A 72,089-nucleotide genomic window follows, 5' to 3' on the forward strand; every position below is an offset into this window, starting at 1 on the left:
ATCAGTTTAAAAGTGAAAAGATTTTGTTGTGACTGCCAAGCCTGCAAAGTTCTCCTGGGATGTTTGGGTCAAGCTGGGTTTGTTCCATCTCATGCATCCTCACCAGCGATGAGTTCTGTGGGTCAAAATGGGTCCTTAGCAACATATGGGCAACCCCATTGTCTGTAGCTGATGTCTTGATGATGTTATTAGTAATAGTATTAAAATATCGCCTAGAGCTCCCAACGAAGATCAGGACTCCCTCGTGCTAGGTGCTGTACAAACACATAGCAAGAGACAGTCCCTGCCCCAAAGAGCTTGAAATCTCAATAGATAAGAAAGACAAAAGCTGGGAAGGGAAGCAAAGTTGAAGTGACTCGTGTCCACGGTCACACAGCTGCAGAGCCAGTTGGAAATTTTTTGATTCTATGTTCTCCATGGAAATGCACAGATGAGATGAGCATGATTTGGAGTGTCACTCGTACAGCTGGGCAAATAATTGATTTTTCAGTGTGGTGGCAGTTCCGGGTGGGTAAAAGGTGCAGGTCAAAGCAATCTGGACTGCCCGGTGAATTGAAGAAATCCATTTTGTGTTTGGATTGGGGATTCCAGCCTGGGTCTTCCTAACCCCCAGACTAAAGACTGTATGGGGGATGGGAGGGGAAGAAAACAGTGTCACCAGCACCACAACCACTTCTTCCTTCTCCTCTGACTGATTCGGGAATGGCCAAAACTATTTGTGTCAAATTTGCACATAGTGTTGGGTTGACCAAGACTGCATTTGTCAGAGAAATAAACTAAATGTCTGAAAAAGTTCACCCAGGTCTAGCTACTTTATTCCTTTATTGCTTGCTTGTGGTCCTACTTGCAAACATGATTAGCTATAAATGGAATCTTATTACTTGGGGAATCTTCTCTCTATATTTTGCTAACTTAAGGGGAAAAATAAAATTTTAACTGATTTTAACTCCCCTTAGCTCTGCAGAGCTAACACTGCTCTGGGAGTACGAGCAGGAGTCTATTTCCCTTTCATGCATTGTCAACAGCACTGGGTAATACATTCCGATCAGTTTCCCCTGTGCAACTTTAATTGATTGCTAAAGTGTATCGAAAGCACACTTTGGCTGGCCAGATCTTTATCCCCGGAAATGATGTGCAAGAAGGAAAAAATCTGGCTAGACTCTCAGATTGTTTAGGAGTTTGCAGGGCGAGCAGTTAGAACCTTTTTACTTGCAAATGATGCCCATCTGATCTGGAGTCAGTGAGTTAAAATAAACCTAAAATCCCACAATGGCATTTTTAATAGAGTTGCTGTTAAGAGGAAAGCTGCTCATTTGCTATGTTCCTCCAATTGCAAGGATAGCACTCTACAGAAGCCAGACAGCCAGGGATTGAAGCCATTAGCTTTTTATTTAAACTCATTTTTCAAATCACACAAGAAAAGCAAAACCACAAAGACTTGGAGGTGTAAAATGGCAGAGCAATATTGTAACGATCCCAGCGCTTCCAACAGCCAGATCACACACTCTAACTCAGTAGCATAGGCTGGCAGGCTGAGCACTGCACTGCGGTTCACTCAGAATCACCTGCCTTTTGCTGATCCTTTTCCCATAGGACTTCATTAAAAGCTGCTAAATTTCAGAATTGGGCTCTCTCAGCAAAAAGCTTTTTTTGGTTCTATTTCCTACTCTGCAGGTCCAATTCTTTTCTCAGCTAGAGAGGTGTAAATCGGGAGTAGCTCCTTGGAAGCAAACCGAGCTGTGCTGGGATGAAACCAGCATTAGAGGAGAATCAGATCTGACACTTCTATTTTCACAGCAGAAACTGAGGTTCTTATGAGCTCCAAGTCCGTTGAACCAGAGTGAGTCTGGTGCAATATAAGCACGCTATCACAGTAACAGAGGCATTATTCAGTGAGGCTGAGTATCTGCCAGTTGAGGCACAAGAGCTAAGAGGCATTCATAGCAGCAGAGACGTCTTCCCATCTCAGTGGCTGGGGCTTAAACTCCTGAGTAGGGCGGTGGTGACTCCTTGGAGGACAGTTCTACGGCTTCCTCGTATGACGGCAGCATGACCTGGGAGGAAGAAATCATTAGAGTCCCAGACTTGCTCTGGAAACAGGAAAATGTTTCGATTGGATTTTACCTACTGTGTAAAAAGGAGTACTTGTGGCACCTTAGAGACTAACCAATTTATTTGAGCATAAGCTTTTGTGAGCTACAGCTCACTTCATCGGATGCATTCACCGAATGATGTAGCTCACAAAAGCTTATGCTCAAATAAATTGGTTAGTCTCTAAGGTGCCACAAGTACTCCTGTTCTTTTTGCAGATACAGACTAAAACAGCTGCTACTCTGAAACCTACCTAGTGTGTGTTTCTTTCCCCAGGGCAAAGGAGTGGGGCGGGAGCGACAAGGCTTATGAAGGACAGAGGACTGGAAAATGAAGGCATGTGGTAAGGGCTGAATCCAGAACCTCTGAACCAAAAGACAGAAAGCGCTACAGCCTGAGCTAGATGACCCAGCTCTGTTAGTGCAACAACAGTAGCAAATTCATAAGCCTCTATGTAGTCCAGCCACAAGAGTCAGAGCCACGGTGTCTGGACTCCACACTCCCCTGGCTGGACAGTTATCAGAATTGGTTGAAATTTCCAATTTGAGACACAAAAACAACAAAAATGTTTCAACTCAATTTTTCACAACTTTTTTTGAGGGAGGGTTTTTTTTTGTGGGGGGTAGGGAGGTTACTGCTTTTCAACCATCTTGACTATCGATCTATTTTTATGGCATGTCCTTATGTTTTTGGAGTGGCCTTTCAGCAGCTACACACAGAATCCCAGAGCAGCTTCTGCTAAAATGGTCAGCTGTGAAACACTTGAAAATATTCCAGTTAGACTTTGGCATTAACACCCTATTGAAATGAATGGGGAAGTATCACAGCTCGCTTAGATGCCTATCCAGCAAAGTACTTACCTTTGAGTTTAAGCATGTGCATAGTCCTAATGAGTACAAGCAGGAGTCTATTTCCCTCTCGTGCATCATCAACAGCACTGGGTAACACACAGTCCTAACCGCAGCGAGACTGCTTATATTCTCAAAGTTCAGCACATGTTTTGCTAGGGCAAGGCCTTAGAACAACTGATTCAGGCTGCCCGTAGATTCAGCAAGACAGCTCTGCATTGGTTCACATGCAGTATCTTCTATAATGGAGAAGCCTTGATTCAGCACTACAATATTCCAGTTTTTCATGCATCCCAGTGTAACTCCACTGACTTAAATTATTTTACACCACATTAAAACTGGAGTAACGTGGGGGTGAATCAGAGCTCTAATGGTGGTTAATGGAAGCTTCAATTCTGCCTGCTGCTATGCCCCATCTCCATCCAGACCCTGCCTTTTAGTGATGGACACCAGGAGTTGGCGTTCGGAACTTCTCACCTTCTCAGCAAACTCTGGCATGACTTTCACCTCCTCTCTCTTGCTGCCTTTAATGTACTTGTAGCATCTCAAGACGCATTTGAACATGCAGGCCTGAAAATCAAAGGGGAAAAGAGGTCTGTCCTTGCGTTACTGCCTTTTCATTCCTGACAACAGTCACTGCTGTACTGCCCTAGATCTGCCACTGAACTGCTGCTATTCCTGTGAATTGGAGGCCCTGAAGTACTGTCCACCACACTCTCTGGAACCCTGATGCAGCTGTCTCACCGTGGGTCCATTGCTCTGTTGAATGCCCACCTCTGAGTGGCCCAAGGAGTGCCAAAAGCTCCCTAAAAGTGTGTGTGTGGAGGCGCACCGACGCCTGAACCATGCCCCCACCTCCTGCACTGCCCCTTCCCCTGAGCCCCTGCATCATTCCTGCTCCCCAAGCCCCCACCCTCGCACCACGCATTCGCCCCAAGATCCCGCCCTTGCACTGCTCCTTGTGCTGGAGGCCCACCCTTGCACTGCTCCTTCCCTCAGGCCCTGCCCCCACCCCACCTCTTCCCCCCAAGACCCTGCCCCCCCACTCCTGTTCCAAACCCCCCCCCCCATCGCTCGCCCTTACAGCCGGTGAAAAGTGATGGGACCATGGCCCTCTGGCACCCCCTATTCTGGTGCCCCTGCCACACCGGTCTTGATTCTGCAAGGTGACATGGTTAAAGTCAAGCAAGCGCTTTCAGGCTTTGATGGATCAGGGACAAGATTGGCCAGCAGAACTGAACCCAAAATTGGGAGGCAGGTCAATGTATTTTTCTTTGATTTTTTTTCCTGAGTGGGGCAGTCGCCCAGAAAAAGCACTGTGGGCCATAACCTTTGCCTCTCAGCCCTCCAGGAGAAACACGAAGGACACTTTCCATCAGGAATGGACCTGAAGTTCTGCCCATTCCATTTATTATACTTTCATTAGTTCCACTTTTCTGGTAAAATAGCCTCTGGCCTTGGAGAGTTTTACAAGATGAAATAAATAGAGTTTTTCTAGGAAAATGAATCAATTGACAGACTGTGGCACAAGACAGCGTACCGTATTAAATAAACTTTTGCTTTACTATGTACAGTGAGGCAAAATCATGCATCTCTTATTTTTATTGGCGTGTTTTTTAAAATGCACTTTGGAATGTGCTTTGAAATAAACCCCAAACAGAGTGTCAGAAAAAGACTAAGGATGGGATTTTCAAAGGAGCCTGAGGGAGTTAGCCCAAATCATAAACCACTGAGATAAATGCACTTTTCTGGGACAACGCAGATCACAAAGCTGAGGCCACAGCATGTGGGAGCTGAGACCAAACATTCTCAGTCAAGGGGATCCAGCTGTGGTACAAACTTCCAAAGGAGATCAGGTGAATCCAGAGCCTGAGCATCTCTAGGAAATGCTGCAAAACCCTCTTCTTGGAAAGGCCTTTGTGCTGTAACAATGGCACTTCACAACCCTGGTGTTAGGCTATAGATATTCAGGCCTGTCTGTAAAGGCCTATACTCTAAGAATTTAGGTGTATTCTTATCACTTAGCTAGTTATAGAGGTATAAAAGAAAGAATCAAAATCACTGTCTGCCGGTGTAAGAGCCTTCTCTTACTGTGACAGTCTGAGGCCCTGTGCTTAGGCTAAGGCCTTTGGCTCAGCAGCAGAGGCAGCCATAAGCTGGGAAGCGAACGGTCACATCCTCACATTCCAACCTAGTCACATTGAAATATGGTGCTATTGGGCTGTTAGGAATACAATCCTGTCCTGATAATGCCTATCGCCTCCAGAGAAAGGGAAATGCCTAGAAGATGTAAAAGGAAACTTAGTTTGATAGCATCCTGTCTGGCAAGAACTCACTTATCAATAGCTGGGATGTGAAATCCTCATTTCTGTGGTTGTTCTATCACTGTAGTCCCCATTTCCCTATTGTTTGTCTGTATAATCTCTGTCTGGTTCTGTGATTGTTTCTGTCTGCTGTATAATTAATTTTGCTGGGTGTAAACTAATTAAGGTGGTGGGATATAATTGGTTAAATAATCATGTTACAATATGTTAGGATTGGTTAGTTAAATTTCAGTAAAATGATTGGTTAAGGTATAGCTAAGCAGAACTCAAGTTTTACTATATAGTCTGCAGTCAATCAGGAAGTAAGGGGGGGGGGATGGGAACAGGGAATGGGGGTGGGGAAATTGGAATCATGTTTAGCTAAGGGGGGTGTTGGGGACACTGAGGCATGGCCACTAGGTAACTTGAGGGGATGGAAGACCACGAGTGTCGATGAAGCCCGCTCGCACTAGGCCCAGGTGTCCTTGGCCCCCCCTTCCCGCCTGGAGGCACTCGCAGCAGCTCTGCGTACTATGCCCAAGTGTCCTTGGCCCCCCCGCCTGGAGGCACACACAGCAGTTATGCTGAGAATCTGCAACAACATGCTGCGGAGTCAGACTGCCTGAAACTAAGCAAGGCCACACAGGGGAGATATGGAAGAACAATGCTGAATAAAGCAGCTTTATGTATAGTTTAACAAATGATACAGAGAACCAGGGAACTAGCCGGGAACTGGATTGGCTGGCTATATGGATACTTAGGGCAGCTTGCTATTGGATAAGTATGCTGGGAAAAAGGATGTATAAAAGCCTGTGTAACTTCCTGCTCTGTGTACAGGATTTGACATTCAAATCTCCCTGTACCTTTTTGAAGCTTCAAATAAACTTTTCTGCTTCTCCACCCCGTTGTGATTATTGGGTGTAGCACACCGGGTACCGAACCAACTTAAGCTGTTGTTCAGCCTCTCAGCACTGGGTGCCGGCAACAGGGGGGGAATGGGAACAGGGACACAGGTAAGGCTCTGTGGTGTCAGAACTGGGAAGGGGGACACTAAGGAAGGAAACTGGAATCATGCTTGCTGGAAGTTCACCCCAATAAACACGGAATTGTTTGCACCTTTGGACTTCAGGTATTGTTCCTCTCTGTTCATGTGAGAAGGACCAGGGAAGTAAGTGGGTGAAGGAATAAGCCCCCTAACATCTTGGTGCTGTGACTCGGATGCATCGCATTGGATAGGTGAGTGGCAGCCTGTAAGTCCCGCTCCCCAGCAGTCCGCGCAGCTGCTTGGAGGGGGTATAGCGAACTCTCGTGATGGTAGTTGCGGGTTCTGGCAAGCCAGGGTAAAGGATTTTTTTGATAAATGGATAAGGAAGAACCAGGGCCCATACCAGGTGCAGGGGTCAACCTGGGATGAGATTAAAAAGGAAATGGAGGCAGTGTTAGGGGACCCAGAGGGATGGGGGGTGGCTGAGGAGCCTACCCTCCTTTGGTATATGGGTAGTGGAAGAAGGTCCCTACCCATGGGGACTGAATGCCTTACAGGGAAAGGAGGCACTTCAGCGTGCTTGTGAGAGGTTTGAAGTAAGGGCAGCATTATGGGAAGCTGCCGGGAATCTTTCAAGTTAGGTGCTGCTTCAGCAAGGGCTGTCAAAGGGTTGTAAATTAGTTAGGCGTGGTTAAAGATGATTTGGCACAACAGGGTTTAAAGTCAAAAGCAGAGTTAACAGACGACCTTTAGAGACTGGAGCTGGGACTTGGTCCTGGGGGAGTGGACAGAAAGAAGTTTCAAAGTGCAAAATGGCAGGGTTTGCAGGAGCAGGTAGCAACCCCCACTCTTCTCCCAGAGCCAGAATGAGAACCTGGGGATGAGGATTCCCAACTGTTTCAACCCATGGAGCCTACTCTTGGCTCAGAGCTAACTATATCCTTTTCTTCTTTTCCTTCTTTTTCTCGGTTTACTTAATTTGCTGCTGGTAGCCTATACTTTAAACTGACCTGACAGGCTTAATTGGCTTCTTTCCACCTCTTTCCCCTCCTCTCCCCTCGCCTTTCCACACTTTTGTTTTTCTGAAGTTTTAATGGAGGGTATTTTGGATACTTATGTGAAAAGTTTTTGTTTATTTTGGACAAAGTATGACAGAGGTCTGCTGTATTCCACTGGAATTTTTGGAGTAAAAGATCCATGGGCATACATGGAGACAAATGTTTTACTGCTTCTTTGAACAGTCTCAGGGTAAAGACAGCACAGGTTAAGGCATCTGTGTGGCAATAATTGTACTTGGTGGCTAAGTTACAGACAAATTGCACTACCTTAAAGAACTAACTGTAGGAGTAAGTGATTTAAAGAAGTGAGTGAAAAGTTACAAATACCTTTTGCAGGAATTGATAATACAGGGTTTGCAGGAAAGTAAACATTTGGGAGTTGTGGAAATGGTAAAAGGTAACTGTTGTGAAGATGTTAAAAGAGTAACAGTTGTGGTGTTATAAGAAGGAAGTTTTTGTTTAATGATAAAACCCAGTTATATAAATGTAACTGTATGTGCAACTCTGTGCAGTCACATTGGATGGAAGCTTGGTAATTAAATTATCCAAGGGGGTCAGGTAGAGTGGCTACTACCACAACTATGCTTCTGTCCCCAGAAGACTTTACAGCTATTCAGAGGGAAAATGGGCCCTTTTCCCACAGAAATGGTCTATAAGGGATTGCTGCAGGCAGCAGGCGGAGAGATAATCTGATCAAAATTATTTGACTATTGGGTAATGTAATCAAAATCACTGAAGGAATGTAAGGGCTTTCTATTGGAACTTAACTTGGCTGCCCCTGGTTGTGCCCAGTTGTCCAAGATGGGAGTGTAATCGGGTACAGTTGTGTAAAAAGGAGTAATCTGATTACCTGTAAGGTATTCACCATCTTGATTACAGAGGTGATTCTTTTACTTTTTCTTTAATTAAAATTCTTCTTTTAAGAACCTGATTGCTTTTTCATTGTTCTTAAGATCCAAGGGTTTGGGTCTGTGTTCACCTATGCAAATTGGTGAGGATTTTTATCAAGCCTTCCCCAGGAAAGTGGGTGTAGGGCTTGGGGGGATATTTTGGGGGGAAGACGTCTCTAAGTGGGCTCTTTCCCTGTTCTTTGTTTAACACGCTTGGTGGTGGCAGCATAAGGTCCAAGGACAAAAAGTAAGAGTGTGTACCTTGGGGAAGTTTTAACCTAAGCTGGTAAGAATAAGCTTAGGGGGTCTTTCATGCAGGTCCCCACATCTGTACCCTAGAGTTCAGAGTGGGGAAGTAACCTTGACACCCCCTAACACCTGTCCCTGCCTGCTGCTCATAAACCCCACCATTGACACCCCTTCAACCCAATACACCCACCCAACGAACCAACCAAAACAATTACCCTGAAACAAATCAACCAATGCCACCCTCCGCCCCCACAGATCCCACCCTTAGCAGAGTCTTCACCCCAAAAAGGGAAAAGTGCCAGATGCTCCATGAATTCCACTAAGGACTTTGCTATTGATTTTACATGGAATGTGCTATGCTAGTGAGTGGCAGTATAATACCCTGAAATAGAGAGGGTGAGAGAGAGAGATACTCCATTGAAATTCGGAGGGACTTGAGCACCTAAATCTCTTAGATTCCGTTGCAAACCTCGCCTATTGGACAGAGCCTGCAATCCATGATATCAGCCCCACCTGGGATATCTGCACTAGAGGTGATGATGGAGTTTGCCTGAATTTCAGCCAGTTTCAGTGACAGCGGACTCTTCCCCTAAAAAATCTGACTGTGTCTGAAAATGTCAGGTATGCCCAGGTTAGGCTCTGAATTCTGGGTCATCCGTTCTTAAGATCACTCAGGGAAATATCAGTTTGCAAATAAAGAAGGAAGCAAAATTCGAGGCCTGCTGCTATGTCCTTAAAAATGGAGTTCGAAAGGGGGTTAAAGTAGGACGAACCAATATGGAGCCCAAATGCCAAGTGTGACGCTTTAAATTCAGGCCTGCAGCCAACTACCTCTTGTAATTGCAGGGTGGCAGAGGGCAGTTTTATTGGTGGTTAGAAACCCAGTTAAAACCATCTTTCAGCCTAACAGCAGGATGATGGAAAGTAAGCCATTCCAGCCAGGCCAAAGGGAGTTAGGCACATATCTGCCATCCAAATTCAATGGCGCTTGGGCACCTAACTCCCTTAGGTGCCTTATGAAATCCCAACCTAAAGCTCCTTTGCATTGTGGGTGAGGGTCCAACTGGAGGGTGCTGTCAGCTGTCGGGCAGTTTGGTTAGGGGTCAGGGAGCTTGTCCTAGGAGTTGTGGGACTCAGGAGGTTGTGAGCGCTTGGTGGGAGGAGGATGAACTGGATGATGTGATGGGGTGTGGCCCACCCCCAGCCCTGACAGGGTTAATGAGAGGCCAGTTAGGTTACCTGGCATCACCTGTGAGAGTGAAGGCCAGCAGGGGAAGGGTTGGGATACAGATAAAGCCAGGACACTGAAAGCAGAAAGAGGACTGCAAAGACAGGAGCCTACAGCTACTCCTCGGGAGGAGGGTGGTCACTCAGAGAAAGCCAAGTGGGAGGGGAAGCACTGGGATCCTGCCCTGGAGTAAAGGGTCTGACACAAGGCTAGGAGGGAGTGACGGCACCATGGGAGTAGGGTAGGCTCCCACGGTAAACCCAGAAGCTGGAAAGAAAATGTAGAGAAGGCTAAAGGGTAGGAAGGAGCTCAGGGAAAGATGAGGACTGAGGACCTGGATTGCTGGTTATAGGGTCCCTGGGCTGGAACTCGGTATGGGGCAGGCTCGGGTTATTCTGCCAGCCCCTGGCTTAGTGGCATAAAGGCCTGAGCTGGGGCTGAACACCAGCTGGAGACGACATTCAGACAATTGGACTCCATAACCCTGGAAAGGGTGACCTGGCCGGAGGGCCAAGTTACCAGCAAGGGACCACTTGACACAGCGAGAGCGGCATTCCCCGACCTGGGTGCCAGGAGGCATGCTAGGCAGGAGTGGGGCCTTGTGACAGTCACAGGAGGCAAGGAAAGGGCTGAGCACTTATCACTAGCTGATGGACTGGTGGAGGGAGATGGGAGCTATGGGAGAGTGTAGGGAGCTGTGAGTGAGGAGATGGGGCTGGTCAGGTCTATGACATTTGGATCAAACCCCTCACTGCCCAGCCATGAGAACAGGACTGACCCAGCAAACCGGAACAATCCCAGCAGATTCAGGATCTGGTCACTCTAGCCATTGAGGAAGAGAGAAGCATGAGCACATGTATCTGCACACATTTATTTGCAAGGAAAAGGCTTGCAGGGCATAGACCTGTGGGGGTTGCTCAGAGACAGGTCTGGCCCTCAGTGTCACTCAGAGCCTCCACACTAGGGTCTCATTCTATATGTCTACACAGCCGACGGAATCGAGCCTCCCAGCCTGGGTCGACAGACTTGAGCTCACGTTACCGTGCTGAAAATATCTATGTAGACAGCGTTTTAAGCTCCAGCTCAGGCTGAAGTCCATCCCTCTCCCCAGGCTTCAGAACCCAAGCCGCATCATCTACATGGCTACATTTAGTGCCATGGTGTGAGCTCAAGTCTGTTGGACCAGATGATTGCATGGTCTGTGTAGATGTACCAACTGAGTGAAACTGTGGAGATGAACCTGGGCAGGAAAGGTAAAATATTGGCTGCCTTCTTCTTTCAGTGCCACAGGCAGCTGGTGCATAGAACATTTCTGGCATGCTCCATCTATCCTGGAAATATGGAGCTATAATGCTCACAGCCCAGAAGCAAGGAGTCTCATCTGCTTAGGGGGCAGATGGTGCTTGGCCATGGGGTAGGTGGACAACAGGGAGAAAGTAGGGGGAGCTTCCCCCTCCTTATGTCCCCCCACAAAGGGACCAGCAACAATTGCAGTCCCTTCTAGCACCACCAGGTGTGCTGACCACCCCAAAGAAGCGGGGAAGGAGCCTACCAGACAGGTCAGAATAGCTTGAACATCCTTCCAGGAGTGCTCTTGGAGAGTGAGGATCCCACTGATTTCAGCAGGAGCGGTGTGCGTGTATCTCAGGGCAAGATTTCACTCTAGCTGTATGTACAGCCCAATATTATAGGCCTTACTCTTCCTTCAGGCAACTGACTTAATCTGCAGTAGGACAAACTGTAGCCCTTTAAGGTCTGCACCTTGCTGGGGTGCTAACGGCGCCTAGCAACTGACAAGAGCAGGCCCTGAACCTGTGAAATCTCTACAGTCTAGGCCCCTAGAGCAACAGAATCAAAGCAAATGTGCTCTCTCACCCAGACACACCAGAGGTTTTTCAGGTGGATTCCACAGGAGATCTGACACAAGCTCTTTGGTTTCTCCCCCCCTGGCTATATCAAATATTGCTCATGACCTTACCAGAATGTTTAGAAGGCCCAAACATGGTCACTTCAGCACTTCATTCAGCTCCGACTCTTGCTAAAATTGCAGGGAGTTACCTGCATTTAATCTTAAAACCCAGGCAGCATTCTAAGTGTAGCTGTCTGCATCATGTTTATAGACCCCTGCTCTGATTTGCAGACCCCCGGGTGCTCAGAGCATGGATGCCAAAGAGCAATAGCTGTGCGGCTCAGTTCCTAGTCAGAGTTACATTGCCACTTGTAGCTCCACTAGGCAGTGAAACGAGCACCAGGCTCACAGTCCCGGTAGTTACCCAGTCTCTTCAACCCATCCAGCAGCACAGCACCAGCCGCAGGGAGAAATAATACAGAGCAAGCACCAGGAGCCATTTGGGGAAGCCAAGGTGCTGTCAGCCGTAATGGGACATGGCTCTACACCACCATGCCCAGATAGCATTGGACTGAATTGAGGGGAAGGCGTGCCAGAAGCACGGCAATTGCGGTGAATGCATGTCATGTAATTCTCACTGTTGGCAATCTGGCAATAGGCTGAATCATAGAATATCAGGATTGGAAGGGACCTCAGGAGGTCATCTAGTCCAACCCCCTGCTCAAAGCAGGACCAATCCTCAACTAAATCATCCCACCCAGGGCTTTGTCAAGCCTGATCTTAAAAACCTCAAAGGAAGGAGATTCCACCACCTCCCTAGGTAACCCATTCTAGTGCTTCACCACCCTCCTAGTGAAAAAGTTGTTCCTAATATCCAACCTAAACCTCCGCTACTGCAACTTGAGACCATTACTCCTCGGTCTGTTATCTGCTACCACTGAGAAAAGTCTAGATCCATCCTCTTCGGAACCCCCTTTCAGGTAGTTGAAAGCAGCTATCAAATCCTCCCTCATTCTTCTCTTCCGCAGACTAAACAATCCCAGGTCCCTCAGCCTCTCCTCATAACTCATGTGTTCCAGACCCCTAATCATTTTTGTTGCCCTCCGCTGGACTCTTTCCAATTTTTCCACATCCTTCTTGTAGTGTGGGGCCCAAAACTGGACACAGTACTCCAGATGAGGCCTCACCAACGTCGAATAGAGGGGAATGATCACGTCCCTTGATCTGCTGGCAATGGCCCTACATTTACATCCCAAAATGCCATTGGCCTTCTTGGCAACTGTTGACTCATATCCAGCTTCTCGTACACTGTAAACAATAGGTCCTTTTCTGCAGAACTGCTGCCTAGCCATTCGGTCCCTAGTCTGTAGCAGTGCATGGGATTCTTCTGTCCTAAGTGCAGGACTCTGCACTTGTCCTTGTTGAACCTCATCAGATTTCTTTTGGCCCAATCCTCTAATTTGTCTAGGTTCCTCTGTATCCTATCCCTGACCTCCAGCGTATCTACCTCTCCTCCCAGTTTAGTGTCATCTGCAAACTTGCTGAGGGTGCAATCCATGCGATCCTTCAGATCATTAATGACGATATTGAACAAAACCGGCCTGAGGACCAACCCTTGGGGCGCTCCGCTAGATACTGGCTTCCAGCTGGACATGGAGCCATTGATCACTACCCGTTGAGTCCAACAATCTAGCCAGCTTTCTATCCACCTTATAGTCCATTCATCCAGCCCATGTTTCTTTAACTTGCTGGCAAGAATACTGTGGGAGACCATGTCAAAAGCTTTGATAAAGTCAAGGAATAACACATCCACTGCTTTCCCCTCATCCACAGAGCCAGTTATCTCATCATAGAAGGCAATTAGATTAGTCAGGCATGACTTGCCCTTGGTGAATCCATGCTGACTGTTTCTGATCACTTTCCTCTCCTCTAAGTGCTTCAGAATTGATTCCTTGAGGACCTGCTCCATGATTTTTCCAGGGACTGAGGTGAGGCTGACTCGCCTGTAGTTCCCCAGATCCTCCTCCTTCCCTTTTTTAAAGATTGGCACTACATTAGCCTTTTTCCAGTTGACCGGGACTTCCCCTGATCACCATGAGTTTTCAAAGATAATGGCCAATGGCTCTGCAATCACATCCGCCAACTCCTTTAGCACCCTCGGATGCAGCGCATCCGGCCCCATGGACTTGTGCTCATCCAGCTTTTCTAAATAGTCCCAAACCACTTCTTTCTCCACAGAGGGCTGGTCACCTCCTCCCCATGCTGTGCTACCCAGTGCAGCCGTCTGGGAGCTGACCTTGTTCGTGAAGATGGAGGCAAAAAAAGCATTGAGTACATTAGCTTTTTCCACATCCTCTGTCACTAGGTTGCCTCCCTCATTCAGTAAGGGGCCCACACTTCCCTTGACTTTCTTCTTGTTGCTAACATACCTGAAGAAACCCTTCTTGTTATTCTTAACATCTCCTGCTAGCTGCAACTCCAAGTGTGATTTGGCCTTCCCGATTTCACTCCTGCATGCCTGAGCAATATTTTTATACTCTTCCCTGGTCATTTAAGAAGCTTACAAGAAGTGGAAGGTTGGACATATGACCAGGGAAGAGTATAAAAATATTGCTCGGGCATGTAGGAATGAAATCAGGAGGGCCAAATTGCACCTGGAGCTGCAGCTAGCAAGAGATGTCAAGAGTAACAAGAAGGGCTTCTTCAGGTATGTTGGCAACAAGAAGAAAGCCAAGGAAAGTAGAGGACAGAGCTATGGGGCATTAATGTCAAGTTAGAAGGCGAACAGATGGCACCAGATGGCACCAGTAGAGGACAGAGCTATGTAGAGGACAGAGCTATGGGGCATTAATGTCAAGTTAGAAGGCGAACAGATGGCACCAGATATACAGGAACCACGATGTTTGAATGGAAGGACAATAAATGCTTGCAATGGGCCAATAGGCAAGGCAATTGAGGCAAAAAGATACTGGGTTGGCCCAGGGGGCCTTGAGATGCTTTCCTGGAGGGGAACAGTGAATTGAAACTGATGAGCTTAAATGGACCAAATGGCCTTTTTAGATCTACAATATTTCCATTTGTAACCATGATCCCCATCAATACTCTCTGGCTTGGAACTTGTCCCTTATTTGAATAGCCACGGCTGCTTCTGCATCCAGCCCTCAGTGTCAATATGCACCAGAGGAAAGTGAAGGGAATATCACAGCACCCGGATTGTGAAGCTCTAGGTGACATGTCTTTGTCAATTTCAGGGAGCAGAGTGGCATTATGCTGTCAGTCAGGAGTAGCAGAGATTCACCTGTCATTGCCATGGCGAGTGAGAGCCCCCTCAAAGGTAAATTTAATCTGAGAAGCAGATGTAACTTCCTAACAGTGAGATCAGTCAAGCTGTGAGATGCCTCACAGGGATGTGATAAAATATATTTATATCTTAGGTCCTTGTAGTCCCCTCTCTGTACCCATCTGTTGTCTCTTGTCTACGATTGTAAACTCTTTGGGCCAGGAACCATCTTTTGGTTCTTTGTTTGTACGGCACCTAGCATAATGGGCCCCTACATGCCACATGGTGATGATGATGCCAGCCATTCTCAACCTCTTACATGCAGTGACTCCCTATTACAACAGGCAAAAGTTTCAGGATTCCCCTTCGTATGGCACACATCGCAGAAATCTATTTGTGACACTACCCACCTCGTAGGGCCCACGTCTCCTCTCACTAGCACCAGAGTACCTCTATTGACTCCACTGAAGTAAATCTTGATTTGTACCAGCTAAAGTTCAACCCCAGGGTGTTTCAACTCCTCTCAAGCACAATGACTTGTTGAGCAAGTGGCCATGTTGAATTCAGTTGCTACTATCAGATCCCCCAGCAAAGAAATCAGATACTCACTGGGCACCAGCCCTAACCATGCACAACTTAAGAGTTATTCATGCCACTATGGGCCAGATCTTCACCTGGTGCAGACTGGCATAGCTCCATTGAAGTCTGGATTTTACTGGTGTAACACACACACACACTGGCATTATACTGCCCCATCTCAGAGGAGTTGAGTCACATTCACATATCCTTCTGTCTATTGTCTCCAGCACACGAGGAGGAAAGCTTTGTGGTGAAAATCCATGATATGTTGCATACCCATCTAGCTAAACATGTAGTAAATTCAAGCTGAGTTCTATTTGCCAGGGGCACTAAGCCTTCTGCTGGAATGCCCCTAGTGCTATGCCAGTCCTGCTAGTCAGACTTCTACACAGCCCTCAGGCCCCACTCCCTGCTCTGCTAATATTAAAAGATATGATGAAGTCATGTCAGAAGTGCAATCAGATAAGACATTGTGCTTCATATTGACTAGTCTGGCTGCCTGGGAAGAATCTTAATAAAAAAAAATCTCCACTTGAAAATAGCATTTTCATTCAGTTAGCATCTGCTGGAATAGCTGGAGATGTCTGTGGTTTTCTGAAATGGTCTGAAACTAGTCAATTAAAAACCTGTTCGCTGAGCCATCAACAGATGACTAGAAAACTCCACTGCGAAAGGATTTTCTAAAAGGCCGGGGGGGTTAGGAGTGGGTGGGCTTTTAATTACATGTTAGGGCAGCCCCAGACCCCCAGCTCGGCTGGTGTGAACTGGAGTAAGCTCCACTGATGTCAGCGCAGCTACACCGATTTTAACCAGCCAAGAATCTGACCCACTGTGTACTGATGTGTTTTGTTTTGGCACACAACAGCCGAACTGCCCTCATCTTTTGTTCCCAACTCACGAATCTCCTGGAGGTTGATGTGCTGGTGTCATCTATAAAGAGTGGGGAGAGATGGAGCTTTGGAGGGGTTTTGTTTCATGTTTGCAGTCTGCAGAGGTAGGGAACAGAATCATTTGAATCTCAGACCTCTCTCCTACACTTGTCTCCAGTATCTAGGCTCTGCTTTACGTGCACAGCTCCTGTTGAGCTCAGTAAGTGCCTCTAATGGCAGGACTGGAGAGGAGGAGCAAATTCCTCATGTCTCATGAGGCAGCAAACATTTGCTTGACCTTCCTGGGACACCAGGCAATATAGAATCATAGAATATCAGGGTTGGAAGGGACCTCAGGAGGTCATCTAGTCCCACCCCCTGCTCAAAGCAGGACCAACACCAACTAAATCTCCCAGCCAGGGCTTTGTCAAGCCTGACCTTAAAAACCTCAAAGGAAGGAGATTCCACCACCTCCCTAGGTAACCCGTTCCAGTGCTTCACCACCCTCCGAGTGAAAAAGTTTTTCCTAATATCCAACCTAAACCTCCCCCTCTGCAACTTGAGACCATTACTCCTTGTTCTGTCATCTGATACCACTGAGAACAGCCCAGATCCCTCCTCTTTGGAACCCCCTTTCAGGTAGTTAAAAGCAGCTATCAAATCCCCCCTCATTCTTCTCTTCTGCAGACTAAATAATCCCAGTTCCCTCAGCCTCTCCTCATAAGTCATGTGCTCTGGACCCCTAATAATTTTTGTTGCCCTCCGCTGGACACTTCCCAATTTTTTCACATCCTTCTTGTAGTGTGGGGCCCAAAACTGGACACAGTACTCCAGATGAGGCCTCACCAATGTCGAAGAGAGGGGAACGATCACGTCCCTCGATCTGCTGGCAATGATCCAACTTATACAGCCCAAAATGCCATTAACCTTCCTGGCAACAAGGGCACACTGTTGACTGACATCCAGCTTCTCATCCACTGTAACCCCTAGGTCCTTTTCTACAGAACTGCTGCCTAGCCACTTGGTCCCTAGTCTGTAGCGGTGAATGGGATTCTTCCGTCCTAAGTGCAGGACTCTGCACTTGTCCTTGTTGAACCTCATCAGATTTCTTTTGGCCCAATCCTTTAATTTGTCTAGGTCCCTCTGTATCCTATCCCTACCCTCCAGCATATGGTGGGTTACCTTTAGGAGGAGGACAGCGATGAACGTGATGGTGAAGGTGATCATCACTTTGGCATACTCCTCGGAAGACAACTTCTCCTGGCTTGGCAGGAAGCTCTGAAAGGAAAGGGAAGTGCCCATGATAGTCATATGTCTTTATTCCAACATCAAGGGCCAGATGAAATCAGTTGACAGTTTTGGTCTGATTCCTTGGAGACACATTCCTTGTTTTCCCTGTTATCAGGGAAAGCTTTCATGATTTAAAGGACCAAACATTCTGGTTCTGCTGAAGTGGGAAAGTAGTAATCCATAAGGGACAGTTTTTCATTTCCTGTTGATAACCAGGTGTCTGCCAGTGCTTCCTGGCCTGAATCGGGGCTTTGATTAACCCTGGGTGGATCCAGCCCCCACCTTTAATTGCACCCACTCTGACAGCGAAATGTGTAATGGCATCTCCATGGGCAAAATGCCTTGCTCTGATCAGCAAAGGCAGATCTCGAGCTGGTCAGAATGCCCCTCCTGCCCCAAACAGAAAATATCAACAAAAATGAAACAAAACAAAAAAATTATCTACATTTTCCATGGGAAATTTCAAGTTTTTGGGCGGTGGGGGCAGGGAGGAATCAATCCCCAACATATTTTAACCAAAAAATAAAATATTTTGGCCAAAACCAAATATTTTGATTCTGAAATGCTGCTGCAGTGCCTCCTGGGAGCTATAGTTCATGTGCCTCATGCTCCCAGTCTCTGCAATAGACCAGGCTCCATGATCAGACTCCATCTCCCATCATGCACCTCGCTGTCCCCTCTGTGCATCAGAAATAGTTCCGGTTTTGGCTGAAGTATTTCTTTTTTTGCCAAAATATTTCAGTTTTCAGATGCTCTATTTTTCAACAAAAAATTTTCTGCAGAAAGCAGACTCCTTTCATGAAAAATCTAGTTTCACGAAAACCTCAATTTTCCACAGGAAAACAGTTTTGATGGAAAATTTTCAACTGGCCCGAATATTTTCACTTAATTTTAATTCATTGATATGTTATCTAAAAGCTGATCCCAACCCATTGAAGTTAATGGCACTTAAGCTTGTGGCTAAAGTTAATCATGTTTAATTGGTTTGCTGAATAGGCTTGGACTTGGTATGTGCTTAGGTTAGAGTTGTCAGGTGTCTGGTTTTTACTGGAATGCCTGGTTGAAAAGGGACCCTGGTGGCTCTGGTCAGTATTGCTGACCAGACCATTAAAAGTTTGGTCAGCGGTGCAGCAAGGCTAAGGCAGGCTCCCTGCCTGCCGTGGCTCCCTGCAGCTCCCAGAAGCAGCGGCCTGTCCCCGCTCTGGCTCCTATATGTAGGGGTAGCCAGGGGGCTCTGCATGCTGTCCCCACCTCAAGCACCGGCTCCACAGCTCCCATTGGCTGGGAACCACGGCCAATGGGAGCTGCGGGTGCGGCACCTGCGGACAGGGAAGTGCACAGAGCCACCTAGCCGCACTTCCATATAGGAGCCAGAAGGGGAACATGCAGCTGCTTCTGGGAGCTGCTTGAGGTAAGTGCCATCCGGAGCCTGCACCCCGACCCCGTCTTGTGCCCCAACCTGCTGCCCCAGCCCCAATCCCCCTCCCGTCCTCCGAACCCCTTGATCCCAGCCTGGATCACCCTCCTGCACCCCAAACCCCTCATCCCCAGCCCCACCCCAGAGCCTGCACCCCTAGCTGGAGCCCTCCCCACCTCCGCACCCCTCTCCCCTTCCCCATCCCGGGGCCCCCTCCTGCACCCTGAACCCTTTGGTCCCAGCCTGGAGCAGACCTCCTACACCCCAAACCCCTCATCTCCAGCCCCACACCAGAGTCTGCACTCCCAGCTGAAGCCCTCACACACTCCCACACACCGACCTCCTGCCCTAGCCTGTTGCCCCCTCCTGCATCCCAAATCCCTCATCCCTGGTCCCACACCAGAGCCCGCACCCTCAGGCAGAGACCAAACCCCCAACCCTGCACCTGAATCCCCTGCCGCAGCCTGGAGCCCCCTCAAGCACCCTGAACCCCTAATTTCTGGCCCCACCCTGGAACTCACACCTCCAGCCCTCAGCCCCCTCCTGCACCCCAAACCCCTCATCTCCAGCCCCACACCAGAGTCTGCATCCCCAGCTGGAGCCCTCACACACCCCCACACACCAACCCCCTGCCCCATCCTGGAGCCCCCTCCTGCATCCCAAATCCATCATCCCTGGTCCCACCCTGGATCCCGCACCTCCAGCCAGAGCCCTCACCGCCTCCCACATACCAACCCCTGAGCCAGCCCGGTGAAAATGAGTGAGTGAGTCAGGGTGGGGAAAGCGAGAGACAGAGGGAGGGGGGAGTGGAGTGAGCAGGGGGCATGCCTCAGAGAAGGGGCGAGGCAGGGGTGGGGCATCAGAATAGGGGCAGGGCAAGGGTGTTCAGTTGTGTGCAAGTAGAAAGTTGGTAACCCTAGCTTAGGTGTTTTGCTGAATCAGAGCCTTAGTGAAGGTATGTCCTCAGGGCGGCCGATTCCCAGCCTCCCAGTTTTGCCGATTTAATTTGCACCCACAAAATTTGCCGCAGCAAAACAAGTTGTGCTTTTAAGAAATGATGACTGCACAAGCAAACTATCAGGGAAGGGCACAGTGATGTTGATTAGAAAGTCCTACAGACAGAGATGAAAGTAAGCCGGTACGGTCCAAGCTGGTATAAAGCCGACCGTACTGGCAGGGGGCAGCTTCCCCGGGGCCCGGCAATTTAAATCGCTGCCAGAGCCCCGGGACTCCCCACTGCTGCTACCACTACCATGGGGCTCTGGCGGTGATTTAAAGGGCCCAGGGCTCCTGGCTGTTGCTACCCCGGACACTTTAAATTGCTGCTGGAGCCCGGGGGAAGCGATGGTGGCAGTGGCCGGGAGCCCTTTAAATTGCCTCCAGGCCACACTGAAGGGCTGGCTCGGTGAGTCTGTCCCAAGCCCCGCCCCTTCCGCCCGAGGCCCCACCTAGGGTGACCAGACAGAAAGTGTGAAAAATCGGGACGAGGGTGTGGGGTTATAGGAGCCTATATAAGAAAAAGACCCCAAAATCGGGACATCTGGTCATCCTAGCCCCACCCCTTCCGGTTGAGCCACCCCCTGACCTTGCTCAGGACCCCGGCCCCCCTGCATACCGGTAAGTCCCTTAGGTTACTTTCATCCCTCCCTACAGATGACCTTTGGCACTGAGCAGAGCAGAGCTGGGGGTGCTGCTCTAACAGCAAGTATTAAAGAAACATTTTTCAGAACAGAAAAAAACTGGATGAACATTTTGCTGATTTCCCTGATAGGCTAAAGCACAACATGGCACTTGTTGTCCAGGCTCATGCTTGTCGTTCATTTATTACCTACCTCTTGGTTCGCTGAGTGGAAGCTGAGGTAGCCTGGGACCTCCATGTAGGAACTACAAAGCGTTAAGACATTCAGACAGAAATCCAGTAATTGCACGGCCAGGAAGGGAAACTTTGTGTGTGCTTTCTACAGAGACAAAAATGCCAGAGTGATCAAGGCTTTATTTTTGGTTAAACGAAAGAGCCATATTTGTGGGTGTTTCCTTAGCTATAAAGGGCCTGATTCTCCTTTATCCTGCACTTGGGCCTTACTCTCTTTTATGCCACAACCCCTTTATGCCACTCTGACAGTGTAAATAGACCTTCAAGTGGACTCAAGTTTAAGTGGCACTTGAAGGTGCCTTTATGCTGCTGAGGTGCTCCAGATTAAGTTATGTCTACACTGCTATCAGTATGTCAGACCTTAAGGTCTGTCTACACTGCAATCAGAGGTGTGACTGCAGCATGTGTAGACATACCCATGCTAGCTTTCATCTAGATAGCTTGGGTAACAGAGCAGGGAAGTCATGGCAGCATGCGTGTCAGCATGGGCTGTACAATACCCCCTATGCCTGGGGCCCTGGATACGTACTTGATCAGTGAGCCCACGCTGCCGCAGCTTCAGTGATATTCTTATTGGAGCTAGCTAGATCAAAGCTAGCTTGGGTATGTGTTAGTCATACTGCCATAGAGACATACCCTGACTGCCAATGGGGAGCTGGTCCCCTGCATGATTGTTAACCCCAGTACAAAGTGGATGTAAAATGTGGTGTTTTACCCCTGTTTTGCACTAGGGCACCTGATGGCACAAGGGGGAAGGGCAATGGTGAATCAGGCCTGTCACCCATAAATGTTTTCCGAAAAACAGTCTAGAAAGTATAGTGCAGGCCAAAATTTTTCAGACTTGGGGTGTTGGGGATGTAGGCAGGAGAGGCAGCAAAATCCATATTTAGGTACCCAATAAATGGGCTGAATTTCATGCAAAAACCCAGTTCTCAGAGTTTCTGGGCTCCTGCTGATGGGAGCTGCTGGCTTTCAACATCTCTGAAAATTGCTCCTGATTTTGATGCCTAAATATCATGTTTGATGCTTACTGTTTAGGCCTGAAGTTTGACTTTTGACCAGAGATGAAATATATGTATTTAGTTATCAATGGCATGAGAGGAGAATTCATCACTACAGTTTCCCTTTAAAGTACTCTCTAGTTCCACTGTCAGACCTCTCTCCGGTCCATCATCTTAGACACAAATGTTCCCCTGGCCAACCCTCAACCTGCTGTCACTTTGCTTTTATTACTGTAAATAAATTACATCGAGTGTGATGAATCAGGCAAGTGAGGTTATAGGAAATGTGATGAATATTAAATGAATGATTCCTGCAGTGGGGCAGAGATTCCAGTTACACAGGGTTGTAAGACTAGCAGTGGACTTTGGGGGTGAAATCCTGGCTCCATTTAAATCAATGGCAAAACACCCATTGAGTTCAGTGGGGCCAGACATTCACCCCTTGTTCATATAGCGCACCAAGTATCCTGCTAGGGGTCCTATGTCAGAGTAGATCACTAGCCTATCTGCCTTAGGTATTTATACAGCCCTATCACAATAGCTTCGGAGCAGCTCATCATCTTTTTAATGCAGTTATCCTGTGAGGGAAGGAAGTACTAGTAGCCCCAGGGTACAGATGGGGAGCTGAGGCGCAGAGAAACTAAGTGACTTGCCCAAGGTGACAAAGGAAGTCTGTGGCGGAGCAGAGACTTGAACCCATGTCTCCAAAGACCCTGCTGACAATCCTAACTACTGGACTAGCCTTCCTGCTTCTCTGGGGCCTTTGTCTAGTCCATCAAGTTTAGTTTCACGTATAGTGCTATATATCTGCACCCCGGCAGCCTGAAAGTGGGCTCATGCTTCTTACTTACCACATGGCTAATGGATGCAAATGACAGCATTTCAGGGACTTGAATATAGGAACTGAAGATTGTGAAGAGGGTGAGGAGAAAATCCATGATTTGCAAAGCCAGGAATGGAATCAAGAGGCGTTCCCTATTCTGTGAGAGAGAGAGCAGGCAACTGATTATTTCTATTCAAGTGGGATTGATTAGAAAGGGCTATTATAGTGCTATTGTGCTGTTACAGCTAGAAAAAATTACACACACACACCCCCCGGCAAGAAATTCCACACCTAACTCTAGATATTAGTGTGACAGGTGTGTTAGAAATCTACCTTATAGACATGAGAGCTGTTCAAAAAATAGGGTTTGTTTTTTTGTTTTTTTGCCATGGAAAATTTAGATTTTTTTATGGCAATTTGAAAGCTGAAATATTTCAATTTGGAAATTCTGCCACTTTGCCTCATGGGAATTGTAGTTCGGGGGCCTCAAGCTGCTGTTCTCCTCTCTAGGCTAAGCACCCTGGTCAGACTATATCTCCCATGATTCACCATGCTTTTCTCTTATTGGAGAGGGGGGGTGGTTGCATCATGGGAGTTGCTGACTATGGTGCATTATGGGAGATGTAGTCTGACCAGCCCATATAGGGGAACAACTGCAATTCGGCACCACGGCAGCATTTCCAAATCAATAATATTTTAGGTTTCGGCTGAAATATTTCAACAAAAAATCTTAATTGTCAGTGGAAAGCAGACTCTTGGCATGAAAAAATCATTTAATTGAAAACCCAATTTTCCATTAAAAATAATTTTGATGGAAAATTTCCCCCTAGCCCTAGTAGGCACAGCCAGACTTTGAGCAAATTTGTGAGTGACCAGTTCAATGGGTTTGAAATTGTAAATAATCTCCCCCCCTCCATCCCTACAAAAACAAGACTGAAAGTTATTTTAAAATGACATACCTTCACCACTCCATAAAGAAGGTAGAAGCTGACGATAAACAGCATGAAGATCAACAGGAAGCTGGTGGTGATGTCCGCTAATAAATAATAATATTAAGATCCCAATGCAACACAGAAGCATTTCAAATCATGGGCCAGAACTACTTAGTCAATCAGTGCTCAATGGAAATTTTAACTGAGTTAAAGACTGGAGGATTTGGTCCCATAAGTCAAAGCTTTTACTTCAACATAATGACTTCTCCTCAGGTGGAATTGAACGCAGGACCTTCACTGCTAAATCCAGTTGCCTCCATCCCATGAGCTAAAGAAGCACCTCTGCCATGTGCCACCAGTAGTAGGCTCTTACCTTCTATACGGAGCAGCTGCTAGCCAGGGACATGACACAGTTAACCAGGGAATTATATAAGGATATGTTGTCAGTGGAAGATAAATATTTTGCAAGGGGTGTTAAGCTAGGCAAATTGTCTCCCAAAACAAGTAGCAGAATACCCATTGCGTGGGACATTTACTTCTGTGGTGGATGAAGCACTGGAGAATAGACTATAAGGGAAAAGCCTAATACGATCTTTCCATGTCCAACTTTTGTGATTCTATGGACTGAGACTCATTCTTGGGCATTGCTATATCTGTTCTTCCCTAGACTCACTCTGCACCTGTGGTTTGTATTGCAGGGGGCTTGAATTGATAGAATCATGTCTTTTTTTCTCCCAAACACCCTCACGTGAAGGATCAAATCTGGATCCACAGTGCCAGACCTGAGTTCCTATCTACTCTGCAGAATTCTCCTTTCCATTCCCCAGGGCAGGGAGCATTTCTACAGGTGCTACAACAGCCCACGGTGTGCGACAGTAACAACGTCCTCCTTTTCCTTTATAGGGGTTTCGGCTTTTGGATCCTGCCTCTTACTCACATGGGGGGATTTGGCTGGTGTGCAGTCACAGTCGCACTAGACATGCTTCCTGCTCTCTCCCAGCCCCAAACCCATGGTCTAAGCTGCCATTGAAGACCTCTGTGCATATCTGAAGAGGATAGTTCCCCCCCGCCTGTCCACTTTGCTTGGGGATTTCACTGCTGCTGGTGAAAGCTTCCCCAAGTTGGTGTGTGTATCTCATGAGACTGCCCCAGTCCATGATTTATACAAACACACATGCCAGCAAATGAATAAACGTGGTGTCTCTCTCGCGCACGCGTCTGTTTCTATGCATCACTGCTTGCTCCCCCAGCTGAGTCTCCCAGAGATACCCAGGAATTTCATGAGCAGGGAGAAGTATGTTATGAAATAAAAGTCCTCTCTCATTGCAAATGTGGAATCAACAGTGTACGCCACGGTGGTCTGATGAAGCCTATACTGGGCCTTTGCAACCATAGCAAGGGGACTAATAAAAAAATAGGTTTTGTTTGCCAAATGTGTGTTTTGATTAACTTCTGGCCACATCAGAGCTAGTGTGCTGAATGCAGCTAGAAGGGACTTTGAATGACTCCTAATGTTCCCATTGAATGCAAAGAGGCCTGTTTCTATTTTATGGCCCAATAAACTGGCTGCGGGAGCAGAGGGGGGGGGGGGGGAATGCAGGCAGGGCTCGTAAACTGTGGTTTTAATAGTCACATTTGCTGATTGCTGGAGATGGATATTTAGGTTGTTGGGCTGTTGATACACTGCAGAGTGCTGCTTCTGAACAGCTGGGTTCAAGGGCAGGACAGGATTGGCAAGAGAAATAAACCTAACGGTCCTTCAAGCGTGTTCTGCCTCCAGTGCAGGTGGTTTTGGTCCATATGACAAAAGCTGCACGCACACTGTTTTCCTGAATAGCTCTGCTGCTTCCCCTGAATGAGTCCATCAAGATTGTGATGACAACTCCTAGTCATTATTACTGCAGTCATACATTTTTATATATAAATTAAAACAAAAACAAAGGAAATTAACCTACCACAAATGGAATTAAGGCGTGTTAGAGGTCTGGCCTTTCCATGCGGCACAAAGACCAAATAAAGATGCAACTCCCATTGAAAGTCAATGAGATCTGGACACCTAACGCCTTTGAAAATCTCCCATGTGGGTTAAAATTGTCGCTCAGCTCTTCTCTTCCACTATTGTTTGTTTTACATTTCTGTAGTGCATGATATCACACAGTAGAAATGTGCAAGTTGTTGCTGCAAAGCTTTTGAGAACTATAATGAAATTAAAAGTTTAAATACAAATGTGTGCACTTTTAGTTAATTCTCATGGGAAAGCAAAAGCTGAAGGGGTGTAAATTGACTCACAGGAAATGGTAAAGAGTTTCACAACATTCTAGGGTATTATTAACACACTCCACTCTGGTGCAATTTACACACAGAACAACAGGCATTGAGGACGAGTGAGAGAACCAGTTTTTTTTGTGGGGAGGGAATGAATTTCCCAAATCTTCTTCCATTTCTGTATTTGAATTCAAGCTGAGCATTTTGCAGTGTTTAAACACATTGTTTTCACTTCTAATTTCTGGAACTATAAAAGTTGCTCTTTGTGGTATTTCCAGTCTGACCAGAAAAAAAAATGCCACCAATCTCATGAATAGAACTCTGTGAAATATTTGTGATGCACCTTCAAATGCAAGCGTTCGGGATTTCATTGCAAATTTGCAAAATACTGCAACTTTGGGAGGCGAGTGGGTAGAGGGAATATATGCCAAATTTGGCCTTTTTAATTTTGTTTTGTTAAAAAATTGTACTGTTTTCACACAAAATCATTCTGTTTTTAAACAGAAATCTCAAGGTTTGTGAAATGCAATGTCTAGCTTGGATAACAATTTATTTTTGTATGGAAACTTCATGATAATTTGACATCTTCCCTGCTGCTAAAACTGGCCATTTAATTCAGGGTTGGTAAAATGTGAAATGTATTGTCACTAAATGATTTTTTTTTTCAAAAAATTTTTGGAAACAAATCATCATTTTTATACATCACTACTTGTGGGAACATTTTATATTTGACAGCGGTTCAAAAATGTTGCTAAGCAGCATATACATTTATGTGTACAACAATGCCTATAGACATGCCAGGTAGCGCTGGTTGAAAAAAATAAAAACAAAACTGTGGGACTTTTCTACTAGTTATTCAAATTTCATTTCCCGCCCCCCACCCCCCCACCCCCCCGAAATGTTAACATTACAGATCTGGATCATTGAAAAATTTCAATCAGCTCTGTAGCTAATAAAAAACTGATAAAAATTGGTCTTGTTTTGATCAAAAATTGCATTTTTGCAGAAAAACATCATTGAAAATTTGAAATTCAGAAAAATTTCACCTACTTCAGGGCTGTTATGAGATTTAATCAATTAATATTAGCCAGGGGCTTTGAGATCTGTGGTTGGAAAGCTCTCTCCCCGTATACAAAAAAAACAGAGGATTATTATTATTTACTCCCTAATTTATGTATCTGTTTTAGGTCGGATCTGGGTCTGAAGTTTTCAGCTCACGCCCCTCAGTTCTAAACTGCAGCATCTGACAACTGGTTTGAAGAAGATTTGGAGAAGAAACAACCTTGGATTGAATGCACCTCTCAAACGCAGCGCTTTCAGTTTCTCCTCTGGCTTCTCTTCCATCTACTGAACCTACCAATTATGTAGTAATCCTTGTCCAGGACTTTGCAGTAGCCTTTCCCAGTAGCCACCTCCATCGAGTACTCAATCAAGAGCAGTATGCTCATGACCTAGAAGAGCAAAACAGAGGAGATGGTTATGCAGGCAGCCTGCCAATTTCTTATCAACCAGTTTCCAGAGATCACTACTGCTTGGAATTCCTACTGCACAACCCGCCTCAGAGTCTCCATGTGCTATACAAACGTTAATGGATTGAAACTGCTCTCATTACCACTACAAAAGTTATTTTTCCTCCCTTGGTACCCTGCTGTTAATTGAATTGTCTCGTTAGACTGACCTCACACTTGGTAAGGCAACTCCCATCTTTTCATGTATTTATACCTACTCCTGTATTTTCCACTCCATGCATCAGATGAAGTGGGTTCTAGCCCGTGAAAGCTTACGCCCAAATAAATTTGTTAGTCTCTAAGGTGCCACAAGGACTCCTCGTTGTTTTTGCTGAAACTGCTCTGTGAGAGACTGAGGGGAAACCGAGGCACAGACCAATGGGACCTCCCCAAGGTCACAGACAGAATTTGTGGGAGAGCGAGGGAAAGAACTCAGTCAGCCCTGGTCCTGTGCTTTCACCATAACACTCTGCTTCTTCCTCAACCCCCTTGTAGGCTCTGTGGTGAGGAATTTATTTCAAACATCAAAGATTGTTGATGTTCAAAAGAGCTTGGTGCTCATGTAGGCCTAAAGAGAAGGGGGTGGATTTTCCAAAGAGCTCAGCTCAATTTAGGGTTACCACCTTTGAAGTGCAAAAAACCCCCATCCAACACCCCCCACCCAAGGCAACTCCTCAACCCCCACCCCTTCAACAGCCACTTACAGTATCTAGAGAGATAACACATATAGATAAGATTGACAACATAGCACTTCTCCACCCTGTTCTGTGACTCAAACCTTGTCGCACAGAGGGTGCACGGCGTGCATGTTGCTGGGCAGACAGCTGTGTATTTTCAACAGTTTTGATCTGTTATTGCTTAAACTGCGTTAGTGAGAACAGCAGACACAGAAACTTTTAACATTAGATAACAACACTGTGATAATAATGCAAATCTTTAGACCCATGTAAAAAAACTCCCGGCAGATTAAATTATTTTTCCGCAACTGGCAAATCTATAAGAAGAAACCCGGCCAGGCCGGTCAAATACTGACCAGGTAGTAACCCTAATCACTATGGGAGCTGCTGGGGGCTGAGAACTTTGACAGTACCCTCCGAGTGATGGCTGCCGCCTGTAGGGCTGGCCAGAGAACAACAAGAATATGGAGGCTTTGGAATTTGTTTTTGTTCTGATGTGGAGCGAAAATGAGGCCTTTGGGATTCTGGCATGAAAAAACACAGGTGAGACAACCCCTAAAACAGCCTGGTGGGTGAGGCACTCAAATGGGATGTAGGAGAGGCAGGTCTGAGTCCTTGCTTCAAATCAGTCAGGGCAGGGACGTGAACTGGGGTCCTCCACATCCCAAGAGATGCTCAACCTGATAATAGCCATCGTAAACTGCAGAAGGAATTTCCAGATTAAACTACATGGGAATAAATGTAGCCTTGCTACCAGCCCCTTACTACACCTGGTGTAGCAGAGAGTTAATGTCCTGCAGTCAGTCCAGAGCTGCATCCCACTACAGATTGATAATGTACAGACATTACATACAGCAGGTGTCTGGGATATCAGACTCCCTCTGGGAAGAGAGTATTTTTACTTGTGGGCTAGCAGTATCATAAAATGAGGACCACAGCAGAGCTCCAGCTGATAAAGCATAAATAAAGCACCATTATTTCTTACTGGTTTGGTGCTTTACTGAAACTTTCAGCACCACTGGGTGGAAAAATAGGCTCCCCTTTTAGCCCACTGCTCTTCCTGCCTTTTGTTTCTCTTCCTTCCTTTGTTTCTCTCCCCCAGTCCTGTCGTATTTCTCCTTCTTTCTTCTCTCTGCATTTCCTTCTCTGTAGCGACACCTGGCCCATGCAGATTTCACTGCCGTGCCCTTTCCTCACACCGTTGCCAAAAGGTCAGCCAGGACATAGTTCGGGTGACATTTAAAGAGCCATCATTAGCTTTCAGAGATAACACCCCAATAGGACCAATGAGGGAGCAGCTGAGTTGACACCTCACAGAGGCATTGCTTCAGGCTGCCTGCAGACTCAGGAAGGAAGTGCCACATTGCTTACCCTTGGAAGGTTTCCTTCACATTCATCAGGGTGAGTAACTTGATGAGGGGGCTGGGCTTTCTTAAAATAGAAATTTAGATTCTGCAGAATTTGAATATGCAGCATGAGCTCCATAAATAGGACTCAGCCTGTAGCCCATACCTGTACAAACCCTGGTGCATGTCGTATGTGGACATTGGGGGCCACGCTTGTATGTTCTGAGCCATGCATGTACATTGCGTTATATGCCATGAGCGTACACTGTATATTATGGATTCCAGTTAATAAATTACCTCCTGTTTCTCTGTAGCCATCTTGCTATTACTCGCCCAGCTCCTTTGTTATTGGATCTCCCTGCAGCCACTCTGTTCATCTGAAAAAACTGCTTGAGATTTTGAAGACTTTCCCATTCTGCACTGGGGCAAAACGGAGACCTTTCCAAAAATGGCAGGGAAACAGAGCAAGAGATCCACCCCAGAATGGCTTTGTGGGTTGGGCAGTCACTTGGAACGTGGGAGGCCAGAGTCAAGTCCAGCATTCGGAGGGAGAAACTTGCACTCTGCTCTCTCACAGACCCAGGGAGCACCTTAACCACTGAGCTAGCGAATCTCTCTCTGGCCCACTGCATATTGTGGAACAGCTCCAACAGGAGATCTTGAGAAAGCAAGACAGAGACTGACTCTTGCTCAGGCACTCACTGGAGATGTGGGACCCCTGGATTCAAGTCCCTGCTCAAATCAGGCAGTGCAGGAAAATGAATCCAGGTCACCCCTACTCCGTGTGAGTCCCATAGGCCTCCAGGCAATTAGCAATTTGTGGGGGCACTCTCTGGTTTTGACTAGAAAATTCCATCCCTCATGGGGGAAAGTTTTGTCCAGATTGACCCTTTCCCACAAAATGTTTCGGTTTGGATGAATGAGATAGAAAAAACATTTTGTTGAAAAATTCCTGACCATCTCTACCCAGAGCAGGACTCAGTGGTGTCCCCAGAAGCTCCAATGTTCTGCGATACTCCTGGTGCCCCAGGCAGCACTGGAGGGACATACTACTTAAACTACTAGGTTCACAAGGCACCAGCGAGTGCTGAAGTGTTGTCAAGAAGAAGCCTATGAGATAGGCCGTGAGCTCAGCCAGACTTCACAGATCTCTCTGCAGAGCTGATCATGAGATAACGGACCCTATGACAGGCACAGGAAGTATGATCATATCCCCCACAAGATAAATAACTGCATACATTCTATCTGGCTCAAACAGCTTCTCAGAGTATTTTGAGAAAGTAGCCTGAAAAATGATGCGGAAGATGACGGACAGGAATAGCTGTGGTTTGTACTTGTGTTTGCAATGGGTGCATACAGGAAACAACCCTGAAAGTAGCAAACAGAGAAGCGATCAAGCCTAGAGCTGTGTGTCTAACTGAGCAGAAGAAAAATTACTCTTATCTGTAATATGATAGCACCTGGAGACTCCAAACAAGCTCAGGACCCTGTTTTGCTACGCTGTATATAGTCAGAGACGATTCCTGCCCTGAAGAGCTCACAATCTAAATACACCAGGCAAAGAGTGGGAGAAAAGGAGGATTATTGTCTCCACTTTGGAAATGGGGAACGGAGGCTCAAAGAAACTAAGTGGCTTGCCCCAAATCACACAAGAAGCCTGTGACAGAGACAGGAATCGATCTCATATTCCCTAAGTCTCAACTGGTGTGAATGCAAGAAAAACAGGATATATATTTATACGTGGAAGAAAGAATCCTATGTAGATGACACCCATTTGTTTTCTCCTGGTCTATCACATAGATACATCCATCTGTACTGTGCAATATCCCTGAAGTTGTGAGTTCAATCCTTGAAGGGACCATTTAGGGATCTGGGGCAAAAATTGGGGATTGGTCCTGCTTTGAGCAGGGGGTTGGACTAGATGACCTCCTGAGGTCCCTTCCAACCCTGATATTCTATGATTCTATGACGTGCTAACATTACATGCTACTTTTTCTGTGTGGGAACGAACTTTGCAACTTTGTTGGGAGGTGTTTGAGGATGGAAGAGCTGCTCAGAGCTTTCTCTTCCCATGTTGCTGCTGCGAGGTCAATGCCTCAAGTGCTATTGTGGGGAACAGAAGAGGAAATGACTTTTTTAGATTTCTGTGCAACAGAAACTCAAGTGAAACAGTGGATCCGAAGCCACTGAACATTAGGGGAGTTCACTTTTGGTTGCAGAACTGAATTTTGCAAATAGGCTGAACAGTGGGGTCATCAAATCCAAATGGACATGAACTCTAGTTCCCAGTTGGATTCAAAATTGAATCAGGGTCTGGATCTGAACTTCACAAATGCAGGCTCATCACTAATTTCTATAAAAAGGGGGAATTCTGCAGTAAGAGGTCCAGGTTGTCCTCTCATTCCCTATGGCATGAATCAGGAGTAACTGCTGATGTAGCCGAAGGTATATTGGTGTAAAGCCAAGTGTATGTCAGAGGAGAATCGCGTCTTGCTAAACTGGAAGATTAAGAGCTTGTTTCTCATTACTTTAAAGCCCCTTTATGCTGCTAGAATAGAGCTTCATGGAATCCAATGCCAGAAAGGATCCGTTGTGATCATATAGTCTGAGGCTATCCTGGATGATCACAATGGTCCCTTCTGGCTTCGGAATCTATACTCAGCCCCCTTTACCCTGCTCTGGAAGTCTAAAGTGGCCTTAATGCAGCAGTTCTCAAACGTCATTGCACCACGACCCCCTTCTGACAACAAAAATTACTACACGACCCTGGGAGGGGGGACCGAAGCCTGAACCAAAGCCTGATTCCTGCTTCACTGAATGTGTAGGGCAAAGCCAAAGCCTTAGTCCCAGCAGGGAGCCTGTAACCTGAGCCCTGTTACCCTAGGCTGAAGCCCTCAGGCTTTGGCAACAGGCGGTGGGATTTGGGCTTCAGCTTCAGCCCGGATGGTGGGACTCAGACTTCGACTCTGGTCTTGGGCCCCAGCAAATCTAAGCCAGCCCTGGCGACGCCATTAAAATGGGGCCACAACCCACTTTGGGGTCCTGATCCACAGTCTGAGAACTGCTACTTTAATGTAATGAGAATCAAGCCCTTAATCTTTCAGTTTAGTGAGGCATGATTCTCCTATAGCCCAAGCACTGTGATACGTAGCATACCAATGATGTTGAAGCCACCTGCTTTATTCCCTTCTTATTTCCCCCTTGTGGGTTGGTTTGATGGAGATACCACTGCTGGGGGAGGTGGGGAAGTTTTCTGCAAGAGGTGGGTCCTGCATTTGGATCTGCACATGGATAAGGTCATGTTTGCTCTAATGTCTAATGAGCCACAACCCATGCCTACGAGTACCACAGCCATAGGCAGAGACTGAATCTGGGAAACGTAGGCACCAAAAAGCGATGCCACTGCTTCTTGAGCTAAAGAACTTCCCTAAGGGAAAACAAGAGGCAGGTGGTAGGCCTAGCATATTACTGTGCAGCGCATGGTCCAGAACCCACAGCTTTGGGGCACCAGTCACCACAGTGAAGGGTGTTATTGGGGAATCTAGAAAGACAGAGTACCTGTCTCCCGGGCTTGTACTCAGCTGTGTCCTCTATGAGCTCCCACTCTTGCTCATGTTTCCAGCATCCGTGAGTGTTTCTGCATCAGCAATTTCGAGAAGCAGCACAGATGACAAAGCAAGCGGTGAGATTTCACATGGAAAAGCCATAGGGAATAAGGAAGCATCTGTAAGAGAAGCAGCTGAAACCACTGTATAGGTGTGGCTCTGTCACACGGCCTACTCTCACAGCATTGTAACAGCATGTGCATGGGAGGGTCTGAGAGCAGGGGAGCAGCACCTCAGAAAAGCTGGGGAAATATTGGGAAAATTGTTACAAAAATTAAAGAAGAGAAGAAAGAGCCACATGCAGCCTGTGCTGGGGAGGAATCAACAAAGCCCCCGAAGAATAAAGAAATGTCCTATTATGATGGTATCCCTGATAGGCCCCCATGTGTTACATGCTGTGCAAACACATTGTAAGAAACAGTCCCGACCTTAAAGAGCTCACTATTTTGGCCATTGGGATTGGAGACACAGAGAAATTAAGGGTCTTAGCTAAGGAGTCAGTAGTGAAGCAGGGCACTATATCAAGATCACCTCCAGTGGAGACCAGCATGTTAACCGCAAGCCCAACCTTCCGCTCTAGGCCTTGCTTTTCCTTCATTAATTACTCTTGGAGAAAATAAGCCACGAAGACAGCTTGAGAGCTTCCATTTCATATGGACTGGCTTTAGCTTTCAGGGAATGCAAGAGCTTTCACCATGGAGGGCAACTAGAAGCTGGAAGGTTGAATGGATGGAAGCTGGAGATGGGAGCCGTGAATGGGTTCCAGCAGCCAGAGGGACCTTTATCTGGGACCAGGACCTACACTTGAGTTGCATCCCTACTATAGCAGCGGAAGCTACCAGCGAATCTAGATAGAATGCATGTCTGCACATAGTTTTTTCTGTCATGCCCACCTCAGGATGTGCTGGAGGGGACAGTTTCTGGTGGTGGGGATGCAGGTCCAGCAGATAGAAGGGGCGCCAGCAGCAGGAAGTATTCTGGCTGGGCATGGGGATTGGAAGACGGTTTGGAGAGGAAAGGGGAATCAGCAGCTGATGGGAGGGTTGGGGCGCTTTAGAGGGAGGGAGGTTGCTGAAGTGATTTGGTTTTAACATTCAGTTCCTTGGTGCAATTTTAAGGGTGAAGGCTCCCTTGATACTGCCATGGACCTCATCCCTGTCGCATCTGAGTGCCTCAGAACGCCCTCAGGAGGCAGAGCAGTGCTGTTACCCCCACTGTACAGATGGGGAATTGGGGCAGAGAGAGAGAGAGAGTGATTTGCCCACAGGAAATCTGTGCCAGAGCACTGAACTGCACCCACATCTCCAGAGTCCCAGGCTAGCTCCTTAATCATGGGCCCATCCTTCCCTCCTAGACAGAACCTGGGCAATATTTCTTTTCACTAGCCCCAACTTCCCCATCACCCTCACTCTCCCTACACACACACCCTGTTCAGGTGGGTAATGAAAAACCTCCCTCCACAGACTAACATGCAGGGGTCCAAGTGCCAATGAATCCCAGCTGCTGTGCTTGTGCAGTGTGTAGAAAGCGATAGTATGCCTGGCTCGGCTGCTGGTGTCAGATAACTCGAGCCTGTGCTTCCCGGGGGAATTAACACATCTGTGCTTCTTTTTAAAACAAACCATGAATCTCTGTGCTAAGCACCATGGCCTCTGTTCAGCATGTGTTAATCCCGGGCCTGGGCTCTGTCTCACATTCCCTACATCTTCCCATTCATTGGAGAACATCCACGATTTATTTCCACAGTCTGTGGAGAGCTCAGCAATGAGACAAATCTAATTTACAGGAGTACAAGACACTGCCACAAAGCCTCAGCGCTGGTGTTTGATGGTGTTACTATCACCAAGCATCACTGGAATTCATCACGGGGATCCACAGCAATAATTTTTACTGATATTGATTCAGCAAATCATCCAAGTACTGTACCTGCCAGGCTATAAATCCTCTTTCCCTTTTCCCTGTGCCTGGCTGCAGACATACGATGAAAAACGCAGGAAAGAAAAAAAGATCTGCGCTCATATTTTACCTTTTAAAGTGCTGATGCGAGACAGCCTTCTCTGCAATGAGACAGCATTCAGTGTGAAAGAGACACACCGTGACAGAGCTGTCGGTGCAGACAAACTAGGGATGGGATGGGATCACTGCGCTGTGTACTCTTACGTTGTGGATTGATTGGCATCCTATAAGTGACCACAGATAGAGAAATAAATGGATGACCATAGAGAGAAAGATAGACAGACAAGGTGGGGATGGAAATATGTTTTATTGGACCAGCTTTGTTGGTGGAAGGAGTAAGTTTTCGAACTTCACAGAGCTCTTCCTCAGGTCTGGAGAAGGAAAAGATAGATAGCTAGATAGCTAGCTAGATAGCGGGGGTGGATGAGGATAGATAGATAGATAGATAGATAGATAGATAGATAGATAGTGTGACAGGGTCAGGCCAGATGGCTACAGGAGAGTAATCCTATTGGGATTCGGGAAATGGGCGGGCGAAGCCCATCCACTGCTAAAGGATCCCCCCCAGCCTAAGAGGGGGATCCACAGGACCTGGATACCAAATCAATCTGGGGGACAATTAATGAAATAACAGGGACAGGAGTGTGGTCAAAGGGTCAAATGAAGGGAACCGGACAGGGACACCAAGCAGAGAACCCCGGACAGCGCCCACTGCTCCTCAAAGGCATCAAGGGAGTTAGTGGATGCTGCCCAGAGGAACTCTGCCCGGATACGTGAACGGACCGAGGATCGGAAATAGGCCCCACAGTCACAGGAGACTCCATCGGCCAACCTCCTCTCTCTGTATGTGTATACACACACTCCTGTGTGTATAGTTGGTCATTTTAGCTAGGGCCAGGAGGAGGTTGACCAGGAGATCTCGTGACTTTGTGGGGCCACGGATAGAGACTGCGTAAATAAGAAGGCGAGAGGAAAAGTGCAACCAAAAACGTAATAAAATATTTGTGAGGAGCTGGAATAGGGGCTGCAGCCTGGCACACTCCAGATATATGTGTGCCAAGGTTTCCCTCACGCCGCAAAAGGGACAGGTGTCTGGGATAAAGGTGAACCGCACCAAGAACACACCCATGCTCACAGCTCCGTGAAGGAGCCGCCAACTGATATTCCCAGCGGGCCTCGGGACCAAGGTGGAATATAGGCTGCCCCACCGGCTACAGGAGAGTAATAGAAGGCAGATATATTAGCCCCAGGTTAAGTAGGTCCCTTTTTCCTGGGTAAGGTAACAGGGAAGGTTCCAGAACAATCAGGAACCTCCCGGAGACAATTAAGACAGGCTGACACCTGCAGCCAATCAAGAAGCTGCTAGAATCAATTAAAACAGGCTAATTAGGGCACCTGGGTTTTAAAAAGGAGCTCACTTCAGTTTGTGGTGTGCATGTGAGGAGCTGGGAGCAAGAGGCACTAGGAGCTGAGAGTGAGAATGAGGACTGTTGGAGGACTGAGGTGTACAAGCATTATCAGACACCAGGAGGAAGGTCCTGTGGTGAGGATAAAGAAGGTGTTGGGAGGAGGCCATGGGGAAGTAGCGCAGGGAGCTGTAGCTGTCGCACAGCTGTTCCAGGAGGCACTCTAGACAGCTGCATTCCACAGGGCCCTGGGCTGGAACCCGGAGTAGAGGGCAGGCCTGGGTTCCCCCCAAATCCTCCCAACTCCTGGTCAGACACAGGAGGAGTCGACCTGGACTGTGAATTCAGAAAAATGGCCAAGCTGAGGGCTGCCGTGAAGCTCCAAGGCGAGCAAATCCGCCAATAAGCACAAGACCCACCAAGGTAGAGCAGGAACTTTGTCACGATAGATAGATAGATAGATAGATAGATAGATAGATAGATAGATAGATAGATAGATGGGGTGGATGGATGGGGATAGATAGACAGATAGATAGATAGAGGGGTGGATGGATGGGGATAGATAGATAGATAGGTAGATAGATAGATGGATAGATAGATAGAGCGGGTGGATGGGCGGGGAGAGAGAGAGAGAAAGAGGGAAAAGCCACAGAGTTTGTGAAAAAAGAAGTATGCAGGGAGAGGTGCTATTGGAAAAATAAGCATGTTTTCCATACTCTGAATTGGGCAGTTTCTTGTGTCAACCCAGCTTTGCAGGGGGCTGTTCTGTCCCTCATATAAAAGCCAGGCTTCCCACTAGCCATGACAACACGTTTTTTTGTTAGTCACCCTTGAAAATCTGCAGAAAATAAAATTAGAGGAGATGCTTGCAGGCCCAAGCAGCCTAGGTCCAGAGTCTTGCCCATTACCCTGCCTCCGCAATGCACAGGGGCACCCTGACAACTGGTTAACTGGCATACATACGGCAAGACCTGTGGCTTCAGAACCGCAGGCCCCTATGCCCCAGTGGGACAGTCTCAGAATCACAATTCAGTCCCTGCTTCCTGGCACCAAGGAGGAAGTAAACTGTACCAGCTGTTCCCCAGCACAAATGACTTCCTCCTCCACAACAGCTAGCGCAAGGGAGGTGGGAAGTGCCCCCTGCCCACTCCACACCCTGCCCTGCCCACTCCCCATACACCTGGATGGAAGAGAGAGCAGCAGCCCGCCCCATCATGGAGCATCTGATGATGCAGGTGGTCTATGCATGGGAGGGGAGGGAGATTTATTCCCCCTGACTCCCCTGCATGTAGGCAGGAAAAATCCTATTCTGAACCCCACCTCCAGCCAGAGGCCTGGGCAGGCTGCAGCATTGTCAGCGCCCTTGGTCCTTGTATTGGTATCTGGTGAGACGCTCAATTGCTTCACCTCAAGCTTTGTTGAACACTCAGAGCATCAACTATGGAGCTATTCTCTGAAAATAGCTTTTTTCATCATTGAATAACAATCTCTGAGATCAACTGATGAAGAGTCAAAGAGCTTTACAAAGCAGACTTCGACTCCCTCAGGGAACTGATGGCTAGGATCCCCTGGGGAACTAACATGAAGGGGAAAGGAGTCCAGGAGAGCTGGCTGTATTTCAAGGAATCCCTGTTGAGGTTACAGGGACAAACCATCCCGATGAGTCGAAAGAATAGTAAATATGGCAGGCGACCAGCTTGGCTTAATGGTGAAATCCTAGCGGATCTTAAACATAAAAAAGAAGCTTACAAGAAGTGGAAGGTTGGACATATGACCAGGGAAGAGTATAAAAATATTGCTCGGGCATGTAGGAATGATATCAGGAGGGCCAAATCGCACCTGGAGCTGCAGCTAGCAAGAGATGTCAAGAGTAACAAGAAGGGTTTCTTCAGGTATGTTGGCAACAAGAAGAAAGCCAAGGAAAGTGTGGGCCCCTTACTGAATGAGGGAGGCAACCTAGTGACAGAGGATGTGGAAAAAGCTAATGTACTCAATGCTTTTTTTGCCTCTGTCTTCACTAACAAGGTCAGCTCCCAGACTGCTGTGCTGGGCATCACAAAATGGGGAAGAGATGGCCAGCCCTCTGTGGAGATAGAGATGGTTAGGGACTATTTAGAAAAGCTGGACGTGCACAAAAGTCCATGGGGCCGGACAAGTTGCATCCGAGAGTGCTGAAGGAATTGGCGGCTGTGATTGCAGAGCCATTGGCCATTATCTTTGAAAACTCGTTGCGAACGGGGGAAGTCCCAGATGACTGGAAAAAGGCTAATGTAGTGCCAATCTTTAAAAAAGGGAAGAAGGAGGATCCTGGGAACTACAGGCCAGTCAGCCTCACCTCAGTCCCTGGAAAAATCATGGAGCAGGTCCTCAAAGAATCAATCCTGAAGCACTTGCATGAGAGGAAAGTGATCAGGAACAGCCAGCATGGATTCACCAAGGGAAGGTCATGCCTGACTAATCTAATCGCCTTTTATGATGAGATTACTGGTTCTGTGGATGAAGGGAAAGCAGTGGATGTATTGTTTCTTGACTTTAGCAAAGCTTTTGACATGGTCTCCCACAGTATTCTTGTCAGCAAGTTAAGGAAGTATGGGCTGGATGAATGCACTATAAGGTGGGTAGAAAGCTGGCTAGATTGTCGGGCTCAACGGGTAGTGATCAATGGCTCCATGTCTAGTTGGCAGCCGGTGTCAAGTGGAGTGCCCCAAGGGTCGGTCCTGGGGCCGGTTTTGTTCAATATCTTCATAAATGATCTTCATAAATATCTTCATAAATGATCATAAATGAGGATGGTGTAGATTGCACTCTCAGCAAATTTGCGGATGATACTAAACTGGGAGGAGTGGTAGATACGCTGGAGGGGAGGGATAGGATACAGAAGGACCTAGACAAATTGGAGGATTGAGGATGTCGAATAGAGGATTCCCCTCTATTCGACATTGGTGAGGCCTCATCTGGAGTACTGTGTCCAGTTTTGGGCCCCACACTACAAGAAGGATGTGGATAAATTGGAGAGAGTCCAGCGAAGGGCAACAAAAATGATTAGGGGTCTAGAACACATGACTTATGAGGAGAGGCTGAGGGAGCTGGGATTGTTTAGTCTGCAGAAGAGAAGAATGAGGGGGGATTTGATAGCTGCTTTCAACTACCTGAAAGGGGGTTCCAAAGAGGATGGCTCTAGACTGTTCTCAATGGTAGCAGATGACAGAACGAGGAGTAATGGTCTCAAGTTGCAGTGGGGGAGGTTTAGATTGGATATTAGGAAAAACTTTTTCACTATGAGGGTGGTGAAACACTGGAATGCGTTACCTAGGGAGGTGGTAGAATCTCCTTCCTTAGAGGTTTTTAAGGTCAGGCTTGACAAAGCCCTGGCTGGGATGATTTAACTGGGAATTGGTCCTGCTTCGAGCAGGGGGTTGGACTAGATGACCTTCTGGTGTCCCTTCCAACCCTGATATTCTATGATTCTATGAGGTCAGTATCATTATCCCTGCTTTACAGATGGGGAAACTGAGAAACAGTATGGCAAAGTTACTTGCTCAAAGTCACCTAGCAGGCCAGTGGCAGAGCCGGGACTACAAACCAGGTGTCCTGAGTGCCAGGCCAGTACTCCATCCACTAGGCCACGCTGCCTCCCCCAGTATTACATTTTTCCAGGTGACCACAGCGCTGTGCCACAATTACTGTTTTCTGACCACCATCAGGACCACTGATCACATTTTTACAAACAAGCAAATAAATATGGACTTAATTATAATCCTAAAATGTCCCCTGAAATGACCTTGGGCTTGACTGAAATCCCAATGGAATCTTCCCATTGGCTTCAGTTGCATTAGGATAAGACTCTATGTTCACTGACCTGTTGGAAAAGGGGAAAATGTTCACAAAAATTTTGATATCTCCTGAATTCATGGATTATATCAATCTCATCTTTTTCTTTTCTTTTTTTTTAAGCACCCTCATAATAGCGGAGAAAAGCCGAAAAGCGTGATGGGCCTGTACCCTAAAGTCCCAACAACCTGAATGCAAAGAAACTGATGTTTTAAAATCTCAGGATTTTTAAACTAGTCTCAGGGTATTTTGGGGCCTGATGCATCATCTGTGAGCACTTGGCTTTGGCAATGCTGCTACAGAATCCGACAGCTCAATAGGTTGCTTATAACCATCAACGTCACCTTCTATTGATGAGCTTATAACCATCAATAACACACACAACTCCTGTTTGTAGCATGCTTATAAAATTTGTTGCTCACGTATTAACCCTTTATAATCCACCTATAAATGGAATCTTAGTGACTGGGGCAATTCAAGCTTCCACAGTGACTTCCCATTAAATGTGGGCCAAATCTCAGTGGGTGCAATTCAGCATAGTTGCCCTGAAATCAATGGAGTGACACCAATTTACACCAGCTGAACATCTAGCCCTATACTGGGATGACTCCATAGATACACTGTGGACCTGAAAACTGCGGACCTGTGTGTTGCTTTCAAGCTGTGGCTTTGTGCTGGGAGGGGTGACGCAGCTGCAGAGCACTGGGGAGTCTGGCAAGCCAGCCAACCGATGCAGTGCTCGCGGGCGGCGCACCCGTCAGCACCATGGAGGAGTGCTGTTCCGGCATGCTGCACCCTGCCAATGGATGGCGACACCCCCTCTCCGGCAGAGGAACCGGGACACCCACTGCAGCACAACCACCCCACCCCTTCCCAGTGCAACAAGTGGCCTAAAACCCACAGTGTCCCGCTGCCAACCGGGCGACCTCTCGAGGCCCCACTCCTTGGTTGTGCTCAAAAGGTGTGCAGGGCAACTGGAGAGGTGATTTGAAGCCATTTTTGTACTCCCCCAATCCTGGGCTGACTATGCAATGTGTCATAACCTCAGCATAAGTTACATCCACCAGAAAGCTACTCTAACTATGTCACCAAGCAGCACTTACAACAGCAGAGACCCCCCCCAGCCACACCCTATTCCCCCCCCCCTCCCGCACACAGCGCTAATCCTCCCAGGACAGCCACGGCAACTTAACAGAGACATAAGATTCAAAGAGAAACCAACTGAGAACCGGGTACAATGTCTAAAAGCTGTTAGAGAAATTAAAGACATTCACAATTTTACCTAGATACTGTTTATAGCTCCGATCCATACACACACGCATGCCCACACCCCACTATAGATTCCTAACCTTAACTTTTACACAACCCTTTGTATTGTCATCTCACTGTACAATTTGCAACCAATGGATCCGCCTGTCTACACTGAAAGCTTGTAGGATTCACAGCGCCGACTGCAAGTGCAAAGGCTCATACTCGAGCAGTAGAGGAAAAACAGGAAGTGCGGTGAATTTCCATCAGCTCTGGCAGAAGAACCTAGTTCAGAAAACTATCAGCACAGTAGGTTTCTTTTTTCCCCTCTCTTGTCCATTGCTCTTAAATCATAGGCCTCCCCCCACCTCTCAGGAACACAGAAAAGTCAACACTTCGGGAACTGTTTGATTTCCCAGTTTATAGCTTTCCTATCTGTCCTTGTATTTCGTAACTTACCACGTGGTAGATGCCAAGAGTGACTGTTCCAGTCTTAATGTTGAAACAGCAACATTTCGGGGGCGTCTGGGGGGACATTTTTGATCCCTTTCGTCTGTTGTGGAGCTCCAGCTGCTGAATCCGAGGCAGCTGCACTAGAGAGACCAAGCAATGCAATGTAACATCTTGTTGCTCAACTTCCTTCCTGGTCTATAAATGTGTCAAGTCATCTCCAGAGTCACATGAGGTCTCTGAGATTTCCAAATGCAAGAGAAAACAAAATCATGTTGAAAGCAGCTGATGTCTAAATATTGCCTTTAAGTGATTAAATAAGGATTTAGGAGACTAATTTGAGGCCCCCACATTTGCAAACCTTGGCCCAAACTATGAAAATGTCAGCAAATTCCCCTTAAAAGAAAATCTATTATTGCAGGGTCCAGAGTAAAGACAACAACATCAACAACAAAGCATCCATTCCACCAACCCTGCAGGTGCCCAGACATTTTTCATGGAAATCGGAGGAGCATTCACACACATACACAAGTAGCCATCTTGCAAATGATTTATGCATTGTGATCATCCTTGAAAATGTGATTCTCTAAGCCTCACCATGGTAGTTTTGTAATTGACCTAACCCATGTACAGCACAGTGCCCAGTGCTGGGTATATGATAAGTCATCACCCTCTACATGAACCCTACCCTCAGTATGCATGTGCCATAATGGCATGTGGGCTTTAGGGCAATCTTGTGGCTTTGGGCCATGGCTGGCAGAGACGGTGAGAAGGTGATTGTCTATCATCAGCGCAAGAAAAATGGGCCCAATTCATGGCTGCCCTAGGTCACCCTAGGGTTGCCAACTTGGTAATATTTAAAAAACAGAGACTCCAGCAGGAGTGCCGGAACTTCCCTTCCCCGCCTTTTCCCCCCAAAGCCCTGCCCTACCTCTTCCCCTGAGGACCCGCCCCCATCTATGCCTCTTCTCACCTTCACTCTGTCACTCACTGTTTTTCCCCTTCCATCCCCCCACCTGGGTCAGGAGGGACCCATCTGCAGAGCCGGGGCTGGGAGCTGCAGCTTCCCAAAGCAGGTAGGAGGCAGCCCTTGCTAAGTAGGGGCTGGTGTGGATGCTGACTTGGGGCCTTCCCACCTCCCCCGACCTCAGTAACTGGACTTGTGTTTCCGGTCAATAGATCTGACCAGACACTGTCAGGCAGGGCCAATCAGAGGGGGGGCCAGGAGGGCCATTTAGCTTGGGCCTCATGCTCAAAGGGGGCCTCAAATTTAGACACTTGTTAATGTTTTGACATTTGATAAGTTTCGCAACTTGTTTTTATGAGCATCCCTATCGGACCAAAATGTGACACATGCTCTCAGCTTAGAGCTGCAAATTTAAGCAAATAAGAGATGTGATTTGGTAAAAGACATACTTTTTTTGTTAACTGATCTAGATTTTGTCATATTAAAGAGTTAAAATGTTCATAAATATTAATAAAAATATATTGGTTCTGATGACAAAAGATTAGACCGTGATGAATGTGTCCTCTCAGACCAGCTGATTATATAAACAAACCACTACTAGTGGCTGGTGCTGGGTCAAATGAGTGTTGAAAAGTAGAGAATTGTTGCATTTTAGTGTCTTTACAGTTTTACATGTAGTTGACTAAGGAATTATTTATGTGTGAGAATTCGAACTTGGACACTCTGGGGTGTTTCCTAATATTACAATTGCATTGCGTATTTTTGTCAGTTTGCCTGCATCATTGGCTTCAGGTGAACGCACCTTCAATGTGTTGAAGCAGGTAAAGAACTATCACTGTTCCACTATGGGACAAGAGCATTTGAACGGTCTCGCCATGCTTAGTATCAACTGTGACATTGCACGAAAGCTAGATTTTTCCTCAATAATTAGTGCATTTGCACAGAAAAAGGCTAGAAAAGCATTTGTTAACTAAAAAAATATTCAAATTATGTCTCACTCTTTTTTTGGTGCCTTATTTTGTTTTCATGTGTCATCATTTTTTATTTTTGTTACGGCTAGGGACCTCAAAATCTGGAAGCAGCCTGGGCCTCTCTGGACCTTTAAGAGGGCCTGCTGTCAGGTCTTGATCAGACTTTCCGGTTGAAAACCAGGCTCCTGGCCACCCTACCTGCGCCAGAATAATCTGGGTGTAAATCAGCCATATGCCCAGTCCCTTGCCCACAGAAAACACCTCCAGCATGGGGATCTCTGCAGCAGCCAAGGCCTTTCCAGGGCATGTCAGAGGTGCCTGGGGTCTCGGAGGGGACATGGCCAGTGTAGCCCTGCAGAGTGGCCAACTCTCATGGTTTTATTGTCAGTCTCACACTATTTGGTGTTTTTCTCAAACCTCCAGCTCTTGGAGTCATGTGATTTTAGTAGAATCTCCGCTTTCATTTTAAAAACCAAAGAAAGATTCCAGGCTTCTTGGTTGCAGAGCAAAGCTGGAAAACATGACCCAAGTGGGACTTAGCGGAGCAGGAGACAAAGAACCCAACAGTTATCATTATTTTTAAATCTCATTATTTTTAAGCCTATCTCGTTTTGGGGGGCCTTACTTATGAATTTTGAATGGCTGGGGTTGGCAGTCCTGGTCACATGTCCCTGCATTTCCCTGACTCCCACATGGGCTTTGGGCAGACGGGAACAAATTAGGGCAGCCCGCAGGGTCAGGATCGGGGGTGCACTGGGGACCTCACCTACTGTTACATCCGTTAACAATACCCCTTCCTGCTCTGGCTTCGCTCCTCTGGCTGGTTGGGTGGGAAGAGGGCAGGGCCTTGCAGCACGGGCAGTGCCAGACTCCTTCTCTCCTCACACAGTGGGAGCACCAGGAGCAGAGTTGTGCCCAGCCCTCTGTGCAGATGCACGAATGCTGGGGGAAGCTGCCTGCACCCACCCCATGCTTTGCACTCCCAAGCAGAGCTGGGAGCCCTCAAAGCTTGATTTAGCCAGGCTTCATTCATACATACTTTCCCGAAATACAGCGCAGGCGTCGATCGTACCAGAGAGCAAGTGCAGTAAATGGCAGGAACCATTAGTGCGTCAGAGGAGACACGTGAGGAGGTGTGACTTAGCTCCCTTTATAGCCAGCCTATTGGTCTAGGGGATGGTCTTGGCTTCTGGTTCAAATCCTGGGGCAAAAGTGGAGAAGGAAGTGCATGTTAGCCTGTGTGTTATACAGAAGGTCAGATGACATGGCCCCTTCTGGCCTTCAGATCTAAGAATTCTCATGTAGACACCCTTAGCGCTATATACACCCACTTACTGATACATAAGGGTGTCTCATTTCAGCTACGCGTTTGCCCTTAGGTGTCAGTTTAGTACTCAGGAGCTTTATTTCCAGTCCCTGCAGTGCTACAGACTCCTTGGGTGTCCTTGGGGCAGCTCATTTAGTCTCAGGGTGTGTCTATACTGCAATGTAACACCCACAGTTGCCTGGGGCTGACGTTGCAGGGCTACAAAATTGCAATGTAGACCTTTGGGCTCAGGCTGGAACCTGGGCTCTGGGACCCCATGAGGGTGGAGGATCCCAGAGCCCAGGCTCCAGCCCGAATGTCTATACAGCAATTTTATAGCTCCATGAGCCTGAGTCAGCTGACCTGGGCCAGTTCTGGGTGTTTCATTGCAGTGTGGACACACCCTCTCTGACCCACACCCTGAAAGGTGTTGAGGTGCCTAACTCCCATTGGTTACAGTGAGGATCTCTCCTCAGTTCCCAGTCTGTAAAATGTGGGTGATCGAACTTCCCTACCTCACAAGGTGTGGTGAGGATAGGTGCATTACAGGTTGTGAAGTGCTCAGGTACTATGGTAATAGGGGCTATAAAAGTACCATCGGTACAGGGTAAAAGATGTAAATTAAATTAATCTGGGGGCTACATTAATTTTTGCCTTTCTCCATCCAGTTATAAGCTGCTGTTCTTGCTGCACTCATTTGTTCTGGCCCCAGGTGTGTCGCTTCATTTTAGACTCCTTCCTCCAGCTCTTCGGTGTGTAAAATACCCCAACATATAATGCAGAGGGGCCAAACTCTGTAGTGACTTGTGTGATGATCTTTGCTTGCACTTATGCCACGCTGCCACCAGGTGTCTCTGTGCTGTATTGAAAGTTCCAGGAAGGGGAGCTGTGTCTGGCCAGAGACAAAAACAGAGAACTCATTGGGTTTATAGCTTCTCTCTGTTCTCTCCAGTAAATGCCTCTTGCTTAAGAAGTACTGGGGTTCCATATGTATTAGGACAACCTGCACGAGCCCTGCAAGATACGCGTTGGTGGGTGGAGAGGAGTCTAAATAAGGGTGTCAGAATAAGTGTAAAAAGATTCTTGATGCCTGAGAGCGCTGGAAGAAAGTGGAAATTGCACTAACATACACTTTCCCTCTGAATTTAGCTAACTGTAGGGTGACTCCAGCTCTGGGCAGCAGCTCGGTAGAAACCAGCCCTTGCTGGGGTCCTTGGTGGGGAGGAGCAGTCGTCTTTGCGAGGGTTGCCACCTGTCTGGATTTTTCCAGGATCATCCTTTTCTTGAGGTGCCATCCTGGTAAATCTGCCAGGGTGCTCAGTGCATACAGACAGCGGGCAAGTTTTAGGAGCTCAGGATCGTCCCAGATGTGCCCAGTTTTTGTATCTCAGAGGTGGGAACCCTGGTCTCTGCTCCCCAATAGACAGTCTCCCCTTGCTTTGCCTTCTGCCTACATTTCATGACAAAACTCAAACAGGGCCCCACCGCAGCCTGCAGGAATGTGGGCCCATCCAGATGTAAATACCAGCTTCGTTTAGTTCTTCTCCAAGCAGGGCCGGCCCTCGGCACCAGCAAAGGAAATCAGAAGGGGCGGCACGCCGTCCGTTCTCAGGGCGGGGCACGCCTCCCTTGGCGGCACACCGGCCGTTCTCGGGGCGGGGCACGCCTCCCTCGGCGGCACGCCGGCGGCAGCTTTTTCATTTTTTCTTCTTCGGCGGCCGCTTTTCTTTTTGCTTTGCTGCTTGGGGTAGCAAAAAAGGTAGAGCCAGCCCTGTCTCCAAGGCTGTTCACCCATAGACCTCAAAGAGCTTCACAAAGGAACGGGAATATCCCCATTTTACAAATGGAGAAACTGAGGCACGGAAAGGTGACCTGACTTGCACAAGCTCACATCACTGGTCACAAGCTGACTATGGCTGAGCAAATAATGGATTTTTTTGGCTCAGGGGCCATTTCAAACAAAAACTAATTTCCCTCTGCTGATACCCACACCTTCTTGTCAACTTTGAAATGGGCCACCTTGATTGCATTGGCCTCATTAGAACTACAAAAGTGACTTTTCCCTCCCTTGGTATCACCCCTTTTTGTCAACTGTTGAGAATAGGCCACTTCCACCTTAATTGAATTGGCTCGTTAGCATTGACCCCCCCCGCCCCCGCCACTTGGTAAGGCAACTCCCATCTTTTCATGTGCTGTATATTTATACCTGCCTATTGTATTTTTCACTTCATGCATCTGATGAAGTGGGTTTTAGCCCACGAAAGCTTATGCCCAAATAAATTTGTTAGTCTCTAAGGTGCCACAAGGACTCCTCATTGTTTCTACATACAGTGTTTTTTTCGTATTGTGTTACCAGACGTGAAATCCTGGCTCCACTGAAATCAGTTAGGTTTTGTCTAAGTTCCACTGGAAGCTTGGGACCCTTCTTATTTGCTAGGAACCAATTCCCAAGTGACTAATATTCCACAGTAACTAGTGATTTTGGATGCCTCAATTTTTGGGTGTGTGCTCTGTGCTGTCTGAGAATCAGGCCCCTTTAATATGTTTCAATTTGGACCCTTAGAAATTGAGGTCCCTAAAACCACTAGTTACTTTGGAACATTCATAGAAAACAATTTTCATCCATTGACTTTAGGTGGGTTGGCACTATCATTCCCATTTTACAGACAGGGAAACTGAGGCACAAAAAATAAAATGACTTATTCAAGGTCACCCATCAAGCCAGGAGCCAAGTAGGAAATAGAACGTTGTTTATCTGAGGCTCAATGTACTATGGGAAAAAACCGCAGCTACAAAGACTCAGCGATAGATCCATACTAGAACACTAGATCCAAACTCCTTCAGACTGCAGGAAAGTTCTGATCCAGATCCTAACTTTGAGGGTAGGGCCCGACTCTACTAACTTTTAAGATAACAAACCACAAGGCCTGGTAAATTTAAGCCAAGCCACAGTAATGGCTGAAGTGTCTCTGTGGATATATTCTGTGCTTGAGTTTTAAAAAAAAAGCGTTGATCTTATTAAACTTCTTCCATTTAAAAATTAGTTGCAAATGGAGATTTTATGTTTCTTCCCCATTTGAGGCCTTCTGTTTTCTGTCGAGATTCCTTCTCCATGCCTTCCTACAGACCAGTTTCTGGGCCCATATGAATGAAGGTTCAAGAAGATCAAGTAGTTGCTGATCAAATAAAAAGCTTATTCATTATGTGAACCTGGCATCCTTAGGAAAGCATGTTTTCCTTTCGAAACCCCCTTGTCCTTTTAGAGGCAGACAGAGGCCTGCTTGTGTGCTGCACCACGCTCAAACATACTGTAACCAAACTTAGTTCACAACGTGTAAAAACAAATAGAAAGTATGGCCCAGGCTGAGCCAATGGCTTCAAATAGTCCAGCGCTGACTGAAAGCCACTGAATATTTGGACTATGGATCCCGGGAATGGTATTATCCTGAGGGGCCCTTTTCAGTAGTCTGCATTCCGAGGCCTTCAGACATCTGGAGGGACAAACGGAGACATTTTGCTGGAAGATCAGTGCGGTAGGAAGTCAGGGTGCACAGAGGAAACACAACACTGTTTTTGTAGCACTAAGGATATACATTTTGTACTCTCTTTCGGGGCCCTGTTACCTGCTTCTCCCTGGAAGGAATTCAACTCAAGATGAGCTTTCTCAAGCAAAGGATGCTGTTGGACAGAGTTTGAATTAGCAAAGCCTCAGCCCTGAGACAGCGCCTCACCAAATTCTAAACAGATCCAACCCCGCCTTGAAGTCAATGGGAGTCTTTCCCATCAGGCCTTTGGTGAGACCCCCCAAAGGCAGAATTCTTAGGTTAGAGCCTTGACACAAGGAAAGATTAAACCCAATGAACCACATGCTGCTCTCATAGACCAACATCACTGAGTTCAGCGGAGCTCCTCTGGATTCACACCAGTGTAGCTGAGAGTGGAACCGGGGTCAAACCCTGTGAGGAGGCCAGAACTGCAATGTTGCCTTGAGCTTATTTTTTTTCCTGCTTACATTTATATGCATCTTTCACAAATAGTCACATGGCCGCACCACTCTCTGAGGTAAATCCCTGAAGAATGCAGGAGATCTTCTGGCAAGCGTTTAAAGTGTCAGGAGACAAAAGCGAGGCTCACTATCCTGACTTTTCAGATGAGGAAGTAAGGTACAGAGAAATTACACCACGTGCCCCGGGTCACATGAGAAGCCTGGGACTGAGCTAAGAAATGAACCCAAGCCTCTTGAGTCTTAGCTCAGTGACTTAACTGTGCGGCCTCTAGACACCCTTCTTTTAAGAGTCACTCAATTTCCACTTGACCCCAATCATGTTCAGTTCCAGCGCGTGATCCCAGCCAATCAGAAAAGTGTCTTCCATAGTTCCTGACCAGCTTGCTTCACAGCATTGACTGATGTATTTGCATTTAGAGGCAGCCAAATAACAATGTGACAGCAGGACCCAAAGAAGCACCACGGCACTCCAGGAGAGCAATAAATCTCAGTCAGATGCTGGCACTCGGCTCTGCCACTCTAAATTCCATTTGAAGTGAGTCAGGCTCAAGCTTCATCTATTGCTGGGAATTGATGAGGGTTTGGTGAACCAAAAACCGGCAAACGACTCCTGCCTATACAGTCTTTTAATTAGAAAGATAAATGCATTTTCCATTCACGTACAGTGAGCAAGGGCAGCTCGGGAAGATGCAACTGTCCAAAGATTCAGCAGAAATGAGAGGCCCCTGCAGCTATGCAGATACAAATAAGCAACCGTTTTCATGTTCTCTCCACAGGTACTCATACGGAGAGTGGACTAGATGATACATCTGAGGGAAGGGAACAGAAGGAGACTCCGCCGATTGGAAGGCATGAGATGCACTGTCCTAGGGATGGGGTTCCACGACCACCGGTCCCAAGAGAAGGAGGCGGGTGGTGGTGGTTGGGGACTCTCTCCTCAGGGGGACTGAGTCATCTATCTGCCGCCCCGACCGTGAAAACCGAGAAGTCTGCTGCTTGCCAGGAGCTAGGATTCACGATCTGATGGAGAAACTGCCGAGACTCATCAAGCCCTCGGATTGCTACCCCTTCCTGCTCCTCCACGTGGGCACCAATGATACTGCCAAGAATGACCTTGAGAGAATCACTGCAGACTACGTGGCTCTGGGAAGAAGGATAAAGGAGTTTGAGGTGCAAATGGTCTTCTCGTCCAACCTCCCTGTGGAAGGAAAAGGCCTGGGTAGAGACCGTCGAATCATGGAAGTCAACGAATGGCTACGCAGGTGGTGAAGAGAAGGCTTTGGATTCTTTGACCGTGGGATGGTGTTCCAAGAAGGAGGAGTGCTAGGCAGAGACGGGCTCCACCTAATGAAGAGACGGAAGAGCATCTTCGCAAGGAGGCTGGCTAACCTAGTGAAGAGGGCTTTAAACTAGGTTCACCGAGGGAAGGAGACCAAAGCCCTGAGGTAAGTGGGGATGTGGGATACCGGGAGGAAGCACAAGCAGGAGCGTGCGAGAGGGGAGGGCTCATACTGAGAAAGAGGGACAATCAGCGAGTTATCTCAAGTAACTATACACAAATGCAAGAAGCCTGGGAAACTGTAAGTCCTGGCACAGTCAAGGAATTATGAAGTGATTGGAATAACAGAGACTTGGTGGGATAACTCACATGACTGGAGTACTGTCATGGATGGATATAAATTGTTCAGGAAGGACAGGCAGGGCAGAAAAGGTGGGGGAGTTGCATTGTATGTAAGAGAGCAGTATGACTGCTCAGAGCTCTGCTATGAAACTGCAGAAAAACCTGAGTGTCTCTGGATTAAGTTTAGAAGCGTGAGCAACAAGGGTGATGTCATGGTGGGAGTCTGCTATAGACTACCAGACCAGGGGGATGAGGTGGACGAGGCTTTCTTCCGGCAACTAACAGAAGTTACTAGATTGCAGGCCCTGGTTCTCAAGGGAGACTTCAATCACCCTGATATCTGCTGGGAGAGCAATACAGCGGTGCACAGACAATCCAGGAAGTTTTTGGAAAGTGTAGGGGACAATTTCCTGGTGCAAGTGCTGGAGGAACCAACTAGGGACAGAGCTCTTCTTGACCTGCTGCTCACAAACCAGGAAGAATTAGTAGGGGAAGCAAAAGTGGACCAGAACCTGGGAGACAGTGACCACGAGATGGTCGAGTTCAGGATCCTGACACAGGGAAGATAGGAGAGCAGCAGAATACGGACCCTCGACTTCAGAAAAGCAGACTTTGATTCCCTCAGGGAACTGATGGGCAGGATCCCCTGGGAGAATAACATGAGGGGGAAAGGAGTCCAGGAGAGCTGGCTGTATTGTGAAGAATCCTTATTGAGGTTGCAGGGACAAACCATCCCGATGTGTAGAAAGAATAGTAAATATGGCAGGCGACCAGCTTGGCTTAACAGTGAAATCCTTGCTGATCTTAAACACAAAAAAGAAGCTTACAAGAAATAGAAGATTGGACAAATGACCAGGGAAGAGTATAAAAATATTCCTCGGGCATGCAGGAGTGAAATCAAGAAGTTAAATCACACTTGGAGTTGCAGCTAGCAAGAGCTGTTAAGAGTAACAAGAAGGGTTTCTTCAGGTATGTTGGCAACAAGAAGAAAGTCAAGGAAAGTGTGGGCCCCTTACTGAATGAGGGAGGCAACCTAGTGACAGAGGATGTGGAAAAAGCTAATGTACTCAATGCTTTTTTTGCCTCTGTCTTCACTAACAAGGTCAGCTCCCAGACTGCTGCTCTGGGCAGCACAGCATGGGGAGGAGGTGACCAGCCCTCTGTGGAGAAAGAAGTGGTTTGGGACTATTTAGAAAAGGTGGACGAACACAAGTCTATGGGGATGGATGCGCTGCATCCGAGGGTGCTAAAGGAGTTGGCAGATGTGATTGCAGAGCCATTGGCCATTATCTTTGAAAACTCATGGCGATCAGGGGAGGTCCCGGACGACTGGAAAAAGGCTAATGTAGTGCCCATCTTTAAAAAAGGGAAGAAGGAGGATCTGGGGAGCTACAGGCCAGTCAGCCTCACCTCAGTCCCTGGAAAAATCATGGAGCAGGTCCTCAAGGAATCAATTCTGAAGCACTTAGAGGAGAGGAAAGTGATCAGAAACAGTCAGCATGGATTCACCAAGGGCAAGTCATTCCTGACTAATATAATTGCCTTCTATGACAAGATAACTGCCTCTGTGGCTGAGGGAAAAGCAGTGGATGTGTTGTTCCTTGACTTTAGCAAAGATCTGACACGGTCTCCCACAGTATTCTTGCCAACAAGTTAAAGAAGTATGGGCTGGATGAATGGACTATAAGGTGGATAGAAAGCTGGCTAGATTGTCAGGCTCAACGGGTAGTGATCAATGGCTCCATGTCTAGTTGGCAGCCGGTATCAAGTGGAGTGCCCCAAGGGTTGGTCCTCGGGCTGGTTTTGTTCAATATCTTCATTAATGATCTGGAGGATCTTAGAATCATAGAATATCAGGGTTGGAAGGGACCTCAGGAGGTCATCTAGTCCAACCCCCTGCTCAAAGCAGAGCCGATCCCCAATTAAATCATCCCAGCCAGGGCTTTGTCAAGCCTGACCTTAAAAACTTCTAAGGAAGGAGATTCCACCACCTCCCTAGGTAACACATTCCAGTGTTTCACCACCCTCCTAGTGAAAAAGTTTTTCCTAATATCCAACCTAAACCTCCCCCACTGCAAGTTGAGACCATTACTCCTCGTTCTGTCATCTGCTACCACTGAGAACAGTCTAGAGCCATCCTCTTTGGAACCCCCTTTCAGGTAGTTGAAAGCAGCTATCAAATCCCCCCTCATTCTTCTCTTCTGCAGGCTAAACAATCCCGGTTCCCTCAGCCTCTCCTCATAAGTCATGTGTTCCAGTCCCCTAATCATTTTTGTTGCCCTCCGCTGGACGCTTTCCAATTTTTCCACATCCTTCTTGTAGTGTGGGCCCAAAACTGGACACAGTACTCCAGATGAGGCCTCACCAATGCCGAATAGAGGGGAAAGATCACGTCCCTCAATCTGCTGGCAATGCCTCTACTTATACATCCCAAAATGCCATTGGCCTTCTTGGCAACATGTTGACTCATATCCAGCTTCTCGTCCACCGTAAGCCCTAGGTCCTTTTCTGCAGATGGCATGGATGCACCCTCAGCAAGTTTGCAGATGACACTAAACTGGGAGGAGAGGTAGATATGCTGGAGGGGAGGGATAGGATACAGAGGGGCCTAGACAAATTAGAGGATTGGGCCAAAAGAATTCTGATGAGGTTCAACAAGGACAAGTGCAGAGTGCTGCACTTAGGATGGAAGAATCCCATGCACTGCTACAGACTAGGGACTGAATGGCTAGGCAGCAGTTCTGATATTCTATGATTCTATGAAGAGCTCTCTTCATCCTTGCTGGAACAGATCACAGTTCACTCTGGCCCAGTGCTATAGCAGTGGAAGCAGTGTTAACATTCGGACTCTTCCCTGGCAAAGAAGGGCACTTTTTAACTTATAGCTGAGGTTATTATTATTATTATTTATTTATATCATCATAGTGCCTAGGTACCCTAGTCGTGACCATCGTGCTAGGGGCTGTACAAGCATAGGACAAAAACATAGGAAGCCAACATAATGCAGGGCTGAGTTGAATCTGAGGAACCTACTGATGTCTGAGGACTATTACTAGATGCCCCAACCAAGGTCAAGAGCACTGCACAAACACATCGTGCGAGACCCTCCCTGTCCCAAAGAGGTAACAAAGGGTGGGAGAGGAAACAGAGGCAAAGTGACTTGACCAATGTCACACAGCAAGTCACTGGCAGAGCCACCACAAGAACCCAGGTTTCATGGGCACAAGCCCAGGGCCCCATTCACTAGGCCACACTAATAACCATCTGAGGGGGGGTACATATCCCAGCTTGCAACAATCATTACTATAGGAAATTTGCAGTAGTATGTATATGGGGGAGCACCACACTTTTTGTCATATTCCCAGACCAAGGTGACATTCAGATGGAGTTAAGGTAGGAAAATGGAGCTTTAATGATGACTAGGGAAACTCTTGAAAGGCCCCAGTCACGCTGCCCGCAGCTCCCTCACTCTGATACTGAGGGAGCTCCATACAGAGTACCCTCTGCTGATCTCAGCTATCAGGGCGTCCCATAGGTACAGGGGTCACGTCTCACATAACCTGAGTGGCCTGAGATGTGCCTAACACCTTAAACTCCATGCGGAAACCAAGAAGTGTCCAGTGCAGCCAAATAGCACATAAGCAAAATGGACGAGGTAGCTCATTTTGTTAGTTACCTTTAATTTCCTTTACCTTCCCCTACCCCTTTCCCACACTCTGCCAGGTGTCGAACCTGCCTGCTCTGCCATTACTAAGCCCACATGCCCTTGTACCACCCCCTCCTACCCCCCGTCTTCAGTGCTTTCCTACCCACCTCAACACTGGCGCTTTTGAATACCTCCGCTTGCTGCACATTCCCCACTAGACTGTAAACTCTGAGGCATGGACCATCTCTTCTTTCGGTGTTTGTACAGCGCCTAGCACACCGGGATCCTGGCTCAAGACTGAGGCTTCTCAGTGGTACTTCAATACCCGTAAGAAATAATAATAACAATAGCATTCTTAATTCCCCCAGATTTCTTCTCCTGAAACCAAATGCCCGCATCCTGCTGCGTTCTCTGAACCCATTCTTTCCTATCTGGAGTTCAAGCAGCTAGGGTCACTACGTCCAAGCTTCCCTATTAATTTTATGGCTTGTCTACACTTGCGGCACGACAGCTGCGCCACTGAAGCACTTAGTGAAGATGCTACTGATGCTAACAGAGGAGGGTCTCCCCTCGGTGTGGGACTCCACTTCCCCGAGAGGAGGTAGTGATGTCGATGGGGGAAGCCCTCCCGTCGAAGTAGCGCTGTCTACACTAGGGTTAGGTTGGTATAGTTCATAATGCAGACCAAGCCTTACATTCCCCATCTCTTCCTGTTTTGCTAAAATGCTAGCTGAGCTCACCAACAAGGGTTTTAAACCCAACAATAACGTTTAGTGAAAGGTGTTCGAAAGTGTCAGACTATTAGTTTCAGCACAAGGAAACCGGAAACCCCACACCTCAGCTTTGCATGCCAGTGAACCCACGGAAGGCGCAGAAGACAAAGATGATTGTCTCAGTTACTGTATGTGACAAGAATGATCTATCTATTAATGTGACTTTCATCCATCAGTTCATTATGCTTTATGTGTATGCTGATATGTATTTTGCCATTTGCTACTTTTTCTATCTCCATTATGTGACATGCTTTATTCATCTCACTAGGATTTATGTCCATCCTGTTACCTGCTTCATTCTTTTCATTATATTTTATATCAGTTTGACTAAGCTTCACGTCCACATAGCTGCGCTTTATATGTGCCTCACTATATTTTATACCCTGTTTTACATGCTTTATGCTTTAACTAGCTGCAGAAAAGTTCCCTGCATGTATTTAAGTGCTCACAAAAGTGATTCTATTGTTTTAAGCCAGCCAGAGTGCAAGAAGGTGCTGTGTAAGCTTATGCTGCTAAAGCAATCCCAGAACCATACTATACTTTGCCTTTAGAGAAGGCAGCATTTTCATCTTGCAAGTGCTTTATAAGGAGGAATGAATGAATCATGATTCCTATTTATTTATTATTTGTCTTTCAGTAGTGCTGGGTGGACCACTGAAAATGAGGCCGGCACCCTTGTGCTAGGCATTGCCCAAACACAAAGTAGAGCACAGTTCCTGCCCCAGAGCACCTACAATCTAACTACACGAGGCAGGCACATGTTGGGGGAAAGGGTGAGACACGCAAATAGAGGAACAGAGGGATGGTTTGCAAATGTCATGTTAATTCCATGACTTTTTTTTTTTTTAATTCTTAGCATGGGGGTTTGTTAAGAGGGGATTAGCGAAATGGAAACACAAAGGGAAGGCAGTCATCCCCAGCCGCTCCTGCAGTGAGGTAAATAAGTGATTTTTTGTATTATAGTACCCAGGGAGGCTCCATCCAAGATCAGGGCCCATCATGCTGGGTGCTATACAGACACACAAGAACATGAAGTACCTGTCCAGGAATAGTCTACAAACGAAATAAACTCAGGGTAGGAGAAGAAACAGAGGCAAAGAACAGGAGAGTGCCAGTGGTGGAGCTCGGAATACAACCCAGGCATCCTGGTTCCCATAGCAGAGCTCTCCCCCCAATCCTCAGAATTATTATTATTATAAGCCCATTTTTCAGATGGTCGAAGAATTAGAACACAGGAAAAGTATCTGGGATCTCCGGCTAGGAGGGTGTCTGTGGCCTTGAGCAAATCACCATAGGTGATCCTCACTCTGGGGCAGAGGGCCAGAGAGAGGCCTAGGCAGTGATTCAGCATTAAGGATCTGGGTTTTCGGGTTCTTTTGTCTGAAAATTGAAAATGTTTCATGCAAAATGTAAAAACAAAAAGCTCATTTTTCAAAAAATTTCTCACCAAAAAACTAAGTGGCATTTTTGACCCAGGGTAAAACTTTCAAAAGCACCTAAGTGACTAAGGACTCCACGTCCCAGTTTCAGAAGTGATTTAGACCCAGATCCTCAAGGGTATTTAAGCGCCGACCTCCATTGGTTTCAATGGTAGTTGGCTGCCTAAGTTCCTGTGAGGAGCTAAATCTGAGGAGCTGAAGTTTCACTGAAAGTCAATGAGACTGAGACCTGGTCTACAGCTAAAATTTAGGTCAATCTGGTTATGTCACTCAGGACTAAGAGCAATTTACACCCTTCAGAGACATAATTAAGCCAATCTAAGCCCCATTGTAGACACCCCAGGTCAACGGAAGACTTCTTCCATCAACCTAGCTTCCACCACTGATGGGGATGTGTCACGGGGTCCACTCACTGCTAGTCCACCTCCTCCTGGCCACTCTGGGGATTAGCTCTTGTCAGGTCAGACATCCCCTTCTGCTGCTCATTCGCACTCCCTGCCATCTCTCGCTCTATATATATGCGATTCAGGGTGTTCTCTCCTCATAGCTTGGCCCTGCGACCAGGGCATCGTGCATTTTCCCCTTCCGGGTTATCAAAGTCTCTCTATACAGACTGTTTCAGGCAATCTTTCCATTCAGTGCTCAGATGGTGCCATTTCCCCAGTGGCTGGTAGGGGAACTCAGGCCTGCCCACTACTCCATGTTCCAGCCCAGGGATCTTAAGCTCCGCAACTATGGTCTACTTGCTCCCAGACCTGTTTGCTACTTCCCCGCTTTCTGCTTCTATCCTCTGGGTTTGCCACCCAACTGAGCTGCCTCCACTCCCCCTGGCTACTTCCCCCTTTGGCTTCTTGCCAGACCCCGTAATCTCCAAGACACCTTCCTGCAGACTACTTCACCCTGAAGTCCCCTGCTGTTCTCAGCCTCTTAGCTTTATAGCATCCCCACCTGTTCCTGTCCAGGTGAGTGTTGTTCCTGATTAAGCATCATTAAACTACCTGGCCTTAACCCCTTCAGGGCTGGGGTGAGGTCAACACCCCATCACAAAGTGGATTAACTACAGCAGTGGAAAAACCCCTTCCATCACTGTAGCAGGTATCTATGCTAAGGTGCTAGACTGGCACAGCTGCAGCACCCTGTGGCTTCTAAATCACATAGGCACTTTTGAAAATGTTCCGTCAGGTCTATTCTGATCAGCTGCTGGATCTGCAGTTTCCAAGCATACTGGGTTGGTTCAGCCCATTACAAAGACAAGGTCCATCTGGAAAGTACAAGTCTAAACCCAAATTACCCTTTATTTGGGGGGGTTTCTTTAGCCAGGATGGTGGCTTTAGGTCCAACTCATCCCAAACCTTTAGAAAGCTGCCCACCACTGGCCATTATCTGTGGAATACAGAGCAAAAAAAACGTGTCCTGCTGCATTGCTGCTTGCAGCAAAGGGGTAAATAACAAATGTGTGGAACTGTGACACACTAAAGTCTTGCCTTCTCCAAATCTCCCACCCCCACATTTGTTCAGGGCCTATTCTTGTTGCTCATCGCAAGTATCTGTCATCACGATTCCTTGAGGTGGTTAACTAATTTTGTGTGCAGACCACATTCTAAATTGTCCCATTCCACGCTGCTTACCCACAAGAAATCATTTTGCTTAAGAAAGGAATCAACCTACGACAGCTTATTTAGCTGCAAAAGGAAGAAATCAGCTGTTACATTTGTAATCCCCCCAAAAGATTTATTAGGAGACACCGAAAAGGTGAATGCTTCCTGACCAGCACTTGGCAGAACATACTGTATGAATAACTGAATGACCTTTCAAATATTTACACATATGCAAAGTCTTGTTTGGAGGCTGCCTCTTGCTCCTTCATTTGTCTGACAACTTCCTAACCAGAAATGATACATTCATTTACAGCCACCAGGTAGCTTGTTTTTTATTAGCCAGACACCGCCAAGAACAATAGGTGAGAAATGACAGAACACATGGCACATTTGCTCAGCGCCACGGAGCCCGTTTCACACGATGAATGTCAGCCTTAGTCCTTGCTAACCTAGGAACATAGAGAGCTTTTAGGTGTTAGCCACACTGACAAGGGCCTTGTGAAGGGGGAGGAAAAGTATGGCCCATAAGGCTCCCCTTGGCATGCGTGGAAAGTAACATTTGCTGTGCTAAACAGAAGCATCTTAGTTGAGTTTCCCTGCCAATGATTCCGTGGTTTAAGTGATGTTTGGATATAGCCAGAAGGTGCCCAAGTGGTAGTAATGAGACGGCTATAGGGGAAAGCTACAACAATCAGCAAGGGCAGATGATTATTATTATAAATATAGTTATTAGGAGAGGAAGGATGATCTTAGCTCATGAGCGAGCTGTGGCAGGGACTGTCTGTGTGTTATTTGTTTGTACAGTGCCTTGTACAATTATTAATCCTAGTGAATACTAAAAAAAGGTTTGAAAAAGGTCAAGATCAAAACAAAACATTCAAAAAATTATCAAAATGTAACATTTTGATTAACCCAAATTGGAATTCTTGCCAGCTTTTGTGTTTGTGATAATTGTCAAGATTTTTGGAAGGGAAAAAAATGTCAAAATCTCAAAAATTCTCATGGGACAGGAAAACAATTTCCTATCCAGCCCTGCCTAGCACAATGGTGCCCCAATCTTGCTTGGCCTGTAGGCACTACCTGTCAGCATTGCAAGAAACCTGCTCTGCTGGTCTCACGTTTCCCTCCAGCTGAATGGGAAGAGGAGGGGATGGTATGAGTTGGGAGAGGTCTGGTCCCGTCCTTCACGAGGAGACAGACAGTCTGATGGTACATACCTCCCCATTCACGAACCTCGAGGATCCTCTACAGCAGCATTTCTCAAACTGCGGGGTCCCGACCCAAAAAGGAGTCACAAGACTATTGTAGGGGGGTCACGAGAATGGCAGCTGCTGGCCAAGGGCCCAGCTCTGAAGGCAGCACCACCTTCAGCAGCAGCGCAGTAGTAGGGGTGGCCTGGTACGGGGGTGGGAGAATCCATCGCTTTGTGAGAATGGTCTGAAATATTTTCAAAGGGGGTCCCAGAAAAAAATTTGAGAACCTCTGCTCTACAGAAACATTGTTATGACTTTGATTCCTTTCAGCGATCTTGGGGAACTTCTCAGACCCCAGCAGGCTCTAGTGTCCCCAAATGTTGGCAAATGGGGAAAGCAGATGGCTAGGCACTTTGCAATGCTACCAGCCTCCATCCCCCTGGCCAGTGTGGCTCAGGAGACCATGAGGTTGGGGTGGAACTTCACACTGTCCCCATTAAAACTTTGAAGTTATCTTAAGTACCCATGAGACAGGGCCCCTCTAGATGCCCAATGTTTCACACATTATCAAAGGACACCATTACTGACCTCCACACGGCCTGTGGCCCCTGGAGATGCAATAGCTCTCAGGTGCCTGGGGACCCTTCTCCTTTCTCCCTTCATGATCCCTATGGCCAGGCCGAGCCTGGGGATCATGAAAGCATGGGCTTCAAAATGCTCTCACTGGAACTTTGAAACTTTTCACCCCAGCCACACTGGAGCTTAGCTAGCACAGAGCCCACTCGGGAACTTGCCACCCACACAGATGGGAAATACAGAATGTCTAGACCTCATGTAGTTACGGGGTAGCACTTTGCAATGTTACCAGCCTCCATCCCCTTGGCCAGTGTAGCTCAGGAGACCATGAGATTGGGGTGGAACTTCACACTGTCCCCATTAAAACTTTGAAGTTATCTTAAGTACCCATGAGACAGGGCCCCTCTAGGTGCCCAATGTTTCACACATTATCAAAGGACACCATTACTGACCTCCACATGGCCTGTGGCCCCTGGAGATGCAATAGAATGTCTAGACCTCATGTAGTTACCTCAGTGATCTCCTGCAACATTGAAAGAGAGAAGAACAACAATGGGATTGGTTGAGTGTTTTATTCTGTTGATTTTGGAGCCCAGCGCCAAAAGTGGGGGCTAAACTCAGATGGTCCGGAGACCAGGGGGATCTTTGTTCCCTCCCCACAAAGCTGCTGGGTGAAACCCCACAGAGAGGATGGCGTGGGACATGTTTATGGAATTGCCCATTGATTCCCTCTCACAGGTGCAACGTCTCTGGGGCTGTCCCCCTCACTCTCTCCCCTTCACTCCTCTTCCATGCAGTGCATTCAGCCAAGGTGCCCTTAGAGACACAGAGCGAGCTTGGGCCCCCGGCTGTGACCGGGACATGAGACCTAGGTCCTTTGCAGTGCATAGCATGGCCATTCCCCTGACGCTTGCTCTGAGTGAGCAGGCACTGCTGTCTATCCTCTGCCAGGGACTATGCCCTCTTCCCCCCGGCAGTTGACCTGCTGGTACAGATTGGACAGTTGCCAGAGGGTGAACTCTGCTGTCTAGATTCAACACAGCAACTAGCCCCCGGGAGAAACTCCAGCTGTTCCCCCTAGGGAAGGGGAGGGAGTTTTACCCCCAGCACTCAGCCCTTACCCACTAGTCTGACTTGCAATGTCTTGTGCATTGAGAGAACATGGAGAGGAGGGAATCCAATGCAGCTCAGAGTTACTGACTCCAGAAGAATTTGGTTGCTGTTGTTTTCAGCTCATACTAATCTCTTGCTCCCTGTTGGGATTTTCAGTGTAATTGTTCTGCCAAATGTCTCCTTTGGGCTTTGCCTTTCCTAGGGTCCACCCCCTGCCCCTGCCCTCCCTAGGCTCTGTCTGTCAGCTTTGTGGGAGAAGGGAGCTCTCTGCAGCTTGGAAGGTGCCCTAATTTAATTCCTGTTGCATAGTGGAGAAGGGCCATTGTCTAGCGGGGCTCAGCCGAACACTCACAGACTCGATCAATTCCCCAACCCAGGCCGCAGCAATTCCTTGAACCAAACTCTGTGGGACCAGGAATCCCCTGAGCCATCAGGACCAATCTCTGCAGGCCAAACTTCTAGATACACTCAAAGCTCCCTCTCTGTCTGACGCCATCCTGCCAGCCAAAGTCCCCCAACCCTCAGAGCCCCACTTCACCCACTGAGCCAGAACAGACACAACACTTGTCTCTTTTCTTTCTAATCCCCTATTCCATTACCTGGAACAAGGTGGCCTCCCAGAGCCATTAGACCAAGTCCCAGAACCTACATTCCCAACACCAGGAAAATCCTAGAATCCACGAGGCTCACAGCCCCAACTCCCAAGCTCTTGGCAATGGGACATCTTCACTGATTTAGGGATTTCCCTGAGCTCGACCCCTTCTCTTCCCTTCACACACACACGCACACACACACACACACACACTCTTTAGACAAAGAATTTATCTATTGTCAGGGATTTCCTCTTCTTTGTCTTCCATGTTGGCTGTTAAATCTCATCTTTGCAGTGTTTAGTTTCTCTGTCCTCTCCCCCTGCCTTGCCCTGGGGGCCTCTCTGGCCATGAGCCTGGGCCCCCAGCCACTCTGCACCCACCGTGCTGAACTGCTGAGTCTGTTCTGGAAAGGCAGGCAGGCTGCATCTCCCACCCAGGGGCTGTGCTGACCTCAGTGCTGACATCATGGTGCCGGGCTCTGTGCTGGCAGGATGATGTCACAGTGCAGAGCTGAGATGCTTTCCTGCTGTCTCTGCTCGTTCCCGATGGGTCAAAGCCTGTTACTAACATGTAGAGCGGGAAGTCACTTCCCCAGTCCTTGCTGTCCTGAACAGGGGAGCAAAAAATGGTGTCTGAGTTTTCAATCTTTCCTGTGTGGTGTCACTTGCCCAATCTTTCACCTCTGGGTTTGCATCTCCCACTTTCTTCTTCCAGATTGTGATCACAGAGTCTAGATATCATATGACTCTGCTTTGTTTTCTAGAAATGAGTCTATGGAAATATATGCAAAGTGGCAAACTCTTCCTCTCTCTATCTCAGCAGTGAGGACACTTAGCCGGGGTGTGGAAGATACAGGTGCAAATATTGGTTTTCCCTACTCTAAGCTGAGTTTTTCATCTCCAGTAACTGCACCAGGCAGAGTGAAGATTTGAACCTGCAGCAGTACCAGCTCTCACAAATTTTTTCACAAGGGATAGGATTATAGCCAAGGCTGGAGCCAGTGTCACGGTGAGGCTAGAAACTCCAGCTCGTTAGCTAATGTGAGCCCTCTGATTGCTGCCTGCCTCGCACGTCTCCTGAGGCAGAACAACCAATCCAAGCTATTGCCGACAGAGCACTCTCCCAAGGGCCAGTTTTAGGGGTGGGCAAGCAGGGCAGTGACTATGGGTACTAACTTCCGGGGTGGGGGCACACCACTCCAGGTTGCCTCTTTTGGCCTTTGGCGGATACTGTGCCAAAAATGTTTTCTGCCCTAAAAAGCACGTAAGAGCAGCCCTGAGTGAGGTAAGGTTCCCATCTAGTGCGTGTCTTGGACTATGCCCACAGGGGTATGCCATGTACAACAGGCTTCATCTTTTATACAGGTACTCACTGCCCACACCCAATGCTCAGGGCATTCATATAAGACTAGCTCTGCTCTCTAGCTGGAGCATTCCAGGAACTCTCCCTCCACACAACAGCAGCATTCCTGAGGTTCTTGTGGCCAAAACGGGAGGAGTATCTAAGGTGATATTTCCAAATTAAGAGCCAGATCTTTAGCTGGTGGAAATCAGCATAGCACCATCAGAGTTGCATCAATTTACATCAGCTGAGGATCTCTTCTTAATGGCCAAATTCTGCTTCTTTTCACCGTGGTAAATGCAGGGTAATTCCACTGAAATTAGTGGTGTAAATCTGGAACAATTCCACTGAATTCTATGGTGTAAATCTAGAGCGACTCCTCTAAAGTTGATGGAGTTACTTTAGATTTACACCAGTATAAACAAATGCTAATGAATTGTCATTTATATTCCTAAGGAACTTAAAATTGCAAATGTCTACTTATTTTTTATAACTATAATGTTGTTTTATAGCTGTGCAGAATAACAGCAAATCTCACTCAAAGCTAACAATGTAACTTGGCTGCTAATTGCTTATAATTTAAACTGAAAAAATTAGCAACTGGCAAACCATTTAGAATAATATAAAGAAAGAATCTGACCCTTCTCCAAGAACTTGAATTAATCTTTTTTAAAAGTTGAAAAAATGTTTGGTCAACTCACATCAGAATAAAAAGAAAGAAGAAATGACTTTATTCATATCCACTCCCTCTATTTTCAAATGGGACCCTATGAGAAGACAGAAAAAGCCACAAGAAAGAACAAACGTGTCATGCCAGATCTGGCGGTCCCTGCCTAATAACCCCCTCGATGGGTTTTCAGAAGAGCTTGAACCTGGGACCTTCATCACCAAAGCAAAAGCCTTTGCTCCTTGAGTCAAAGGAGTAACTCTATTAGCTAGCAGCAACGGTAGGCTGTTATTCGCTAGCTGACCAGCACCTAGAAAGGGATATGATCACACACGCTTAGGCCTGGTGTACCCTAGAAAATTTATACCATTACAACTATGCTGGTTAGGGGTATGATGTTTACCAATATAGTTATACCAGTACAACCCCTAATGTAGATGCAGTTATACCAATGGAAAGATACCTTATACCAGTAGGGCTGATTCCCTTCTTCGACGGAAATAATCTATTCTGGTATAAGCACTTTTATACTGGTATAACTAAATCCATACTTGGGAAGTGGTTGTACTGCTTTAACTATTCCAATAGAGTTAAAGTAGTAGAACTGCTATGTTTACACAAATCCTTATTCTCTACTAGACCAGCCACTAAAGACAGACAAAAATCACACATATTTAGTACTTGTAAAAGTTTGCCTAACTTCTTCATAGTTTGTTTTCATTTTTACGCTGCTTCTGTAACACTTGCTTCCAACTGTGACCAGAAGCAGAATGATGAAATACCGAGACAAGATGCTCTTCTGAGATTTCCAATGCAGATATGCAACTCCATAAGTCTTGGTTCAGACGCAGCTGCAGTAAATAGCCAAATGTTTTGATGTTTTACCCAAACACTTTGTGGTTTACCCATCTCTACCTGTGATATGTGATCCTGAAAAGATCCAGAAACTGAGATGAACCCCCAGCAGTTCTGATGTTGATCCAAACTGTTTGGACCTTTTGAGTGTGCAAAACGGAGTTGGAACTCTTATGAGAACAGCCTTTCATGTATTATTTTCCCACTTCCATTTCCATTCCCAACTGGAAGCATGCAGTGAATAGTCATCCTGCAAAACGAAACAATAACAAAACCCATCAGCCAGCTGGGTTGATCCTAAACTTGGGAAACATGTTGTTTATTATTTTAGCTGACCCATTTGGACTGCAGAGATGCACCTAAACCAAAATCCGTCAGTCCAGCTCTGTGGCTGGATACTGTATTCAACAGGCTCTGCCAGAATGGCATGATCCAGGCCAGAACTTCAGAAATCCTATGTGTTGCTAGGAAGCAGTGCAAGCTGAGTTAATCTTTCTGTGCCAGGAAAACAAGAGGTTCTTTTCTGTGTCCTACAGCTTAAGTGAAGCTGAGACCTGTCTCCTCCTAAGGGACAGTGGGTCTGACTTCGATACCTGGGAAGCTACTAGAGCAATGTATAAAACGTTCAATTTGTGAATACCTGCAGGACGAAGGGGTGATCACAAGCAGCCAGCCTGGATTTACCCAGAACAAGTTGTGTCAAACCAGCTTGATTTCCTTCTTTGACAGTGTAACTGATTCGGTGGATAGGGGGAATGTGGTAGACATAATATGCCTGGACTTTAGCAAGGTTTTTGACTCAGTCCCACGTGACATTCTGTTAAGTAAACTGGAGAAATGCGGGCTCAGCAGAACTACCATTAAGTAGATATATAACTGGTTAAACAACCACACAAAAAAGAGTAACCATTAATGGAATGATGTCAGATTGGAGGGAGTTCTCAAGTGGGGTTTCACAGAGATCTGTTCCGTATCCACTGTTTAACATCTTTATTAATTACCTGGATGTAGAATTACAGAGCATACTGATCAAGTTTGCAGATGACACAAAGCTGGGAGGGGGTTGCAAACACTTTGGAGGATAGAGCTAACATTCAGAGGGATCTTGATACATTGGAGAATTGGGCTATAGACAACAAAATGAAATTCAACAAAGACAAATAGAAGGTGCTACACTTAGGGAAGAAAAAACAAATGCACAAATACAGAATGGGGAAAAATTGCCTTTGCAGCAGCGCTGTTGAGAAGGATTTGAGAATTGTGGTTGGTCACATCCTCAACATAAGTCAGCAATGCAATGCTGTTGCAAAAAAAAAAAGTGAATTCAATTTTAGGCTGCATTATCAGAGGCAAGTCACGGGCAAGCACTGCTCTACTCGGCACTGTTCGGCCTCAGCTGGAGTTCATGTTTGGTCACCAGTGTACAGAAAGGGTGTAGAGAAACTGGAAAGGATCCAGAGGCAAGCGACAAAGATGATCAAAGGGGTGGAATACAAGTCATATGAGCAAAGGCTGAAGGAACTGGGTATGTTTGGTTTGGAAAAGAGGAGATTAAGGGGGGGACACAATAGCGATTTTCAAATACTTGAAAGGCTGCCACAGAGAGCAGGGCAAGAGGCAGTGGGTTCAACTACAGCAGAGCAGATTTAGATTAAAACTCAGGAAAAACTTCCGAACAGTAAGATAATGGAACAGACGCCTAGGGAGGTTGTTGAATCTCCTTCACTGGAGGTTTCAAAAGGAGGCTGGATAGCCATCTGTCTTGGATGGTTTAGATACAACAAACCTTGCATCTTGGCAAGGGGTTAGACTAAATGACCCTTGTGGTTCCTTCTAATCCTGTGGTTCTATGACACTCTGGTCCAGATCCTCAGTTTTTGCTGATGTACATCAGCTGATGATCTAGCCCCATAGATCCATCTACACAGCTTAAACATATGGTACTCTTGTAAATGGCTGAATCTGAGCATTGTGAAGTTTGAGAAAAATTTGGATCCAGATTTCAAATGCCTAAGCTGGGAAGCATTGGAACTAAGTTTTGGTTCTGCTCCCTTTCAAGAGAAGGGGATAGAGTCAGATGTCACTGCCACTACTGAAAATGTGGAGGCTGTGACAGGTTCTCCCTGAGCTGCCACCTGGAACTGGGATACCACTGAGCCCCCTGACTCAGCCTGGGCTCCCTCTCAGACTGTGCTGCTGTGACAAGCTGCAGACATGCTCCAGGTCTTATACTTCTACCAACATACACACAGGTAGGGACACACTCAGCTGCAGTTACATGTAGCCTTTCTGACTAGCCACTGCACTAACCAAGAGTAGAAAGGCTAAAGCCAAGGTAACTCTCAGCTTCCCAGGCACACACCCACTCTGGAGCATAAATCCAAAATTATATCGTCTTGCGCTGCACAGGGAACTCCCTTCAGTGTGGACAGGAGTAAGCAACAGCCTCTCTCAGCTAGATTCCCAAGTACTTCACTCAAACTCACTGGTTTAGATAAAGCAAAAATAAGTTTATTAACTACAAAGGGTAGATTTTAAGTGATTATAAGTGATAACAAACAGAGCAAAGCAGATTACCTACTAAATAAACAAAAACGCAACCTAAGGCTGGTCTGCACTATGAGTTTATGTCGGATTTAGCAGTGTTAAATCCGAATTAACCCTGCACCTGTCCACACACCAAAGCCATTTTTTCAACATAGAGGGCTCTTAAAACCGATTTCTGTACTCCTCCCCAACGAGGGGATTAGAGCTGAGATCGACATTGCCATTTCAAATTAGGGTTAGTGTGAACGCAATTTGAAGGTATTGGCCTCCGGGAGCTATCCCACAGTACACCATTGTGACCACTCTGGACAGCACTCTGAACTCGGATGCACTGGCCAGGTGTACAGGAAAAGCCCCGGAAACTTTTGAATCTCATTTCCTGTTTGGCCAGGCGAGCTCATCAGCACAGGTGACCATGCAGAGCTCATCAGCACAGGAGACCATGCAGTCCCAGAATCGCAAAAGAGCTCCAGCATGGACTGAACGGGAGGTACTGAATCTGATTCTGAATCTGTATGGGGAGAGGAATTTGTCCTATCAGAACTCCGTTCCAAAAGATGAAATGCCAAAACATTTCAAAAAATCTCCGAGGCCATGAGGGACAGAGACTACATTAGGGAAGCAACACAGTGCTGCGTGAAACTTAAGGAGCTCAGACAAGTGTACCAGGATCTTTTTATCACCCTGACTGAAATACCCTCCCAACCCAACGAAGCCGGAGAAGGGACCTCTGGTAAGTGTACCTTTTAAACTATAATACATGTTATAAACGCAAGTGTTTTTTAATGATTAGAATCATAGAATCATAGAATATCAGGGTTGGAAGGGACCTCAGGAGGTCATCTAGTCCAACCCCCTGCTCAAAGCAGGACCAATCCCCAACTAAATCATCCCAGCCAGGGCTTTGTCAAGCCTGACCTTAAAAACTTCTAAGGAAGGAGATTCCACCACCTCTCTAGGTAACGCATTCCAGTGTTTCACCACCCTCCTAGTGAAAAAGTTTTTCCTAATATCCAACCTAAACCTCCCCCACTGCAACTTGAGACCATTACTCCTTGTCCTGTCCTCTTCTACTACTGAGAATAGTCTAAAACCATCCTCTCAGGAACCACCTCTCAGGTAGTTGAAAGCAGCTATCAAATCCACCCTCATTCTTCTCTTCTGCAGACCAAACAATCCCAGTTCCCTCAGCCTCTCCTCATAAGTCATGTGTTCCAGACCCCTAATCATTTTTGTTGCCCTTCGCTGGACTCTCTCCAATTTCTCCACATCCTTCTTGTAGTGTGGGGCCCAAAACTGGACACAGTACTCCAGATGAGGCCTCACCAATGCTGAATAGAGGGGGACAATCCCGTCCCTCGATCTGCTGGCTATGCCCCTACTTATACATCCCAAAATGCCATTGGCCTTCTTGGCAACAAGGGCACACTGCTGACTCATATCCAGCTTCTCGTCCACTATCACCCCTAGGTCCTTGCAGAACTGCTGCCTAGCCATTCGATCCCTAGTCTGTAGCGGTGCATTGGGTTCTTCTATCCTAAGTGCAGGACCCTGCACTTATCCTTATTGAACCTCATCAGATTTCTTTTGCCCCAATCCTCCAATTTGTCTAAGTCCCTCTGTATCCTATCCCTGCCCTCCAGCGTATCTACCACTCCTCCTAGTTTAGTATCATCTGCAAATTTTCTGAGAGTGCAATCCACACCATCCTCCAGATCATTTATGAAGATATTGAACAAAACCGGCCCCAGGACCGACCCCTGGGGCACTCCACTTGACACCGGCTGCCAACTAGACATGGAGCCATTGATCACTACCCGTTGATCCTGACAATCTAGCCAACTTTCTACCCACCTTATAGTGCATTCATCCAGCCCATACTTCTTTAACTTGCTGACAAGAATACTGTGGGAGACCGTGTCAAAAGCTTTGCTAAAGTCAAGAAACAATACATCCACTGCTTTCCCTTCATCCACAGAACCAGTAATCTCATCATAGAAGGCGATTAGATTAGTCAGGCATGACCTTCCCTTGGTGAATCCATGCTGACTGTTCCTGATCACTTTCCTCTCATGTAAGTGCTTCAGGATTGAATCTTTGAGGATCTGCTCCATGATTTTTCCGGGGACTGAGGTGAGGCTGACGGGCCTGTAGTTCCCAGGATCCTCCTTCTTCCCTTTTTAAAGATTGGCACTACATTAGCCTTTTTCCAGTCATCTGGGACTTCCCCCGTTCGCCACGAGTTTTCAAAGATAATGGCCAATGGGTCTGCAATCACAGCAGCCAATTCCTTTAGCACTCTCGGATGCAACTTGTCCGGCCCCATGAACCTGTGCACGTCCAGCTTTTCTAAATAGTCCCTAACCACCTCTTTCTCCACAGAGGGCTGGCCATCTATTCCCCATGCTGTGATGCCCAGCACAGCAGTCTGGGAGCTGACCTTGTTAGTGAAGACAGAGGCAAAAAAAGCGTTGAGTACATTAGCTTTTTCCACATCCTCTGTCACTAGGTTGCCTCCCTCATTCAGTAAGGGGCCCACACTTTCCTTGGCTTTCTTCTTGTTGCCAACATACCTGAAGAAACCCTTCTTGTTACTCTTGACATCTCTTGCTAGCTGCAGCTCCAGGTGCAATTTGGCCCTCCTGATTTCATTCCTACATGCCCGAGCAATATTTTTATACTCTTCCCTGGTCATATGTCCAACCTTCCACTTCTTGTAAGCTTCTTGTTTATGTTTAAGATCCGCTAGGATTTCACCGTTAAGCCAAGCTGGTCGCCTGCCATATTAACTATTCTTTCGACACATCGGGATGCTTTGTCCCTGTAACCCCAACAGGGATTCCTTGAAATACAGCCAGCTCTCCTGGACTCCTTTCCCCTTCATGTTAGTCGCCCAGGGAATCCTACCCATCCATTCCCTGAGGGAGTCAAAGTCTGCTTTCCTGAAGTCCAGGGTCCTTATCCTGCTGCTTACCTTTCTTCCCTGTGTCAGGATCCTGAACTCAACCAACTCATGGTCACTGCCTCCCAAATTCCCATCCACTTTTGCTTCCCCCACTAAATCTTCCTGGTTTGTGAGCAGCAGGTCAAGAAAAGCTCCCCCCAGTTGGCTCCTCTAGCACTTGCACCAGGAAATTGTCCCCTATGTTTTCCAAAATCTTCCTGGATTAAGTAGCCCTGAGGACTTGGGATGCATTTGTGGCAAAAGTCTGTTAACATGTCTGGGGATAGAGCAGAAATCCTTCAGTGACATCTCCATGAAGCTCTCCTGGAGGTACTCTAAAAGACTTTGCAGAAGGTTTCTGGGGAGACCAGCCTTATTCCGTCCTCCATGGTAGGATACTTTACCACGCCATGCTAGTAGCAACTAATCTGGTATCATTGCATAACAAAGCCTGGCAGCGTATGGTCCCGGTGTTTGCTGGCATTCAAGCAACATCCGTTCTTTATCTCTCTGTGTTATCCTCAGGAGAGTGATATCGTTCATGGTAACCTGGTTTAAATAGGGGAATTTAATTAGGGGGACATTCAGAGGTGCCCGTTCCTACTGGGCTGTTTGCCTGTAGCTGAAAAGAAATCCTCCCCGCAGTTAGCCACGCGGAGGGAGGGGGGGCATTGGCACTGAGCTGTTGGCGTTTGGCTAGCAGGGAACTTCCCTGATACCAGCCAGGCGGTGGGAGGAGGGGAAAAGTGATCATCCCAGAGAATTGGATGTGGGGAGGGGGTTAGTTTGGTTTCTGCTGCTTCACGTTAACAGGAAAACTGCAGCACCAAATGGTCAACTCAACAAGCTTTGCTTGGTATGGGAAAGGAGGGGGCTGCTGTAACGAAGGTTGCAGAAGCCGAAAGACTATGGCTTACCATGGCCGCCTGCAAGCCGAATTCTGTTGCCTGGCCCTGCCTGTGTGATCTCTAACACCAAAGCCGCAGACACTCAATATAAGATGCAAAATGCGACCTTGTACCAAAATCAAACCAAAACCAAAACCAAACCAAAACCTTGTACCAAAAAGCTATGTAATGTGAATAGCATTGTTCACCGTGAAAGAGTATAGCCATTGTTCTGTAAAATGTATCTTTTTAAATACTTCACTCCCTTTTTTCCCTCGAGCAGTTGCAAATGTTTCAAGCCTCCCTCCTCCGTCCCAAAGGCTATCTCAGATAAGGTGGCGAAAAAAACGCACGAACGATGACATGTTCTCTGAGCTCATGCAGTCGTCCAGCACTGACAGAGCTCAGCAGAATGTGTGGCAGGACACAATAGCAGAGTACAGGATGGTGACCGATGAACGTGAGGAGAGGTGGCGGCAGGAAGATCAGAGGAGGCATGAGGCAATGCTGGGGCTATTGTGGGATCAAACGGACATGCTCCAGCATTTGGTAGAGGTTCATGAACGACAGCAGGATCACAGACTGCCACTGCAGCCCCTGTTTAACCACCCTCCCTCCTCCCCAAGTTCCATCGCCTCCTCACCCAGATGCCCAAGAACGCGGGGGGGGGGGGGAGGCTCTGGGCACCCAACCACTCCACCCCAGTGGACAGCCCAAACAACAGAAGGCTGGCATTCAACAAGTTTTAAAGTGGCCTTTTCCTTCCCTCCTACCCTCCTCCCACACCCCACCTGGGCTACCTTGTGAGTTATCTCCCTATTTTTATAATCAATTAATAAAGAATACATGTTTTTAAATGATAGTGACTTTATTTCCTTTGCAAGCAAGCTGTGATCGAGGGGGGGGGGGTGGGTGGCTTACAGGGAATTTAGAGGCAACCAAGGGGGCGGGTTTTCATCAAGGAGAAACAAACAGAAGTGTCACACAGTACCCTGGCCAGTCATGAAACTGGTTTTCAAAGCTTCTCTGATGCGCACCGCTTCCTGCTGTGCTCTTCTAACCGCTCTAGTGTCTGGCTGCATGTATTCAGCGGCCAGGCGATTTGCATCAGCCTCCCACCCCGCCATAAATGTCTCCCCCTTACTCTCACAGAGATTGTGGAGCACACAGCAAGCAGCAATAACAATGG

The 72,089-nt window shown here is 47.1% G+C and overlaps 1 protein-coding gene across 1 annotated transcript; it reads right to left on the reverse strand.

Moving 5' to 3' along the window:
* Positions 1-1,370: 1,370 nt before the first annotated feature.
* On the reverse strand, positions 1,371-42,061 carry LAPTM5 (lysosomal protein transmembrane 5). The gene is made up of 8 exons (XM_077837975.1): positions 41,867-42,061; positions 27,188-27,281; positions 23,593-23,669; positions 22,662-22,790; positions 20,769-20,894; positions 17,412-17,507; positions 3,417-3,509; positions 1,371-2,054 (listed from the first exon to the last, which is right to left on the reverse strand). The coding sequence occupies exons 1-8, from the start codon at positions 41,942-41,944 to the stop codon at positions 1,980-1,982; spliced, it is 768 nt and encodes a 255-aa protein (XP_077694101.1). The 5' UTR covers positions 41,945-42,061; the 3' UTR covers positions 1,371-1,979.
* Between the last annotated feature and the right edge of the window lie 30,028 nt (positions 42,062-72,089).

Source organism: Eretmochelys imbricata, chromosome 19 (genome assembly GCF_965152235.1).
Source record: "Eretmochelys imbricata isolate rEreImb1 chromosome 19, rEreImb1.hap1, whole genome shotgun sequence".
Lineage (NCBI taxonomy): Eukaryota > Metazoa > Chordata > Testudines > Cheloniidae > Eretmochelys > Eretmochelys imbricata.

Coding starts and splice junctions, on each gene's coding strand:
- LAPTM5 (XM_077837975.1), bottom strand. CDS start 41,944: ATGTCCCCCCAGACGCCCCCGAAATGTTGCTGTTTCAACATTAAGACT. Junction 22,791..23,592: donor TTCTTTATGGAGTGGTGAAG/GTATGTCATTTT, acceptor TCTCTCTCACAG/AATAGGGAACGCCTCTTGAT. Junction 20,895..22,661: donor TTGCATCCATTAGCCATGTG/GTAAGTAAGAAG, acceptor TTGTCTCTGTAG/AAAGCACACACAAAGTTTCC.